The sequence below is a fragment of the Lissotriton helveticus genome, chromosome 9 (genome assembly GCF_964261635.1).
Source record: "Lissotriton helveticus chromosome 9, aLisHel1.1, whole genome shotgun sequence".
NCBI classification, from domain to species: domain Eukaryota; kingdom Metazoa; phylum Chordata; class Amphibia; order Caudata; family Salamandridae; genus Lissotriton; species Lissotriton helveticus.
The window spans coordinates 1,103,676,025-1,103,748,113 of record NC_136070.1 but is presented as its reverse complement, the minus strand read 5'-3'; positions in this window follow the sequence as shown (position 1 = coordinate 1,103,748,113).

Genomic DNA, 72,089 nt, shown 5'->3' with positions numbered 1-72,089 from the left:
AGTTCAATAAAATGTGTGAAGAAGAAGTGGCCCATGCAAGGTAGTGAACATAAAATACACAACCACAAGTGCCAGTAGCTGTGGTAAATGCAGTGAGGCAAGTAGAAAGATTCATGAGGAAAACTGCATATTTAAGATGGCGGCAGATGTTCCTGTCATAGCATACATGTCAGACACAAAAAACGGTAGAAAGGCAAAAAATAGCATGGAAGTTGTCCAGGAATGCCATAATAATAGAAAGAATAACAGCGCGACCTTTTATATGCTAGATAGCGATGTAAATAGAGAGTTGGGGAGCCAAGCGGTAAAGAAACATGCGACACGGGCGCAGCACTCAAGATGGCGGCCGCCCGACTCCCAAGTACAGAAGAGTTACCACTAGTCAAAATAAACTCTGCAGATGACGAATTCTTCCTCCAGCAGCACCATTAGGTTCGCGAAGAATTCCGCCGACCTTGGACGCTTTTCCGCCGTTCAGGCAGCCAGGGAATGCGCTCTCACGGCATCCGTGTGAATGTCCGACACGGAGCTCACGGAGAAGCCGTCCTCTCCAGCTGGTGCGCAAGCCACGCCCCCGATGTCTTTTAAACTTAATTAACTTTTTAACTTTTATATTGTTTTATGTTTTGCTACGTAAAGAAAAGAGTTATAATCTGTTATTGAATCACTCCCTTGCATTTTTAATTGTGATATATTGCAAATGGTTTAAATAACTGTGCAATAAATAAAATTTGAAGGAAAAAAATAGACAGGTATTATTTTCTCATTGTCTAATATAATACAAAATCTCATGCTGACATGCTCATAAAATTAATATTAATTGCACCATCAGTCCTTGTGAATATCACGTTCACTTTCCATCACTGTTATCTGCTCCTTTGAACAACTCAGAACCCCCGGAATCACTAGCAGAACATGACCATTTGTTGCATCTCAGTTGTATTCCGACAGTAACTTCCCTGTGATAACAATGTAAATTTCACCACAATACTATTTCCCTCTTGTCTCCGCACCCTATGTTTGTAGCCCTTCAATCAAGTCCTTTCCTTGCTACACCCCAATTCCGTTCCTCCCCCTTCTTCATACCCTTCGTTCAAACACCTTGCTTCCCTTCACATCACCCGTACCCTGCTTGCATTCAATCCCACTTCCCTCCTCTTTCCATCGGCCACAATTTATCCTTAGCTGTCTATTTTCTGTCCCAACTTCCCGCTCATTACTCCCTACCACGTAGTCTTTAAATCATCTTTTCACATCTGCACTCCTTCAAATACACCAATTAAAACTACCGTAGTCATTCACTACACGTCCCACTTTCGACAATCCCCCCTTTACGTACCTGCCATCAAACATCCTTCCTCCTCTCTCCTTTCCAAGTAGTGTTTCTTCTCCCCTTTCCTGCATCTGAATTTAAACTCAGCGCTCGTCAATCATTTCCAGTACCCTCTCATTTCTAACCTTAAATGAATATCACTTGTGCTGCTTGTGATCACCATAGCCTGCCTACAGTACTCACAATGCTTAAATACTACAGCTCCCATGGTGCATTAACCTCATTCATTTGATGTAAACCATAATTTCTTATCTGGTGCTTAAAATAACGTCAATGCAACATCCAAATATTAATATCCCTTTCGATTTTTGCGAATATTTAAACTGTCCAGTATTTATTGCTCAAAGTTCAGTATTCGTCTGACACCTATAAAAAACTTGCTAGATGAACAAAGGTGTTCCGCCTTGCATGAGGAAAGTGACGGAAATTTCAGAAATTGCTGTTTTTATATTCCATTCATTGTGGGTGCTAACTCGGTTGGGCAACAAACGTTTAAACATTATACATATGCGAGTTGCACACCTCTGATTCCTCCTCCTTTATCATTCAAGATGTGCCATATGCATGCTCAGTGGTGACGTGCCTAGCTCAAACTGCACGTCTGAAACTGTAACCATATCTAGCTAGGGCAAATTTTTACCCCAAACCACTGGCACAGCTGAGACTGCTTCTGCATTTATTCATTTTCTATTTCAGTACTTTTGCTTCCATTACTTATCATCTCTTTCATTTAGAAACTGTTTAAGTCCTCATGCAAGGTAATGCAATTTTCCATGTTTCTCATGTTCAAGACGTGCCCATCCGGACCTCACTCCAAGAACACGCTCAAGCGCAAAGTTCATCAAAAACCAGTTTATTAAAAACCCAATGCATTTCGGGCAGCTGTGGCCCTTCGTCAGGGGTAACTGAAAATAACAATAGGCAGGTATTATTTTCTCATTATCTAACATAATACAAAATCTCATGCTGACATGCTCCTAAAATTAATTTTAATAGCACCATCAGTCCTTGTGACTATCACGTTTACTTCCTATTGCTGTTATCTGCTCCTTTGAACAAGTCAGACCCCTAAGCATCACTAGCAGAACGTGACCATTTGTTGCACCTCAGTTGTACTCAGACAGTTACTGTAGGCACTCTTTTGGAAGTTAAATCATTCAAAGGGGTCACTATGGATCCACATCCTTTGTAAAAACTCCTGAAGTACCCAGTCAGGCCCAAGAAAGCTCTGACCCGAGTCTGGGTAGTTGGAGCAAACCAGTCCATGATGGTCTGGATTTTGCTCTGCAATAGTTGAACAAGGTGGCCTAGGTATACAACCTGACTGTGCCCTATTTGGCACTTGGTGGCCTTGATAGTGAGGCCTGCTTTCTGCAGGGCCTTCAAAACATTTCTCAGGTGGACCAGGTGATCCTCCCAGGTTTAGCTAAATACCACAATATCATTCAGATAACCTGCACTATAGGCTTCCAGACCTGTAAGGACTTTGTTCACCAACCTTTGAAAAGCGGCAGGTGCATTCCTCAAGCCAAAGGGCATCACTACAAATTGGTAGTGCCCACTAGGGGTTGAGGATGCTCTCTTTGGCTTTGCATCCTCAGCTAATCTGATTTGCCAGTAGCCAGCTGTCAGGTCAGTGGCAGTGACATCGGCCGGAGGCGCCCCTCGGAAGACGTGATTCCATAGGTCCACAGATAAACATTGCCGGAAAGGAATATGAACAGCTTCACAATAATGGGCTTGGAAAGTTAACATATAGGACCACAAATTACCAGCGTCGAGTTGGGTAAAAGCCCCTTGAAGTGAACAAAATAGCTAAATAAACAGTCAGTCTGCGCAGGATCCAGACACAAACCGGAAAACGAATCTGCCACCTTTGTCATTATTTTTGAAACCAGTGGAGATTTTTTGCTTGGCCATACTGAAAATATAAAACAAGTCACAGACAAATGTGAACCCCCTGTTTTTAATAGTATGTTGTCCAGTTTACATGTTGGCCCTGAGGAAGGTGATGTAAAGCAATGATACCACCGAAACGTACGTAGGCCGTACGCACCAGAGACCCTCACACAAACCACAACTATAATTTTGGAGAAAGAAAGAAATATAGTGCGAAAAGACTATTTATCCCTAGTACTAAATTAATATCTTGAGGAGTCTACAAAAGGACACAACATATGTATTCGCCTTTTTCACTGTGTTTGTTATGATAGTTTTGTCAGGATAGTGAGTATGAGAGATTGAGTATGTATGACTGATGGTGTGAAAGATAGAAACAATGCTTTGGGGTTCCGGATAAGAAAAGTATTAACTTTGTATTTTTACATTTATCTGTATATATGTCTTCATGTCACTGTATAAAATATAATCTTGAAAAGATTGTCACTAAAAAATGAGAAAAACAAAAATGAAATAAGAATGATATAAAATAAAAGTAATGAAGAAACTGAACATCAAATCTAAGTGAATGATTTCAGTATTATGTTTGCATCCTTTGTAAATTGTAAATGAGCAGTAATGCCTAGTTGTAAATGAATATAGGTCAACATAGAGGTTTTCTAGTTTGCTGCTGGTTTGCCACTCCCTCCTCTAGACCTGAAAGTATTACTGGGAGTACCCTTGTTACCCAAGCAACTTCTCCCTTCTGCCCAATGGTTGTATGAGGGCCACACCACAGGCTCCACCACCCATACTTTTTATTCTGGATGATAAACAGTCAACACAGCCTTTTGATCATGCCAGACTTTTTGCAATTCCTGGCTAGCCTCAAGGTTTTTGGATGACTTCCTCATGTACTCAGTCATCTGGGAGCGGAGACCAAGTACGCAGTCTACAGTATCCTGTTCAGGGGATTTGAGAGGTAACTCCCATCCCTCCTTCACTAGACATAAAGGACCCCTAACTGGATGCCCAAACAGAAGTTCCAAAGGGCTGTAACCAACCGCCTTCTGAAGAACATCTCTATAGGCAAAGAGAAGGCAAGGCAAAAGTATGTCCCATTTACGCCTGAGCTTTTCAGGGAGACCTTTAATCATGCCCTTGAGGGTTTTGTTGAATCTCTCAACTAACCCATTGCATTATGGGTGATACATTTGTAATTTATTCCGCACTCCTTCCACATAGCGGTCAAGTTACCAGACTTAAAGTATGCATCTCTGTCTGATACTACCTTCTTAGGAAAACCCATCCATGGATTGACTTTGGATACCTAGTGGCATGGTCCACTACCACTACTATGAATTTGTGCCCAGATGCAGTTTGGGGATCCATGAGACCAATAATGTCAATCCCAACCCTCTCAAAGGGAACTTCCACCACATGTAGTGGTATCAGGGGGCATTTTTACTACCACCTGCCTAACCACTGGCTTGACAAGTGATACAGGAGCGACAAAACTCCTTTGTGTCCTACGGCATATTTGGCCAATGAAAGTGAGGAACAAGTCTGTCCCAGGACTTGTTTTGGCCCAAGTGTCGTGCTAATGGGATGTCATGTGCCAGTGTTAATTGTAAGCCCCTAAACTTCAGCGGTACAACCAACCTCCTGGTAGCACCAGGCTTTGAGTCTCTAATTTCTGAGTGTAAGAGTCCATCATCCCAGTTATCCTGTAGGACCCATTGGCACTACGAGCAGCCTCAGGAGCAGCTTGATGTCTGAGGGGTTAAAGAGAGGGGCAGCTCAGCTGCACCTGGCTCAGATCTGCCCTGAAAGAGCCCCCTGTCCCCAAGCACTCAACCTGATCAGGTTCCAGTTCCTCTGAGACAGTTCCTTCTTCAGGACTTATATTATCTCCCTCAAGAGACTGATCCGTATTCTGAGGCACGGGGTAGACACTGCCTTACCCTTACTGCTCCTTCTATTGGGAGGCACCTGGTCCATTATTCCAGGATTCAGGGCCTGTTCAGTAGAAAACATGTTTTTGCCTGTGACCTAGTCATAGCAAACACATCTGCAGGGATGCGCCAAGAATTTCTGTATGTGTCCTGAGTTCCACTTCAGCGCAAGCTGAAGTTTCCAAATCATTGCCCAATAAGCATTCGACAGGGAGGTCTGCACTTACAACCTTCTTAGTGCCAGTTACCCCTCCCCATGTGAAATTCACAACTGCAAAGGAATGGTCTGTCCTGACATTGCTTGCATTGGTCACTTGGTTCATCTCACCAAATATGATCTGTCCAGGGTCCACAAGATCTTTTGTCACCATTGTGACCCTTGCACCTGTGTCCCTGTATGTCATGGTCTCCTTACCATTTATCAAAGGCTGCTGTCTGTATTTGCCCAGGTTACTGGGACTGACAAATAAGGAGGCAATATCCATGCCTCCATCACAGACTAACACAGTCTGGGTTGGAATTCTGACTTGGCCAGAATCCATCTCAGATCCCAGGGTCAACCCTACTACACCCGTATTCTGTGTACCACCACATTTGTTCAATGTGTCTTCTGTTTACAGATATGACACCAAGGTTTCTTCTTGCCTTTACCTTTGTTTGATTGTGACTCCCCCCAGATGAAGACTTTTGGGGCCCTTGAAAAGACTTCTGGTCATTACCCTTCTCCCCACCCTTATCTGAGGTTTTTGAATCATGCTTCTTTGAGTCATCACCTTGGTTCTGGGCTTTCTGCTTCACCCTGGTTCTGACCCATTTGTCTGCCTTCTTTTCCAATTCTTGGGGAGAGGTCAGATCAGAGTCCACCAGGTGCTGATGCAACTACTTGATTTTGACAATTATTAAGGATATGTTCCCTCATAATTAAATTGTACAATCCTTTAAAATCCCACACCTTACTGCCAAGTAGACAGCCTTCCAGAGCCTTGGTAGCACAATGTACAAAGTCAACCCAGTCCCGGGTCTGTGTCTTCTGGATGTCTCTGAACCTAATCCTGAACTGTTCAGTGGTTAAGCGAAACCAATCTATGAGAGCAATTTTCAGGACTAAGTAATTGTCTGCCTCCTCTTCTCTTACAGTGAGGAGCTTGTCTCTACATTTGTCAGCAAAGGAGAGTCACAAGATAGCTGCCCACTGCTCCTGAGGGACCCTCTGTACTTTACAGTCCCTCTCCAGTACAGTTATCCATTTATAGACATCATCCCCACTTTGATAGGGAGGTACTATCTTGTTCAGGTTCCTATGATCATGAGAATGCTATCTAGTTCTAGGGACACTGAATCTGCCACATTGGGACTCAAGTCCCAATTTTCTACTAGCTCTCTGGAGCTCAAAGGCTTCCTTATCCAATGCCAATTGCTCTCTTTTGAGCTTAAGCTTGATTTCCTCAAGTCTTAAGAATTGGCACTGCTTGTTATAGGGGTTCTCTCCCCTATTAGATATGGAAGTACCTATGTAAGTCCCTGAGTGTCTAGATTCTTCAGAGGGTGACCTAGGTCTCCAGGGTAGACTCTGAATTCTATCAGGAGGATTAAAGAGAGGGCCCTCAAAGCCTTCCCCATGCTCTTCCTGATCCTGATCTGCCAGGTTGGAATCATCTTAATTCTCCTGGTCAGGGGTTGATTCTATGTCAAAGAAGGTGAGACCTCCTAGCCTTTCCTCCTTCCCTGCACTGCCCACGCTATCTACCTCATCAGAACCTGGGGTCTTTCTGAGGTCATCTAGAAGCAATATCTCAATGAGGAGTTGAGTGTTTGCACTTCTCCCTCTCCTCAGCTTCCAAGACACACACATGACTTTCAATTCTAAAAATGGAATACCATTGTACCGAGTTGGCAAAGAACCACTGGGCTCCTCTCTAGAAGACATACTAGTGTTATGTGGTGTAGGCACCTGCCTAACCTAGTGGGAAACTAAACTCTCTTGAGTTGGAGAAAGGGTGTGCTAGTCCCTTGACTACCCAACTCCAAGTTCAGTAGAACTTACTTTATTACTTTACTTATTACTTTACTTTATTCAATCTTGATGTATTATATGTACCTCAATACCTTTAGTGATTTTCAGTTCATTACTCAGTGAGATGTATCTGGTAAAACAATAGCTAGCTTGAATCCGAACTGCTGCACACCAATGTGAGAAGTTGGCCTGGAATATGCTGTCCACTAATTAAAGCGGGCACCCTGTACAAGTCCAAACAACCCTTAATGATGATTAGGTCAAAGATTACCTTTGTGAAAGCAATCCTAGTGGTAGGTATGGAGAGCAGCCTTCATGCTAAGTCTTGAAGGAATGTAAAGCAGCTTGTTTTACCAGATCAGAACCTCCTGAATAACCAAATGAAAGGAGAACCCCACAAGATATATATAACATGTATGTATTTATTACTAAACACTCTCTACTAACCTCTATAAGATATTAGAGCACAAGGCACACAATACTTAATCAATAGAACAACAGTAAATAGCACAATGCACATCGGGATCCAAGGGGAGACTGAACCATATACTAAAAAAATGGTATAAGAACGACTTCACTAGACACAGTGCCTAGAGTGTGTAGAATCGCTGGGACCCCAAGGACCCACCCAAAGGAGTGACACAGGGGACCCACGGAGGACGGGTGCAGTGTGTGAACACAGACGCGAGTTCCGTACAACTCTATGAGAAAGTCGCAGTTGGAAATTTACAGTTTAAAGGCACTTATGAGAGGACTTTAAGCAAACCGTTTGGAACATAGAAGGTTCTAAGGCCATTACCCTTGTGAGTACCGAGGTACCCGTGTTACCTATTCCAAGGGACCCGTGTTACCTATTCCAAGGGAGCCAGGTGCATAGGGGTCAAGTGGTGTCAGAAACCTTCTTCGTTTTCAATTGTGTGACTTAAAGAAGTGCTGCTGCTGCTGGGACGATGAAAAGTGTTCCGTGGAATCTAAACCTGGGTCCAAGGTGAGAAGAACCTGAAAGCAGAGGGGACAGAGTCTGGGTCAATTCAGCGTGACCAGGGGCTCGGTAGACAAATGCCCACCGATGTCGGGTGCTTCAGGTGTGATGTTCGGATGCTTGGCTCTGCAGCCACGGGGACCAGGGGATGTTGACAGTGACCAAAATCTGCAGGTGAGTTTTCCCAGGAAGGATGTCAAGTGCTGAGGGGTCAGTGTCCGGATTGAACGCTAACAAGCAAATGCAACCCACACGGGCAGAGAAAACAGGTTATGGTGAGGACCACAAGGTCCTGGCAACTCTCCAAGCTAAGGGGAGTCAGGGCACATCTGGAGCAACCGGGAAAGTCCGATATAAATCAAAGTTACTTTAACAGGGACCTACAAGCCAACGGACCAAGGATCGCAAAGGGACCTCATGCTGAATCACAAAGTACAGGCCCACGGAGCACTCGTGGAATGGAGGCTGGAAATCATTGGTGAAAATATGGCTCAGGGTCAGGACTGCATGTAACACAAAGTTTGCCAAAAAGCATATGCTGCTGCAAAAGTACACGGTGCACAAGGGTTCAGGCTGCACGGCCCCCACGAGGGATACTGGTATAAGAATTGCTGTGAGCTCAGATCAGACTTAGTGACGCTCAGGAACCCACCTTCTGTGTTGCAGACATCTTCAGAGTCCTCAGGAGCTCAGGAGATGCAAACCGGTGAGATGCGTTAAAGTTGCCTTCCTTGCAGGGTAGTAACTTCTTTACTCCAAGGAAGATTCTTCAGTCATCCAGCATAGTGTAGATCATCAAAGTACTTGGTTTCTGCTTGAAGAGTTTAGTCCAGGTAAAATCTAAAGTCCTGTAGTCAGGTTTCCTACTTTATACCCAAGGAAGGGGTTGGACAAAGTCTGGGGACCCTCGTAGGGGAGGGACAGTACAGATGGGTGGTTACACCCATGTCCTTTGACCAGTTTTGCACCAGAGCTGGACTATGCACAGGGACACAAAATGTGCCCCCAGTGCAGACCTACAGGCACTTTCAGAGTGTACACACCCAGCCCCAATACACTAAAGCCTGTCTGGGAGGTGGTCACACCTCCCTGTGACAGGAAACCTTCTTGTCCCACCTTCCCCTGCTTGAGCTTGGCACAGCAGCAGGAGGGCAGACCTGTGTCTGGCAGCACCCATGCTGCCCAGGTCGAGAAAGCTGGTACCAGGTAGAATGGTGCCCCAGATTAGTGGTTCTTCAAGAGAGAAATCATACCCCCCCACACCAGTTACTTGTGTGGAGTATGATTCCAAGGTGTTTGACACCAAACACAACATGTTTCTGTACAGCCATTTTAATGTTAGCATTTACTGCGAGGTTGTAATGCACTTAAGTATATATGGTTTGGCTGCATCACAGACAACCCTAGAGAATAGATTCCAAAGGCTGCAGAGGGGCTCTGCTCATGCATGGGCACCCTCTCACACAAAACCAAGCATCCTGCCTTCAGGATTGATAAGGCCTGCCATAGGGGTGACTGATAGGTTTACATGTGCAGTGATTTAAGATAGATATAGGTAACCTGTGTCTAAGCAAGTGGTGCATGCACCACCTAACACAAGCTGCAGTAGCAGACCTGTGGTGTCAATTTGAATGGTTTCTCAGGGGTGGCATAATACATGCTGCAACCCCTGGGAGGCCTCTGTGGTACCAATGCCCTGGGTACATGGTGTACCATATACTAGGGACTGATAAGGGTACCAAGTAGCCAATCTGGAGTGTTCCTAAAGTACATGCAATCAATTTAAAGGAGAAAGCAGCTAGACATGGGGCCCTGGATAGCAGGATCACAGTCAATCTAAGTCGAAAACAGTGAGGCATGAGATAAAAGTGGGGGTAAACATAAGAAGCAGATTCTACTCTTCTACAAGGAGGACTAGAGTACTGGAACAACAACCCTCAGGTTATGAAGTTGCCATAGGAGTATTGTGAGCGTTATAGAGCAAACCCTCCCCTGACTAAATCTGTAAAGTGCTACTGGAATGGTTGATCCAATAGACTAAACTTGCAAACCCAATATGCATATGGTAAAACTACCTTAAGGACTCTGAAAGCTCCTGTGTGTTTGGTAGTGAGGTGCAGGCTACCCCTGGCCATGGTCAAAAGCAATTAATGGCCCACATTTAGCCATGAGTTCTAGCTGTCCTAGACAAAACATTTTGGATAGCGCCCGAAGATCAGGTGTTGAGGAACCTATCCTAGTGTCAAGCCCAAGCCATTGTTTTTGTGGAGAGGCTGTGACAAACAAAATTAGAACTGCTCAGGTACATTGTTTGAACTTAACTGACCACTGTAGAAGAACATATTCAAAATTAAACATTAAACATTGAACAGATGTTCATGTTTCTAAGTTATTGATGTAGTATTTTTCTTTATTTTGTATTTAGCAAGTCACTGCGTTTAACCTTACAAAGGCTTCATCAAGGCTGTCAACATGAAAAACATGTATATGTCATCTATCAATAGACACATATAAAAACTATTGACTGAAGACAGATATTAATGCAAAAGTATGTTATATTTACAAAGAATGCAGTTTCATAACAAACCCATCAACACACAGTAATGTGTACTGTTACACAAACCAAGGAGACAGATGCAAAAACAAAATCTATCCAATCAGTGTCATTGGAAGAGTCAGAAAGTAAAATCATTCCTATACCATTTCCTAGCATTCTTATCTTTTAAGAAATTGAACAGTTAGGTAGCAAAAGTATACACAAGTTCGGGTATCAAAAAGCACCAGAAGACATATTTTGTGTGGATATGAGTAGGCCAAGAAGATGTGAAGAGTTGTTGAAGTTCATAAGAAAAGTGCACACCTAGTTCCTTCTAAATGATAAAAGATTGAATAAGAATCAGTTGTGAGACAGAAAAATAAAGAGAAAGTAGGTGTCTTTGCCCATGTGGTCCAAAGTGAAAAAAACAAGCAGATTATTAAAAAAAAATTCTCTTACCAGGAGATCTGAACCACTGGGAAACAAATAGATCTTCTTGACATAAGGTAAAAGGTATTGTAGTCTGTAAACACCTAAAATCAATATAAATTGATATTTCATATGTTGTTTCTAATTATATTCAGTAGTTATCCAGCATCTGAAATAGACTACCATATTATTCCAGAATATACACAATTCAATAGTTAGTCCTGATGACAACTATTTTTGATCATTCAAGGGCCAAAGTGTGAATCCTCCGATTAACGCATGTACGACGTGCATCCAGATATATAAATCATACCATGATCATGTGGTTCACATATACAAATCAATTTTAAATGAGAGAGAAACAATCAATTATCCAATTGGTTCCTAAATAGTAGTCAAAAGATTATCCAATACAGAATTTGATTTTCTAAAAATCACTTTTCCAAGCTTCCCATGTTTGTACCTACTACCTAAGTAGCCATCCTCGTGAGCCGCCTGCCAGCTGCCCGATCCTTACGCGGCTGATGAGAACTACAGCCCTCAGCCTCCCCCGATGCATCGGCTTTCCTGTCTGGTTGTGAACTCCCTGCCCGACGCCTCGATCCGGGAGCCGATGAGGAGGACTTCCCCCCACGGCCTCCGAGACGCATCGGCTTTGATGCTTGTGTGCCTGCAGCCTCAATTTATCTGCAGATGAGGTGGACTGCATCGCATCGGACATCATACGGGCATCCTGGCTACGTTTCCTCAGGCCCGCTTGACTTCTCGAATTCATGGATGATAGGGTAAATGCCCTCACCCTGCTCCGCAACTTTAGGGCTGTCGCTAGACCACTAGTCCACGGATCGGCTGTGGGGAGTTTCCGTAGCTAAGTGCTGACTCCAGCTCATTCTGAGTTGTGACTATTTCTTGAAGGCAGTTGCGGCTGTTGCTTTGAGCCTCTGAAGGGGGCTTCATTTGTTTCTTCTACCACAGCCCCCAATATGCCGACCATTTCGTGACTGTGTTTGCCTGATTTTGCCTCCTCTCTGCCCACTTTCTAAAATGGCCTCCAAAACTCCTACTTTGTATTTCTGGGAACTAATCAAAATGGTCTCACATGATGAATCCTAAATCCTGTTTAACTAGTCTATGTCTCTAACCTGTGAACAATATTCATTTTGGCCCTACTCAAAATGGCCATGTGGATCCCATAAACCTCTTTTACCTAAACGACAAAGATGGGTTACCATGACCCTAAATGTTTTACCCAGATCTAAATCTCAGCTGTGTAAAGGAACCTCAGAACTTGAGACAATCCTTTGGAAGCTGGCCTCTCACTGCTGTTTAGGCCCTAGGGGGTACCCAAGCCTGCCTGACCCTAAGATGGCGCCCAATGCTGAATTAATTCCAGACCAGCAATTCGACGAGCCCGTCCTCCAAGGGGGAGACATCTGCTTCAGGTCAGCAGGAGTGATGAGTAGTGATGGACGATGGCCATGCCACACAGAGGGTATTAATACGACAGCACGTGGAGAGGTCATCAACCAGTTTTGGAAAAGGGGGGTGGTGCTGGACAGAGTTTCTGAATGATGCAGAATACTCTTACCAAGTCAATAGATCATGGTTTTAATCCATCACCGTTTTTTAGCTCACTGCACCATCCCAGCTCAGAACCTGGCTATATGCAAATTAGTCTGTTCCTGTCCCAGTGCATGATGGGAACAGGGCAAACCAAACTACCAAGCCAATTCTTATACTGGGAAGGAAACAAGCTTCCGGGGACCGATTTCTGGCATCACAGCCTTCTTCGGCCCGGCTTGCTTGAATCCTGATGGTGCAATGAGCAAGGGACTCACGTCTGAGTATACCCTCCCACACATAGTGTGGATAAAACCGATTTTGGAAAAGGGGGGTGGTGATGGACAGAGTTTCTGAATGATGCAGAATACTCTTACCAAGTCAATAGATCGTGGTTTTAATCCATCACCGTTTTTTAGCTCACTGCACCATCCCAGCTCAGAACCTGGCTATATGCAAATTAGTCTGTTCCTGTCCCAGTGCATGATGGGAACAGTGCAAACCAAACTACCAAGCCAATTCTTATACTGGGAAGGAAACAAGCTTCTGGGGACCGGTTTCTGGCATCACAGCCTTCTTCGGCCCGGCTTGCTTGAATCCTGATGGTGCAATGAGCAAGGGACTCACGTCTGAGTATACCCTCCCACACATAGTGTGGATAAAACCGATTTTGGAAAAGGGGGGTGGGGTGGTGATGGACAGAGTTTCTGAATGATGCAGAATACTCTTACCAAGTCAATAGATCATGGTTTTAATCCATCACCGTTTTTTAGCTCACTGCACCATCCCAGCTCAGAACCTGGCTATATGCAAATTAGTCTGTTCCTGTTGTGTTTTTTGCAATTTTCACCCCGAGTGGGCTGGGTATGCTCAGACGTGAGTCCCAGGCTCTCCACACCACTGGAGTCAAGCTATCCAGGCTGAATGAAGGCTGATAGCCAGAAATCGGTCCTTGGATGCTTGATTCCGGTCTGGGAAAGACATGGCTTGGTAGTTCGGACGGGACTGTTCCCATGAGGCACAGGGTCAGAGCTGATTTGCATATAGCCAGTGTCTAACCCAGGGTGGTGTGGAGTGCAAACAAATGATGGATTTAGGCCCAGATCTTTGTACTGGGGTGAATGTATGACATTGTTCTACATTCTGTCCATCAACTGTGTTTTTTGCAATTTTCACCCCGAGTGGGCTGGGTATGCTCAGACATGAGTCCCAGGCTCTCCACACCACTGGAGTCAAGCTATCCAGGCTGAATGAAGGCTGATAGCCAGAAACCGGTCCTTGGATGCTTGATTCCGGTCTGGGAAAGACATGGCTTGGTAGTTCGGACTGGACTGTTCCCATGAGGCACAGGGTCAGAGCTGATTTGCATATAGCCAGTGTCTAACCCAGGGTGGTGTGGAGTGCAAAAAAAGATGGATTTAGGCTCAGATCTTTGTACTGGGGTGAATGTATGACATTGTTCTACATTCTGTCCATCAACTGTGTTTTTTGCAGAGGTCATCAACCAGACCTGGCGCATTTCCCCCACCTCAGCCCTATCCGACTCACCCTCATAGACATTCAATCTGTGAACTTGCCACCAACAGCGGAGACCTAGCACTTTGACCGATGCCCGGTGGAGCTACATTGATGGCTACAGAGGAGATTGGCTTTGGACTTCCCACTCAGCCATAACCTACCCAGCCGGACATTGGGCAGACATTTTCCTTCGTCTCCCCGTTGTAGCTCCCTCCTCGTTTTTCCTTTTACCCTTACCCCCCTTACCTTTCCTCGCACCATTAACCTCATCTTATATGCTATTTAAATGTTTTGAGCAACCAATGTAACCTGTAACTGATTTAACCTAGAGACCTAGCTATCTGACCAATACCCGATGGCGCTACCTTGAGAGCTAAAGGGGAGACTGGCTGTGGAGTCCCTCCTTGGTCGTCACCTACCCAGTTGGTCATTGGGCAGATTTTCCCTTCGTCTCTACTACCGTCTACCTCTCCTCTCCCTTCTCACTCCTCCTCTCCCCTATCCGCTCTATTTGTCCCCCCTTCTCGCTATTTAATGTTTTGCATATATTTATCTAAACCCCCTGACCCTTCCAAACTCCATTTATTTAGGCTTCTATTCTCTTGAAAACATTTTTCTAGTAACTGATGTAACGTGTCACTGATGTAATTTTGGAATTTCTGTTGAACCTTATGTAAAGCGCTCTGAATCCTCCGGGTCTAGCCAGCGCTATATAAAGCTCTCAAAAATAAAAATAAATAAAATAAAAATACTACCTGATACTGATTATTATTGGGTCATAGCTATACTATTTTATACTATTTTAGCTTTGGTATTTAGCTATAAATAATCCACTTTGGTCATTACCAGGGGAAAGTATGGCTAAGATAAAGCAACCAATGAAAGGCCTTGGAGGGGGCGTAGCAGTGACTACCTTGGATTCATATTTGTCCAGAGCTTCCAATGCTCTGTCAAATGATATCACCCTAACAGAACTTAGACTTTCACTGGAATTGACTAGTTGGCCGGTAAGCCCATCAACACCTACCACCTTATTACATACTGTGTAAAGTGGACCTATTCCACTAACAATGGTCGACTCCCCCCTGACTGAGGAGACGGAAGGCAATCAAGAGAAGGGACCCTCTTTACTTGAACCACCAGTAAGAAGGAAAAGAGGTGGAGGCAGGAAAACGGCTCCCCAGTCAAAAAAAAAAGACTTTGTTAACCATTGAAAAGCAAATTAATGTGGGTTTGGGTCAAACTGTCAACAGCCTTTCTTTGAAAATCGAAGAACTTATGAAATTGTACCTTGGCCCTATTTTTACCAGGCTGGATAAACTTGAATCACTTTTACTTCAGGCAAATGAATGTCTTACTATTAGTTCTCTGGCATGCACGGGTTTAGCACAAAGTGGACAAGCTAAGGTAAATGGATGTAACAGCCAACCACAAAATACTGGGGTGACAATTAATAGTAGTAATCCAAGGGTGCTAGAGGAGTCACAGCAGACCTCTAGAGATAATATGCAGAACCTAAGATGTAGAGCTCCGCAAGCAATGGCTGGTCAACCAATGAATGGCTTAGCTCAAGGAAGTGCCCCAGATACAGCCCTAGCGATACGCAATCCACTTAGGGGGGCATCCGTGAAGACAAGACAGGTGCACGGTAATGAAACCACTGAGTCGAGAGTGACCAAGTCCAATAGCCCGGAGAATCTGAGCACTGATGCTCTACACTTGCCCCCTGAGTCAGCTCTGCTCGTGACTGTCTTAGTAGGAGTCCCACCCTTATTGGAAAATAGTAAAGAGACAACTAGGGACCTAATTCATAAGATAACACACTGGTTGGGGAAAACCCAACTACATGGTTGTACTTTTGCCCCTCACATCATCATGGACAGAATAGTGGGCTGGGTAGGGAAACCCATAAGAAAAGATAGGAGTGGGGATTGCATTGCGGTTAATGTAACTCATCCTGCCAATGCAAGAGCAATGTTACAAGGCCAGATGAGAGCAGCCGCATCCACTGGTATACAGATTTTCCCACTCTGTTTTTTCTACCCAGAAGGGCCATTACAACCCCGATTTGAGGGCAATAGATACACTCAGGCCCAAGGGACGGTAATGCAAACCAATGAGGTCAGCCCTGCCAGGACCACACTAATTCCACTTTCAAAGAGATTTGCTCCATTAAGGGATCTGGATAATGTAGATTGACAGCCAATTCCTTTAGTGACCACAGTTTGTTCGAGTCATCCAGTAAGAGTACAATCGAGTGGCCTGCTAGAATCACTAGGTGGCAAAGTGACAGATCCCTTGGCATGCATACTTATGACATGGAATAATGCTGGTTTGAAGAAAAAAAAAGATGATGAACTGTGGTCAGTGGTAATAAGGGCGGCCCACATTACTGCACTCCAAGAGACCTGGGATACCTTTGATTCTTTTGTAATAGATGGTTTTGCCCCTTTTTTCAAAGCTGCCTCACCCTCGATTGCCGGTGGAGCAAAGGGCGGTTCACTCACCCTAATTTCTCTTAAACTACCCTTTAAAATCAAGGGTCTCCACAGTCCATCGCCACACATTCTAGCAGTGAAACTGACCTTTTTAAGTGGGGCAACTTTGGTGATTGTAAATTTTTATAACTCGTTTTTGATTTTGAGAGTGAACGTCTGACTGGTCTCAATGTCTTCTTAGAGGCACTTGCACAGGGGAGACATAGTCCCTACGATCTAGTTTTAATGGGGGGGGTTTTAATATTCATTGTTGTAAATTAAACTGTCTGATAGAGAGGGAGCCTGATGAAGATTCACCACCAATGGCACATTTTGAACACTCAATGCAAGGCATCCGGCTGGATAGTTTATTAGCAAACAATAATCTGTACTGTCTAGAGCCTGGGAATAAAAAGAGGTGATTCCATCTTTCTTTGGTAGAGGTTGCAGTTCCACTATGGACTATGTCATAATCTCAGCCCCCATACAGAAGCATATTCGGGAGGTCAGGGTGGCTCAAACCAGTTTTAGTGATCACAATCCTATTATTGTGGAAGCTAAAGGCTACTTGGTCTTTAGGGGTGGGGAGCCAAACGCTCTGACTAATGGGGGTTTTCTGCCCACAGCCCAGGACCAAAAGATAAGATGGAAGAAAATTGTCCCGGAACTCTTTTTACTTGAGCTATATACTGAGGGCAAAGAGGAAATTGAGTGTTGTCTAAATACACACAGTGAGCCAACAGAAGTATTAGAGGCTTATGATAAACTAAGTAAGCTAATTGGTAATAAGCTAATAAGCAAAAAGTCCAAGGCAGGGACAAATGAGGTAAAGTGGTTTGACGTTGACTGCTCCAAAACTCATAAAGCCCTCATGGTTGCCCTTAAAAGCATACCCAAAGATTCTGGAAAGTGGTAAACAGCTCATTTTTTAAAGTCAACAGAACAACAAAAGTAGAGTGTGTAATCCCAGCTGATAGGTTGGTTGGCCACTTTGAACACATTTATTCAGAGGTTGTTGCAGAACATATAGGTCCCTACTGGGTACCGAGCTCTTTACCCCTAGACTTGATTGTGGATACAAAAGAGGTCCAGAAAACCCATTGAAAGCTCCCGGCCCTGATGGGATACCGGTGGACCTTTATAAGTCAGATGCGGGTGTATGGGTGAAAATTTTAACTGGAGTGTTTAATACAGCAGTAAGGGTTGGTCATCCTCATTCGTGGTCAACAGCGGTGATATAGCCAATTTTTAAAAAAGGAGCCAGGGAAGACCCGGGATGTTATCACCCAATTTCTTTACCGGACTCCGCTGCAAAGATCATGGGAAAAGTAATTTTAGACCGCCTAGCGACCTTGCTGGAAGAAAGGGATATGTTGTCAGAATTCCAATTTGGTTTATCGTAAAGGGAAAGGTACAGTAGAGCAATGCATGAATCTACTCATGATTGCCAGTAAATATACCCTAGCCAAAAAAGGATGTATGTCATTGGCTTTTATGAACTTAACGTCCGCCCCTGACAGGGTAAACAGGTCTAAGTTATGGCACCTATCAATAGATTCAGGGATGGACATGAATTTAGTAGGCTTCTTGCTTTGGTGTCATCTTAATCTAACTGCCTCAGTGAGATATAACAAAGATGGCGCCTTATCTAATGCTTGGAAGGTACAAAGAGGAGTACAGCAGGGTTGCATCCTTGCCCCGGTTTTAATTACTCTGTATATCAATAACCTGGGGGTAGTACTGTCTAACTCTTGCCTAGACATTCCTAGAGTAGGTTCTACATCTATTACAGCACTTTTATATGCGGATGACGCAGTTTTAAATGCCAGGACCCCAAAATGCACTGAAATCCTTAGTTAACACTTTTATTGATTTTATGGTAGCCCTGGATCTTGCAATTCATTAAAAAAAATCACACATTCTGTCACTGGGTTACCCCAAAAGGGGGAATAAATCTCTTCCCTGTAAAGGTGGAGTGCTAACCAATGTGCCCACTTATCCATACTAAAAATCCATACGTATTATTTGACGGCAGGGGCCCCTGGGTAGCACAGCGCGCTCTAAAGAAAAATATTTTGGCAAGAGCGACTGGAGCTTCACTGGATTTTGCAGAAGATTAGGCAGCAAACCAATACAACCACTGCTAAAAATATATATTGAGAAATGCGTCGTAATGACAGTGTATGGTAGTGTGGTGTGGGGTTTTAAGAACTGCAGCGAACTCCAGGGGGTAGAAAATAACCATTTAAGAAAACTCTTGGCTGCTCCCCCTAGCATTCCAGCTTTTATTATCCATGAGGAACTAAGGCAGGGCTACTTGACAGATAATATTGCTGTAGCTCTCCTCATATGGTGGCTAAACATCTGGTCGAAAGATAAATCAAACCTAAACCAGACCATCTTAGATGATTGCATGAGTTTGGATGGAGCCATGGAAATTCCATGGTTAAACTATATTTCACAGCAGTTTTCCACTCTTGGGCAACCAGAGCTGTTTAAGAACCCTAAGAAACTGCAACCTGAAACTGTGAATTACTTAAAAATTCAATTTCTGACCAGGAGGCAATTAGATAGAGAAACAAAAGAACTTATGAAATTTTTGTGTAGATATTTTATGATTTTAAATCCTGGTATTTTTAGATGTACCCACTGGCTCCTAACTGTACCTAAAGGCTTCTCAAAGTTAGGCTCCTTGCAACCATGCGCATGTGACAACTTCTCCAAACAAGATATACTGCACTTTATGTTTTTCTGTGGTTTTTATACCGACCTGAAAGTTAAATATATTCTACCACTTTTTAAAGATTGCCATTTTGCACAAGTTAGGCCAGCACTGACCTACCTACAAATGCTTTCTTCCACCTTCGTTTGTTATGGGGCTGCACGTTTTCTGTCTAGGGCGATCCATAAACGAAATATTATGTTGGGTTTAAAGTCATGAATTGGGTCATCATAATATGTCTGTTCTTTGTGTTTCTCATAACTTTCTCCATTTTAACCTATAATATTAATGTTTTTTAATGTAAAAGTACTTTTATGGCCAATATGTGACCGAATAAAGTTTTTAATTGATTGATTTAATTAATAATTGATAGTGTGCAAAGATCACACGACCACTGACTTTTATCTGCCAGTACACTTTAAAAAAAATTGGCAACCACCATAGGCATATGAAATGTTTCCTTTACATGTACCACACTGTATCTCTCTTACATCTTGTGTAGACTTTTCTATCACTCCCACCTGCTCAATCTGTGATTACCTATCCTTCATGACTCATTGTGTCTCACTTTACCTGCTGGTTGGGTCCCTTCTATACTTGGCTCCCTGCCCCCCTTTTTTCATGAGTAATATGATCAGGAGAAAAGTTGATTTCCCCAGTATCAATCTTATTGGTAGGATTTTATGCACAAAACTGTGTTCAGAATGCATAACCAAAATATAGAGGTTCAGCAATTAGGGTGGACAGGACGTAATGCAGAAGGGAATATATTTACATAGCTCTTGTGAACACTGATTGTGTAGATTTTTTTTTACATCTGTTTCCTTGGTTTGTGTAACAGTACACACCACTGTGGGTTGATGGGTTTGGTATCAAACTGCATTCTGTGTAACTAACATATTTTTGTATTAATATCAGTGTTCCGTTTTTATATGTGTCTATTGATATGTGATGTATACATGTTTTTCATGTTTGCAGTCCTGATGAAGCCTTTGTAAAGTGAAACACCTTGGTTGTGCTATCCTGTAAATACACAATACATAAAAATACTACATCAATAACCAAGACTCTGGAGCATCTGTTAAATGTTTAATGTTGAATGTGTTCCTCCACAATTGTTTCTGTTGCCTCTCTATCTTTGGTATAAATATGTGTCTAATGTGTGGTCAATGTGCAGCTGACCATTGAGATGGGCAACGGTTTCTGTTTATTGTTGTGACTACATCAGACAGTGCTTTCTTGCTTAGTTAACTGACGACTGTGCAGGACAGACTTAAAAACAAAGAGGTCAACATCAACCCCAAGAAGCAGCTTATATCAGCAGACAGCATGGTAATGCTAACCAGAAGTATATCAAAAATATTAACAGACAAGACCTTAGAGACCGGTCACATAAGTTGTTAGTCACCATATTAATAACAAGTGTGACAACTCCTGAAACAGCACCAACCATCCTTCAGGCATTAAAAGCAGCAGAGAATCATTACTCATTAACAGGGAATGGAGGGAATGCAGAGGTGGTGATAGCACCAATGTCAGAACTGCTACCAGGAAAGTACCCTGAATCCATTTGCGACTCTAATTTTTCATCCGGGAAAGATGATAGTTCAGAAGGTTCTGAAAAGAATCTCATATGGCTTTTGGGGGGCCCGAAAAGGAGAAGGGGATTTCCATGGCAGTGAGTCTTTGTTGGAGAGCGTGACATCCTTTAGGACGTATGACGGTATCCCTCGCATAATCCTGAAATATTAAGATTTTATGTTCTTGCTGTTTCATATTTCTGATCTTCCTCATTTGTGCCAGGTTTGTTCTGTGTGTTGATGATGTGGTGGTTTAAAGATGAGAGGTTTTGGAGAGGACATGTTTCTTTGTCTAAAGGTCGACACCCTATAGGCTTGTTCGATCTCAAAGTCTTTGAAAGATGACAGCTGTAGAACTTCTGGAATCCAAGTTATTAGGAAATCAGTCACAGAGTGGGCTTATGTTTCAATGCCTTTTTGTAATCCAAATATACAAAGCTTGCTCCTCCAGTTGCGGTCCTCCTGCTCCATAAGATCTCTTTTCAGTGCTGATAGGGAGCATTCGAGGCACTGTATTTGTTTTGCTTGGACATTGGTGAAGTCCTCAACAGTACTCATTTTTGTTTCTGCATTAAATAAAGGTATTGTGAGGTATTTGAGATCCTTGCACATCCCAGCTACTTCTACCTGAAGCCGATCTGTGTTAGCCTTGGTGTTCTGCACAATGTCATGGACTGAGTTCAGTTTAATAAGTATGGCCTCTAAGGTGGAGGAGGAATCAGAGCGCCCTTTTACTGGTGATTCTGGGATTGAGGTGCTTAAGGGTCGCCTTGGTATGGCTCTCCTTTAATTTGCTCTCCCTAAAGCCCACCATTTTGTGATAATGAGGTGTAGAATCACTCTAGATTAATAGAGGTCAGATTGAGCTGAACTGTGACCCTTCAACCCTTCGACACCGGCATTGTAGCTAAATAAGAATGATGAAATAAGCAGGAGGGACCCCACACCAGAAGGGAGGTCACTGCACCAAAGAGTGTGGAGAGTGACGTTTGTAACCAGCAATCTCTCTTGATTAACTCCCTCTTACCCCACAGAATTTACAAGGGTACCTTGGAGAGACTGTATGGCCAAAATACCGCTGTGAAGCCTGCCCCAGGGCTCTGAGACTAGATTGGGTAAGGTAACAAAAAGCATTTAAGAATCAGGGAGCAGGGTGTTCATAGAAGGCTGTCCAGTAAATGGGAGGGTGTGTGACATCTAATAGCGAGTACTTCGCAGATTAGCCAGGGAGGTTACAGAAGGCTGGTCACTGGAGGCTGTCCACTGGAGGCTGTCCAGAAGATAGGTAGGTGTATGACTCAAATTGACGAGCAGATCATAGAAAGCCAGGTTCTAAAAGGCACAGACCTTAAATGACAGACTACGAAAAACAAAATTCACAATACTCAAAATACTCACGCCATCTTGTTAAGGCACTATCATAGCTGTCGAGAACAGAGCCATTCTGTGAGGTGAAGGGGAAGGATGGAATCCAATGGTAGCATACTTACCTTGATGGGAAAAGGAACTCAGGAATTGGCCTGCCCTGGTTAGTAAGGCATAGACACTTACATTGTAAGAAATACTCCAGAAATCAAATGTAACCAAAGCTCCAGCAAAGGTGCTCTTGACATGCTCATATCAGTTGACAGAGAAATGGGGACAGAACCCTTCCACAAGTTGATCTAGTGGTCTGACGCCAGTCACTCTCTTAGAAGGTAGCCAAAGCAAGCCAGTCTGATAATGAAATTAAGCACCTGCAATTGGACCCACAGCACTCACTACAGGTCATACTGCGAACCTCAAAAAGGCACTGCCATCTTAAGAATTCAATTATGGTGACGCCTGATGCACCAGAGTCCCGATATGGGTTGTCATATGGAATGTCAGAAGGAGAGTGTGATGATATAAATTAAACCTTCACAGTGCAGCAGACAGAGACATTAAAAGCACTGTGCGGGTTAACGGGTCAGGAACAACAGCAGGCTCAAGCCGGGCTGTGTACCCAGTGCCCTCACACCAAGCAGGAGAGACTGGTGGTGAGACATCACTAAACTTACTGCCTCTGGTCTGGGCGCTCTTTCTGGTGCGTTCCCACTAGAGTATCAGTAGTCTGCACATGTTCTGCTGCATGTTTTGATGAAATTAGTAATTATATAGGTATCTGGCCCCGCACACAAGCCGGAAGCTCCACGGAGCTTAAGAGGGAACCGCCATTTTAGCCGTTTGTCAAGCCACCCCCCCCCCCCCCCCCCCCCCCCAAATGTGTGGCATCTTTAAATATGTTTATTGAAAGAGCACATTGCCTGCAGGGATTTTAGTAAACAAGTTTATAATGTTGAAAGCAAAACTACAAGTCCGAGCATGTAACGTGATTTTGACTGAAATGCCAGAACTAGCTTATGTTGTACATGAAATAGGGCCACTGATAAGGATGAGTTACTGGCTCATTGAAAAGTGAGCTAAGTAGACTAGCCACTCATTGTGTGGAGCCAAGCAGTCGATCATTTTCAAGTCCTATATTTGTATTTATCAAGTAAGTGCATTTTGGGAATTGTAGTGCTTTTGTGCATATTGAGGAAATTTTAGTAACACAAAAAATAATGATATTTTAAAAGCCAAATGCAGTTAAATTGGAACAATGGGCCAGATTCGCAAAAATAGGAGGAAAAGTACAGACGAAACATTCACCTGAATTTTTTTCTACTTTTTGCTATTATGTAACATTCACTGAATTCCCAGAAGCTCGGTTGAGTTTTCTGATGAATCTACAATCACTGTGAGGAGTTCTCCATAGTGGAGAAGTCAATATAGGGGAAATAAGATCATCTGTGCAAACGTACACTTTTTCTGGGGGTAAATCATTTTCTGGGTGAAACCCTCCCCCCCCCCAACCCCCACCTCCGCACCACCACCAATTCCAGGAGTGAACCATTCTCCTTCCTACCTTCAAAGTAGAGTTACACTAGCCTTGTCCTGGAGTAAATATATAACACTTTCCAAGGTAGATAGTGGAGGGAAAGGGACTTAGGAAGGTCCCACAAATGTGAATATTTGAGTGTTTCCCTATATCGGAGGCAAACCACTGCTTGGAACACCCACTTCCCTCTTGTGAAGTGACAGTTATGCGTGAGATCTCCAAATAGTTTTGCAGATCACCACCCCTGAACATGGGCTTATGCCTGACAGAAGTTATTTAGCAAAAATCTGGCAGGCGAAAAAAGATGGCTTTGCGAATTCAGCCCAAAGTGTCCTGCTGATATGAGTGATGTGGAAAACTCATATTCTATAGGTAAGCATTTCTTAACCTTTTGTCTTCTGTGGACCCCAATAAATCAATGTTGGAAGACTAGGGTCCCCAACTAGTTAATTTCAGATTTCAACCTCAAACCAATATGCAAAAATACAGAAAGAAGTATATATATATAAAACCAATACACATACTATGTAATATTCTACTTAATCCAGAAAGAAAAAAGAAAAGTGACAAACCAAACTTTAAAGTCGAAGGTTTGAGCTTTCAGAATATAGTTTAATTCCTAAAAGACAACACGATATGCTACACTCAACATTTGCCTTTTTTCCTCCAAATACATACTTTTTCAGCGCATACCAGTGGTGCTTCAGTGGAGCACACTAAGGGGCCTATTATTATGTCGGGCGGATTGCCCCCGCCAGGCAATCCGCCCGACATCAACACTCGTTTTCCCCCCTGCCATATTAGTATGGCGGGGGGACCTCGGCGGACGGAAAGACCGTCCGCCGCTTTTCCGCCCCGGTCGCCTTGCGGCCGGGGCGGAAAAGGAATAATATGGTGGCGGTGTCTATCAGACACCGCCAGCCATATCATGATGGTTGTCTTTAGGTGCCTTTCCGCGGCGGCGATGCCACCACGGAAAGGCATGCGGTCTTCACTCTGGGGGCCCCCTGCGGGCCCCCAGAGTGAAGTATAGGTGGTGGGTGCACACGGGGGGTACCTGTGGTACCCCCCTTCATTTGCAATAACAAAGCGGCAGGCACCGCGCAGTGCCTGCCGCTTTGTTAATGCAAATGCTGAAATGCATTTTTAGCATTGTAGCGGCCGCCACAATGCTAAAAATGCAGGATGTGCCCGCCACTGTGGCGGGCACATCCTAATACCCCCACGGGACCCCCGCCCTTATGGCGGGCGGTCCTGAATTCCTACAGGATGGTAGGCGGACAAAGTCCGCCTGTCATCCTAATGACCCCCCTTATTGTGTCCATACTGGATTCTGTTTGATGTAGTTATGTTGATCTTCTGTAGCTTTCAATGCCTTCAATATACAGAGGGGCAGATTTACAAGCCTCATGCGCCACTTTTGCGTCACTTTTAACATGGGAAAAGTGACGCAAAAGTGGCGCAAGGGGCTTGTAAATCTGCCCCAGAGTGTTATGTGTATATCGTTATAAGCTAATGCTATTTAATTTAATACACATTTGTGAACCTCCTGAATTGGCTTCGTGGACTCCGAGGGGTCTGCGGACCACAGGTTAGGAACCACTGCTCTAGGTAATGAAAACGTGTGCCTGGCACGGTGCTATCATAAAAAAAAAACAACAACACTACAAGCCTGAATGTAACAGCCTCGCCTTCTTTTATAAATCTAACGTGCGGTAGATTCAGGCACTACAATGGACAAACCCATTTGCAAAATTTCTTTGAAAACATAGACAGGCAGAGCACATGTTAAAGACGCCAGTCATATGTGCTGTGCAGTTTAAAGAAGACACTGCATTTCCTGAACTCACCTAAAAAGAGTGGCACTAATTCTTCCTTTCGGCCCTGAAGTCTTGTTTTCTTAACAGGAGTCAGCATTGCGGCTGTCTAGTAACATAAGAGCCTAGCTTCCGTAATGGCTATGCCATCAGTCGGATCAAATTGATTTTCAAGACAGAATTACTGGAACCAGACCAGAGGCAGAGTTCAGGTTCAAAAGCACCACTGTATTTAATAAACAAGAAAAACCCTAGGTGAAATGAATGGTCCAATTTATTTATGAACATTTAGCGCATATTTTTTATTTTTTTATTTAGGTGGTCCCAAACTCTTGAGCTCCGCCTCCGCCTATTCAGTTTGGCAGGTCAATTACCTTGCCGCTGGGTGAAAAGCAGGCTACTTATTAGAGGCCGTATGAAGGTGAAGAGACAATTACGGTGCTGACATCAAGTCTATCCCTGTTGCTATAGAGGACATGCTTCTTTTAGATGTTCTTTTAAAGCACTTGTGAATTGCTAGAGAATGGCGATATAAGGTACATTAGGCATTAGAGGGCTTTTTATCACGGGAAACACTTGAACGCTCACCTTATATACCACACACGAAATAAGCGATTTGGACAAATATGACTAGATTACGACCTAGGTTAGCATATATGTTCTGTTGAATCATGTGTTAATTAACACCTTGGCTACTTTGGATTCATTTTGATCGGTCGTAAAGCACGATTAATGAAGTTGAGCAATAAAAAAAATATTGTCAGCCAACCTTTATGAGAAATAATCCTTTTTTCTGAGTACAATTTTTCGGCTTGAATTAGGGCAAGATTTGCATGAGTATAAGAAATGTAAGCTCATTTTATGACATCTAGCTCTGTTACGTGAAAGCCACTAATGGGATGATTGCAAGTCTTCTGGTAATCCTGATGCGGCTAGTAAGAGGAATTAACTCCCCCTCCCGGAGTTATCGATGTCCCGCGTTCCTTAACATTGGAAGTTGACTTAACGGAGACAGCTCCAAGGCACTCATAATGAGACCTGGTAAGGAGTCAGTTTGTAAACCTTGAATACTGCGATTTTTTTACTTTCAGACCACTTTCGACATCTGGCTCTGACATGAGATCTCCTAATCGAGTCTCCCACACTGGACTGCTCTTGATAACGTGTTTTTTTTAGCTGTGAACTTTAGTGCTCAGTTTTTAAAAATAAGTAATCCCTTGTGAAATGTATGTACATTTGTTTGAGTAAATTACATGAAATATCGTAAAAGTAAATACAATTAAATGTTTTAATGTGAAATGAGGTCCTCGAGTCAAAAATGGTGGCACTATTATTTTTAGTGCTGCATCACCTCACCCTCATTGTGACTGTATTTGGCAGCACTAGGAAGGCGTACAGGATGGACAGTGGACACTCCGCTGGGGATGAGTGTGGTGCAGCATTCACCGTGGCACTTGCGCCACCTGCATCCAGCACCAGGTTGTGAACCACTGGGCTGATGTGCTCATACGAGAGGATGACCTGGCTAGAATGCAGGTGGCAGCAAGAGATGATTGATGTTTTCGTTTTTTATTATTATTTTTATTGCTCTGCAGGAAACATTACATCGCAGGTAAGTGTGTATACTAACAAATATAAATACCTCTACCAATAGGTTATGAATCAGATAAGGTCATCAGAATGCCAGTTTTCCACTCCAACTTCTGCAGTCTCGCACTATAGCTTTTGTGCTTTTCCGTGTGTATGCTGAGCAACATTTTCAACCATAATAACATTGGGCCATTATTTTTAACGTGGCCTAAACGTAACTTACCTCTGACTGTGAGCTGCTATTCTGATTTTATTACAAGCATTGTAGAAACACAACAAATAAGGAATACTCACCAAGCCCCAGAGTCTTGACATTAGGCAGGTCGAGCAGGTCCTGCTCAAAGTCAAGGATATCTGCCCAGACCTGTATCAGCTGCTGTACGGTGTGCCAAACCTGGCTGGTGAACATCACAAACTGGTGCACCCTCCACCAGCACAGCAGGGGGTACCCACTGCTGGACCTGCCGTCAGGTGGCAGCATAGAGGGGAGGTGGTGCCGCACCATAAAAACTAGTGCTGCCACCTCCTCGCTGAAGATCGCCCTGAGCCAGGCGCGCAACACCCATTGGACTCACCGGGCTTCAGCCCCCCCCGTGGTGTGTGGCAGCCCGGGATGAGACAGATCCCGGGCACACATACAGCCACACCTGAACGTTTCACAGGTCTTTAAAAGACCATTTGAATGTTAATTAGGCCTTGGTGTTGTTTCACCCCTTGTTGGAGCCCCTGCAGCTCCACTCTGCCTACTGATTAAAAGTTCAGCCCCCCCCGAAATTTTTTCTTAGCCCCCCCCCCGAAATTTGGCTCTCGTTGCGCCTCTGCCCTGAGCTGCACATCTGGACGGCACCGCCCGGAAGGTAGTCTACCCTGCTCTGCAATGGAAAGGTGGGGTAAAGATTAGAAAAGAAAGGAAAGAATAAATAATGAAATACGGGGGAAAATAAACAAAATACAAAATATCAATAAAACTATTTTTTTCTTCAAAAAACAAAAAAAAACACACTAATACAAGAAATAAAAATGATGGTAGATTAATGAGGAGGGCAGAGGATTACAAAAATGACAGAAGGATTGAAAATTAGGACCAGCCCCATAAATAGAGTAGAAAACAAAATGGCTGCACCCCTGTGAGCTGCATGCACAATTTGGAACATGAAGACATACTGCACATTACGTTTTGCAATGCAAACGGGTGTGCTGGCAAACTTTTCCCACCCTCCCACGTAGCGCAGCCTTGTTTTTTGACAATTTCCGTGACGCACAACTCTGCGAATTCTGACCAGGCCTAATAAAAAGTTTTGTATGAGCGTTATTTAAGGATACAGGGCCATATTATCAAGGGATTTATCTCCGCTTTTTGGGCTTTAAAAGACTCAGCCGAGACATTGCTCTGGATCTTACTGCCGCACGGCGACATGCAGCGACTTGTCCAGGTACTCTCGTAAACCGGCCTGCGGTGGTAAAGTACTCCACATTGTTGCAGCTGCTCCGCATTGTCGTGGGCAGCTGTACTCTGACCAGATCCTCTGGGGGACACTCGTTCTTGGCCGAGACTGGGTGTGTGTTGCACCCTCGCCCCAGATTTGGTGCGCTGGGCACCAGGGTAATTCCTTTTGAGGTTAGGTCGGGCGAGACTTCAAAGGAGGCCCCCACTCCACTCTAAGGGGGAAAGAGGAGTAGTACGGGTTATTCCCAGTAAGGATGCAGTTCCCATGTGGGCATTTTACAGGTTTTCACTCCGACGCACTATGGATTACGTTCTTGCCTGATGTCTTATGCCCTGATTAAGCATGGGCGTAAAATCCGCTCCGCTCGCGGATTTTTTGGATTTTCGGCAAATTCGCAATCCGCGAACTCTCGCGAATTTGTCGAAAATCCGTGAATCCGCTCGCGGCGGATTTTTTGCTTGGTTGCAGCGCGCGGCGTGGTGCACGGCGTTCACTTTCCGTCATTTAGCGTTTGCCGAGTTGTTTTTCTTTGCGAGTGCCGCGCCATTTTGGATCTTGCTGTGTGATCCCGCGGGAGTTTGGCGCCCGCGAATACGTAATCGCGGCTTGCCACCTTGCACAGCACACCTCGCGAGAAAGGAACAATCTCGCACTCGCGAAATAGAGCTTTTGCAATTCTGCACAAGAAAATCACCAGCAAACAGGATAAACCTTCAGAAAATTATGATTTTTATCAGAATCACTCCTCAGGTTGACATTTGCATGGCCTTTTTTTTGCAAGGAGTCCATTTTTGGGGGGGGGGAGGAAGGAAGTGCCCCACAGTCTCCAACTTCCTGTTCCTGTCCAGCAGGCTCCTCCCAGTGCTTTGTCCATCTCCTGGTCACTTTCATTTGGATCTGGAGCTGGAAGGATTACTTTTTGTGGGTGCTGCTGGATATTTGGATTTGAGGCCTTTTTGACTGTCTTTGGATCACTTTTGGATTAGAAATCAACTTTCACAAGTAAGTTTGTTTGGGGCATTACAGTTGCTGCAAGTACAATTTTGGAACTTTTTCAGAACATTAAATAAATTATATTGTGGGTAGCCACAGTATCCAGTAGGACCAGGGTTGGTTAGGGGTGCATGATACAACTGTTTGGTTGAATTTAAACACCATTGAGGCCATGGATGGGCTGGGATTGTGCTGATTTTTGTCGTTTTTTTGGGCCTGCTGGTGTGGCCCTTTGCCCAGGGGTGGTGAGTGTTGCATGGGCCTAGTCTTTCTGTGGGGTGTCTTCTTGAATTTAAACATAATTGAGGCCATGGATGGGCTGGGATTGTGCTTATTTTATTGTTTTTTGTCGTTTTTTTGGGGCTGCTGGTGGGGCCCTTTGCCCAGGGGTAGTGGTGCATGGACTGAGTGTCCCTGTAGTGTGGTCTCACTCTCTTTAATGTAAACATCATGGATGGCATTGGATTGTGGTGATTTCTGGCTGTTTTTCTGTTTTTTGGGGGTGTACTGTTGATGTGGACTGGCCATGTGGGTGGTGGTGGTGGCCATCTTGAGTGCTGGCTGGTACAGGCAACATGTGCTTGGGGTGTAAGGGGCCATTTTGAGGAGAGGCAGTGTCTGAGGCCTGCACTTATTTTGCCTACTTTTCATCCATTATGCCCAGGGGTAGTGAGTGTTGCATGGGCCTAGTGTTTCTGAGGGGTGTCTTCTTGAATTTAATACCATTGAGGCCATGGATGGGCTGGGATTGTGCTGATTTTATTGTTTTCTGTCGTTTTTTTGGGCCTGCTGGTGGGGCCCTTTGCCCAGGGGTGGTGGTGAGGTGAGTGTTGCATGGGCATTGTCTTTCTGAGGGGTGTCTTCTTGAATTTAAACACCATTGAGGCCATGGATGGGCTGGGCTTGTGCTGATTTTATTGTTTTTGGTCGTTTTTTTGGGCCTGCTGGTGGGGCCCTTTGCCCAGGGGTGGTGAGTGTTGCATGGGCCTAGTATTTCTGTGGGGTGTCTTCTTGAATTTAAACATAATTGAGGCCATGGATGGGCTGGGATTGTGCTTATTTTATTGTTTTTTGTCGTTTTTTGGGGGCTGCTGGTGTGGCCTTTTGCCCAGGGGTGGTGGTGCATGGACTGAGTGTGCCTGTGGTGTGGTCTCACTCTCTTTAATGTAAACATCATGGATGGCATTGGATTGTGGTGATTTCTGGCTGTTTTTCTGTTTTTTGGGGGTGTACTGTTGATGTGGACTGGCCATGTGGGTGGTGGTGGTGGCCATCTTGAGTGCTGGCTGGTACAGGCAGCAACTTGTGCTTGGGGTGTAAGGGGCCATTTTGAGGAGAGGCAGTGTCTGAGGCCTGCACTTATTTTGCCTACTTTTCATCCATTATGCCCAGGGGTAGTGAGTGTTGCATGGGCCTAGTGTTTCTGAGGGGTGTCTTCTTGAATTTAAACACCATTGAGGCCATGGATGGGCTGGGATTGTGCTGATTTTATTGTTTTTGTCATTTTTTTGGGCCTGCTGGTGGGGCCCTTTGCCCAGGGGTGGTGAGTGTTGCATGGGCCTAGTCTTTCTGTGGGGTGTCTTCTTGAATTTAAACATAATTGAGGCCATGGATGGGCTGGGATTGTGCTTATTTTATTGTTTTTTGTCGTTTTTGGGGGCTGCTGGTGTGGCCTTTTGCCCAGGGGTGGTGGTGCGTGGACTGAGTGTGCCTGTGGTGTGGTCTCACTCTCTTTAATGTAAACATCATGGATGGCATTGGATTGTGGTGATTTCTGGCTGTTTTTCTGTTTTTTGGGGGTGTACTGTTGATGTGGACTGGCCATGTGGGTGGTGGTGGTGGCCATCTTGAGTGCTGGCTGGTACAGGCAACATGTGCTTGGGGTGTAAAGGGCCATTTTGAAGAGAGGCAGTGTCTGAGGCATGCACTTATTTTGCCTACTTTTCATCCATTATGCCCAGGGGTAGTGAGTGTTGCATGGGCCTAGTGTTTCTGAGGGGTGTCTTCTTGAATTTAAACACCATTGAGGCCATGGATGGGCTGGGATTGTGCTGATTTTATTGTTTTTTGTCGTTTTTTTGGGCCTGCTGGTGGGGCCCTTTGCCCAGGGGTGGTGAGTGTTGCATGGGCCTAGTCTTTCTGAGGGGTGTCTTCTTGAATTTAAACACCATTGAGGCCATGGATGGGCTGGGCTTGTGCTGATTTTATGTTTTTGGTCGTTTTTTTGGGCCTGCTGGTGGGGCCCTTTGCCCAGGGGTGGTGAGTGTTGCATGGGCCTAGTCTTTCTGTGGGGTGTCTTCTTGAATTTAAACATAATTGAGGCCATGGATGGGCTGGGATTGTGCTTATTTTATTGTTTTTTGTCGTTTTTTGGGGGCTGCTGGTGTGGCCTTTTGCCCAGGGGTGGTGGTGCATGGACTGAGTGTGCCTGTGGTGTGGTCTCACTCTCTTTAATGTAAACATCATGGATGGCATTGGATTGTGGTGATTTCTGGCTGTTTTTCTGTTTTTGGGGGTGTACTGTTGATGTGGACTGGCCATGTGGGTGGTGGTGGTGGCCATCTTGAGTGCTGGCTGGTACAGGCAACATGTGCTTGGGGTGTAAGGGGCCATTTTGAAGAGAGGCAGTGTCTGAGGCATGCACTTATTTTGCCTACTTTTCATCCATTATGCCCAGGGGTAGTGAGTGTTGCATACTTGCATGTCCCTAGTCTTTCCGTGGGGTGTCTTCAATGTAAACATCATGGATGGCATGGGATTGTGCTAATTTTTCTGTGTTTTGTCGATTTTTTGGGGTGTATAACTGAACTGATGTTCCTCTGTCTTCCATTGCTTTTAGGTGCACAAGAAGACTCAAGAGAACCACCAGTGCCAGGAAGAAGTCCTGCAGCGGTGTGTGTGTGCAGCATAACGTCACGCGACGTCACGTCTGGACACAGAACCCTCTGCAACTCGTGCAACTGCTGCCTGCTGACCTGCTCTGAAGAAGATGGCCCCAAAAAAAGTAACCCGTAGCTCCTCTAGCAAGAAAGGTGCCAGTAAGGAGCAGAAGAAGCAAGTTACCAAGGACACTGGTGTGCCGCCCGCCCCTTTTTTTGGGAGTAAAAAAAAAAGTATGCCTGCAGCAGCAGCGGGATCTGCTGGGGACCAAGCTGGCAGCAGCACCCCCGCTCCATTGGGCTCAGTGCCACCACCACCACCAGGCCAACTTAAGTCCAAGGCCTTGAGTGCTGCAGAGGCAGCCAGTATAGTTCTTCAATCACCATCGACCAGTGATGTTGGCTCATCGCAAGAAAGCAGCAGCAATGTCCCTCAATCAACACAGGTTGTTGTAGCTCATCTGACGAGTGTTGAACAACCACAGCCGCAACAACAATCACATGTGCAAGTACAAGCCCAAGTACATGTGGAAGGAGAGGCAGCGCAAGGAGATGCGCAAGCAGAGGTGCATGGAGGGTCACAAGTGCCCACAATAGTTGTTCCTCCCGAAGTAGGGGCACATCAGGAAATCGACAATCAAGGCGAGGTATCATTTGAGGAAGCCACTCCTCCTGATGATCCTTCATTGTCTTCCACACCCCTAGCAAGGAAGAGATCAAGGGTGGTGTCTACATCTTCTTCAAGCACACCTCCTTCTGATGATACGGATCAAACTTGGGAACCAGCACCACAGCCGTCTGAGAGTGAGGCACACCATGATCCGACAAAGGTAGTTAAGCGTAAAAGGAAGCTCGTCCAAAGTCTCAGAGTTATGGAGTGTGATGAGGCTCAACAAGAAGTGGCGGATACTGCTGCTGATGAAGACTCTGCCAACGACGACCCAGTCATCATAAAGGTCACTGCAGCCCCAGCGGGCATGCAGCAAACAGACATTTTGACCCTAGCCCGAAGAGCTGCTGAGCGTGATGATGATGATGATGTTGTCGATGAGGAGGCAATGGAAACACCACAATCATTGGAGTTAAGTAGTACACCAACTCGTCCCGCTTCCATATTTCTTTCTGGCAAGAAGAGACCTCCATCCACCTCGACCTTAATTAGTGGCGGTGAAAGTGCACAACGTACAAAAGTTGGGCAATCCAGATCCTCCACTTCATCTGGCATTAGCTTCATGACCACCACCACCAGTATCGCCGCCTCCTCCAGGTCCCACAGACACTTGAAGTCCCCAGTTTGGGACTTCTTTACTGTTTGTCAAAAAAATCCAAAGTTTGCCATTTGTACCCTTTGTAAGGTTGCAGTTAGTCGTGGTAAGCCAGGTACCAACTATGGTACCGGAGGCCAGAGAGGTCATCTTAGGAGACAGCACACTGTCAAATGGTTTGCGCACCTAGATGCGATCAAGAAAGGCCGAATTCAAGGAAACGTTGATGTTTCATCTGATGATGACGAGGAGGAAGAAGACGTGTCAAACACTTCCCTTACACCCAGTACCCCTGTCAGCAGCACACCCAATGTGAGGCACACTAAGAGTGTTGGAGCGAGTGAGACACCAATGCACAAAAGTTCACCAGCGAGCAAAATTGGGTCAACGAAGTCATTATCAGCCCGTAAATGCTTGGTCCAGGGCAACATTAGAACAATGCTTACTTCAGACGTGCCATATGAACGCAACCACCCACTGACGCGTCTGTATAACACTAAGCTGGCTAAAATGCTAGCTGTGGACCTTCTCCCTTTTTCTTTTGTAGAAGCGGTAGGTTTTCTAGAATTAGTGGCAACGCTCTGCCCTAAATGGAAGGTTCCTAGCCGGTTCTATTTTGCCAGAGTTGCGGTTCCAGCACTACATGAAGATGTGCTGGAGGCGATTGGGGCAGCTTTGCAGAAGAGTGCTGTTCACACAATACATCTGACAACAGACATGTGGACCAGTGGCGCAGGCGCTGATTACATGTGCATCACTGCACACTGGGTCTCTTTTTCAGGTGTTAAAGCAAAGCTAAACGCAGGTGTTGACCCGGACAAAGTTTTCAAAGCTGCTCGGAAACATGCAACACTAGCCATGTTTGGCTTGGAGAAAAGTCACACAGCAGAAAACATTTTGGAAGAGTTTGACAAAAAGGTCTTGAAAATGCTATCCCCCATAAAACGCAAGATTGGTTATGTTTCCACGGATAATGGCGCCAATGTAGTTAAGGCCATGTCGCAGGGTGGCTATTTCAGAGTGCCATGTTTGGCGCACTGTATCAACCTGGTAGTTCAAAAATTCTTGAGTGATAGAGACAGTGCAGCGTTCGCGGTAATGGCCACCTGCCGCAAAATGTGCAACCATTTCAGCCATTCTTTTAAGGCCCGGAAGCATCTGAGGAGGCTGCTACTTCAAAGTCGAATACCAGTGAAAGCACTCATCCAGGAGGTGGCAACACGTTGGAACTCAACCTTCTACATGCTTGAGCGTCTGTATGAGCAGTATACGGTACTCGATCACTATTTCTTCACAGAGGGTACATCTCAGAAGGAGGACCTGCGGATGAGTGCGGCGCAATGGGACATAGTTAAAAGCCTGACAGACATGCTTCGTCCTTTTGAGTTCTTCACGCGTGCAGTCAGCCAGGAGGACTGTAATTTGGGAAAAGCTATCCCATTGTTGTGCATGCTGGAGCACCAACTGATGGCGGTGTCTTCTGAGTTTGAAAAAGATGTACAAAAAAAAGACCATTTTATTTTGTCTGAGAAATTATTAGAGCGCCTACGTGGTGATGAACGTCTTCAAAAGATCAAGTCAGAACAGCATTACATTTGTGCTACTATTCTGGATCCACGCTACAAAAAGGCGCTGGCAGGCGAAGCATTCTTTCCTTTTGCTGATGAAGATGTTCAAAATTACAAACATTGGCTAGCCTGGTCAGCCAAGAGGTTTGAAAAAGAACGGCAGGTTATTGAAGGAGAAGGCAGTACATCAGCATCAGCATCAGCAGGCCATCCCCAGTCACAAGAATCCACTTCTGCACCTGTGGCTGGGGCACAAGTGACCTCTCAGCCGTTAAAGACACCGGCAAGTGGATCATCTGCACCACACACAACACTAACAGTGGCTGCTGTGGAGGATTGGCTAAGTTTGCTTGGGTATGGTTCTCGAAAAAATGTCACAGGCACAGCAAAAAGTAAGCAAAGTGGAGGAACCGATGATGACCTTGAGTCGATGGTGCAGGACTATCTGAATGACTCAACAGAGGTCTTTCTTAATGATGAGCCATTGCAGTATTGGCATGGCAAAAAACAATTGTGGCCACAGCTCTCCAACCTGGCTATAAACTATTTGTCTTGCCCACTCGCAAGTGTGTCTTCAGAACGTGTTTTCAGTGCTGCTGGTGGCATTGTAACTCCCAAACGGAGCCGCCTCTCGCCCAAAAATGTGGAGCGGCTGACAATGATCAAGATGAATCAGCACCTCATACCACCAGATTACAAAGTACGAGAAAGCACGCCGCATGAAGACGAGGAGGACGGCAACGTAGATGAGGGGATTTGTTCTCTGTTCGGTGGCACTGACCTCATCCTGCCTGAATTCGCAGAGTATGATGACGAAATCTTCTTCTTATTCCCTGACACCGAGGCCTGAAAATGAGACAATGAATCAATAACTTTCTTTTTCGTCCTTATTCACTTTTATTCCTGTTTGTCTCTCTTTCTTTGTTTTGCACAGTTAATTTAATTCAAACTTTAATCACCTAATCCCAAAAACAAGACCATCAGCAGAACTGTCTTCACTTGTTTGCTTATTGATTTGAAGGTGCCGTAGTCTACATTCCTCAGGTTCACAAGTTCTGAAGAACATGCTCCTCTATCCTCCTCCTCCAGACTGCGATTTCCCTCAAAGCAGAGTGCTGGATTACGCCCAATGAAGAAAGACTCAGCACTTGTGGGGGTGTTGTACTTCTTTGCGGGTGAGTTGACGGATTTGGGCCCATTGCTGTGAAGCTCTAATAATGGACAAAAGTGTTTTGGACCAAATATGAGGTGGAAATTTCTTGCCGTTTTTGCTGACTTGCTTGCCTTTGGGGTGCTCTTTGGCGGGGTTCCGGGTGTTTGTGGGTGATTTTTGGTGTCTGGGAGCACTGCTGCGACAGTCTAATCTTGATTGCATTTGCTTTTCAGGAAATCCGTGGTGGAAAACAGGAGTTATGATGATTGATGATGATGACCTAGCTGCACAGCGCCGCGTTTGGACCGAAGGCCGAGAGATATTGTAAGTATGAGATTTAGCTTTTTCGCTGTTTGGGGGTGTTGTCGGGTGTTTTTTTCCGGGTGGGTTGGCGGGTCTTGCCTGGGGCATTCCTGGGAAGGTCTAATACCGGATAGAAGTGTTTTGGACAAAATCCTTAAGGAACAGCCTTTTTTTTGCTATTTCTTCTGTCATCTTGCTCAATGTAGCGTTTTGGGGGCTTCCTGCTGTTCGTGGGTGGGTTGCGGCCGGGGTCTCTGTCGAAGCACTGCTGCGACAATCTAATCTTGATTGCATTTGCTTTTCAGGAAATCCGTGCTGGAAAACAGGAGTTATGATGATTGATGATGATGACCTAGCTGCACAGCGCCGCGTTTGGACCGAAGGCCGAGAGATATTGTAAGTATGAGATTTAGCTTTTTCGCTGTTTGGGGGTGTTGTCGGGTGGTTTTTTCCGGGTGGGTTGGCGGGTCTTGCCTGGGGCATTCCTGGGAAGGTCTAATACCGGCTAGAAGTGTTTTGGACAAAATCCATAAGGAAACACCAGTTTTGGCACTTTTTGTAAGTTAGGGTTCGTTAGGGTTAGCCCTAGCAGCAGGATTGCATGTGTTTCGGGGGGTTCTATTGCAACGCAGTTCTGGTGTTTTAGAGCACTGTTGGCTATGGATACTTTTGCTTGCTTGCAAGTGGTTTGAATACAATCCACGGTCTGTATTTGGGCCTACTGTTACTTTCAAAGTACGTTTTGTCACCATTTTTCTGCTAGGCATCGTTTTTGGAGATCTGATTGGGGTTCTTCTACATTTTTGCGACTGGCTTTAGTAAGGGTCTTGGTGGGAGCATTGCTGGGAAGGTCAAATTTTGTTCTAAAACACAGTGTACAGTACACCTACCTTGAGGGGAAAGATCCGCTATAATATTTTGGCCATACTTATTTATCCTTAAAAAGGTGACTCAGACAGAGCACGCAATTTCAAAAATATTGGACTGTCTATTAGGGAAATCAAAGTGTCACTTTTTTAACCACACAGCGTACATACCTTTTATTTATTTATCAGTGGTATTGTAATAGCACTTCCTGTTTTCCGTTCAATAATTACAGGCCGGGTTTCAGTCAACATCCGCCAGGCAGGCAGTGGACAGGGTGTCTTCTGTCAGTGGTCACCAACATTGATGGACGAAGCGTCAGCTGGAATGGAGGAGTGCCGCCAATAAGAGGAATTGTTTGCTGCATGCAATGCAACTTACTTACCAAATTCAACAGGACAACTCCAACAACATACGCAATACAGATACAGTATCCATTGTTTTATTCTATGAGTGTGACTGCATGTGCTTAGCCTTAGTTTGTACCCAAAAATTCTCTTTATCTTCAATTATTGTTTGTCCATGCTGTGCTTTTCTTTTTTTTTTTTTTCTCAACAAAACCTACCCAAAAAGAAACCCCCATTCCCATCCATTTTCCAAACCCTAACCCTCTTCCCCCGGGCTGTGTTGTTTTGCTTGATGTCTGACTAAAATGACATCAATAATTCCACACACTTGCTGGGGAGGATAAGGTCATAGCAACAGGCTGGTGAAGGAATACGAGGATATCTTCTAGACTTACTCAGCTTCAGTACTATATCTTCTAGTAGTAGGAGCCAATGTCAAATAAATTCAACGCAAGTACTAGTTATACTTGCAAGCAAATACTTTACCATTTGTTAGGCTACATTATGGCACTGTTCTAGTGTACTGTCACCTGCTATATTCTCGATCGTACCGTAACCGTTGTAATGCTACAGTAAGGACAAACCAGGTTTCGTTTTCTTTTTTTCCATAGGCATGCAACTGCCACTGTGTCACACCACTAGTACCACCGCAATGAGGAAATTTCACCCGCCCAGGATTGCCAACGTTAATCCCCATTTCACGTGGAGCCAGCCCTGGGCCTAGCCCTAATTTCTAACACAAATTACAGGTAAGATAAGCGTTTGGTGGGAGGTAGTATAATGGAGTATTATTTAGGAGTAGACGAGAGATTGACGGTTGTACTACTAAAGTCCTACGACTGTTCAGGAAAACAAAGTTACTGTTACACCCCCGTCCCCCACCCACCAGACTGAAAAGCAGTAAAAAACAGGTATGGTCAGATAAAGTTTAAAAAGGTATATTTATGTATCCCTAACAAAATAATCTCCCTCAAGACCCACCCTAACCCCAACGATTGTCTTTGAAACGTCCCAAAACGATCCCAACTCCCAAATCCCACCCCCCAAAAGTCTATAAAAAAAGGGCAAGGGACACTCCACTACTGGAGGGTGCTGGTGCTTTTTGCGGCATGGGCATCATACTCCTTGCGGAGGGTGGCAAGCTCGGAGCGGAGGCCCTTCACCAAGTTCTTATAGTTCTGGACCTCCTGCTCCAGGTAGGACATTCGGACTCCTAGGCGGCGTTGGCGTGCCTTGCAGCTCCTGTGGGGGGCAGCTGGTCTTTCTGTTGCTTGGCGGTGGCGGTTGGCTTTGTCAGCCCGGCTCGGTCCCGCTGGAGCACTGCGCATGCTGGCATCCCGTGGGGTCACGGAGGAGGATGCAGCGGTCCCAGTCGAGGATGTTGTTGTTGCACCGGTCGACTGCGTGTCCTCCTCCTCCTCCAGGGCCACCAGCCGCCGATATTCGGCGACAGTGGCATCCAGCCTCCGTTGCCGGGCCATTCTAGCCTGCTCCCTCCGTGATGTTGATTTGGAAGGAGCAACTATATGAAGAAAGAAAGACATAGTCTGTAACCAATGCTCCTTAGCATTAATAACACAAAGTGATTGAGCCGAAAGTTGGGTCACAGTACAAGTAGCAAATTGAAAGCACAGTACATAACTATTGAGGACAGTATCTATGTAACCTCCCACTTCTGCATCCTTGCTCTAACATTAGTGGTAGTTTAATGAACAAATTCTACGACCACTATGGACTTCCATTACAGTCGACTATGACAGTACACCAGTCTTATTCTTCTTCTTCTCTCTTGTTTAGGAAAATTGGTACGTTATCTTATGCAAGCCGGCAGAATGACATTGACAGCACAGTGAACTTGCACCCGAGAAAAACAGTTGCACACCATGATGAGTGAGACAGACTTGCGTTACTGTACCGGTCCAGTACATGCAGGTGGTGAAGCTATTACTTTTCTATTACGGGTGGCACTGAGAATACTCTGTTACAAGGGCTACTGCTTAATTAATTTACCTTTCACCCTACAGTGCAAATGAGTACTAGAAAAGGAAAATGAAGAAGCTAACTAATTTGATTATCTATCACTTCACATGGGACGTATTTGATGACATATGGGATGACTTTAGGTGCTTTGCTTAATATTGAGTGAACAGTGATACACCCACACATGAATGACGTACTACAAGTAAACTAAAGTTATTAAGAGAGGTACGGAGTGTCCACCGTAATAACCAGATATATGCTGTGATTGCAGTCGCAATACAAAGTACTGCTACTATTCATGGTAGTATTGGACACATTTACAATTTCTTTTCCTTGCCTTCCCTGCACTGGAACGGACGTGCGGGTGCGGTGGTACATGCTCTTCAAGGTAACACTTAGTTCATCCAGCGACCATCTACTCTCTCTAGATACACATGTGCTATCTAAGAGTCAGAGAATACCATGCTCCAGGCATCCATTCATTCAAAGTATACGCACACATACAGTTTCTGTTTCACCCACCCAGGCTGCTGTCCTTCCACCCATCCTTGCTTCATCATTGACCCAGCCATGCACCATACCATATTCTTTCCTTCCCAGCCACCTCAGGGGCCAAGCAAACACATATCGTTCTTCTTTGCCAGCCATCATACAATTTCGCGTCCCACTTACTTACACCCTTCTTTCGCTTTTCGTTCATCCCATCCATCACGTTCGTCTAAGAACTTATTGGGATTCTTCTCACCAAAAACTTCACAGCTAAGTCGAAGTACATTTCGAGGAGGCTACTACCTGGTTGATTTGTAATACACCCGTGCAGAAAGCACACTATGCAGTCTTCAATCTCAATAAGTAAGGAATATATAGCTTACCTGTTTCCGCCACCACCGTTTGAACCCCCACAGGACCGTCCGCCGGCTCTTGCACCGCCTCCTCCCCAGAGTCCTCCGAGTCCTCGCCCAACACCGCCACCTCCGCGCTGGCCCCGTCACCAGATGTTACACCTACAAAGTACATTTAAGAATGTTAGAATACACCACTCACTACTATATAATATTTGGTCTAGGAGAAATGTTAAAAAAACAGAAAACTATGTAATAATTTGTGACTGTCTACTCTAAAGTAAAAATGTCCCTTTTTCCAGGGAAGGCTGTTGTCTTGCTGCACTTTTATGCACAACTGATGAATGCTTGCTTTTTATTTTTAACACGCACCGCTTTTTCTCCTAACAGACAGAAGCTTGACTCCTAAGAACACGACCAGGATCAAGTTCAAACCAGGTGAGAGCTCGGCTCAACCACAAGAAATGTGTCCAATTAATCGTCAGCACTAACCACTTTTCCGTTTTCAGTGAAATAGTTTTATGACAAAGTAGATTTTAATAAATGTGTTTACTTTTAATAAAGCTTTTAAACTTAAATAGACTCTGTGGTTTTTGGTCCTCCAGACTAGAGTGGATGAGCTAAAGGTTTTGGAATTTTTGCAAGCATGAGTAGTGCCTCTGACACTTCTTGACTGTGCTGTGACTCCGTACTCTCTTGTCCTGCGTACGATAATCTAGAGATCATTGGGGATCAATAATCGGTGACTTCGGGAGCTGATTGACTCTGCCACACTATCTAGTCAGTAAGGAGACAGTGCATAGAGCTATTGCTGAATAGAATGGGAGTCCAATGGAATTGCCAAATGTCCAATCTTAGTTAGCTACACAGACAGACTAATAAGAATAATCTAGTAATACCACAGGGAGTCATATTAGAGCCAGGATAAGAATTTATATCCAGTCTACAAGAAGATCAAAGACGATTTAGAAAAAATCGAATGAGGAACGCTAGGAAAAAATAGGTACTCTTTATTACAATTAAAACTTACTGGGGCCAGCAAAGGAGCCCTCGCCTGCCCGATCCTGGCCTGCATCCTGAACAGCACCCTCCTCCTCCTGTGTCCTCTTGCCCTTGGGGGGAGCTGATGTACAACATGAAAGAAAGAAAGACCAGAAAACATGGATGAGATTTGTCAACCAAATCAACCATTTCAAAAGAACAATAACAACATTTTTTGGAGAAATAGCAAATAGATAGACAACTATTCCACGGGATCTATCTCATGTGGTATACTACGTTATTCGTATTGCCTGATTTGCGGACCGTTGACTTAGAAAGTTCCTATGTAACTCAATAAACAGACTACTAAAGAGGTTTGCCTAGACAAAGTCCATCCTGCTTGCAGATCAGTGAATACTCAAACTATCAATCCACCCACCACCACCACTATTTCTTCTTATAGCCATGTGTCTAAAGGAAGGAGTGGACTTCAGTCTGTTGGGGCTGATTTAGAAGTCCCTTGCGGCTCATTTTCCTCCATTGTTGCGTGACTTTTGTGACGCAGCGGCAGAACAAAAGACTCGCCATGGTGTTGGTGCGGCGTATATATAAAAAAAAAAGACATTATGGGCGATGCATCACGTTGTAAAGCCCTGCGCCATCAGGGGGCGTTCCGGCGCAAGGGAGGGCGTACCTGCGCAGGGACGAATCCTAAAAGTGGCTGAGGGAAATCTACAAGATGTCAATCAGTCACTTTTAAGACAATGATGCATGAGTCAAACCCTGCGCGCTTGAAGCCGACGTACGGCTTGATGCAGCATTGGGGAGATAGGGTACCCCAGAGCATTGCTGGAGCTGCGCCATCGTTGGCACGCAACTCCAGCAATGCGCCACCTTTACGGCACAGATGCGTAAGGCTTCTGTGACGTTTTGGGCCAATGGGTGGTGGTGGCATGGCACACAATTACTGCCGCATCCCTGCTACTTTGCAGGGATGCGCCGGTAATTGAAAATATGACCCTTAGTGTCTAGCATTACGCAGTTCTTATCTTTACACTACACTCATACATAATTTCTCAGGCCAATGAAATGAACACAATGTACAAAACAAATAAGCATAGTAGCAAGCAAGGCTACTGAGAAGGAGAGCAGTGCACCTGAAATGCATAGAAGATTTTCAAATATAATTTACCTACAATGTAATCGGCAGCATTATTGCTCTTGGTAAAGAACAAAGATTTGCAAATAACAGAGCCGGATAAAACAGAGTAGTGATGAATAGCTACTACTACTCACCAAGCCCGGGGACCTCTACGCCGAGCGCGTCCAGCAAGTCCCGTTCCCGGTACATGACATCGGTCCAGCGGTGGGTGGCCTGGTTATATGTGCGCCGGACCCCAGAGAGCTTATACATGGCCCGGCACACCTTCTCCCACCGCTTCCGGCGCTCCCGGATGCCATAGCCAGTTGCGATCTTGCCGCCTCCCAGGATCGTCTTGGGGAGGCGGCGCTGGACGTGGAAGATGAGTGCCGCCACTTCCTCCGCGCTGAAGATCTCCCGCGGCACCACTTGCTCCCCCCTCAAACGCCCGCACGGGAGCCGGGCACGGGGTGCGGGACCCTTCCCCTTCTCAGGGTGCTTCCCGGCTCCCTTTACCATGGTCTGGGCAGAAATAAACTTAAATGATAAAGAAGAAATAGAATAGTGAAGAAGAAAAGAAAAGAGTTTAAAAAAGTAGTTTAAAAGTAACTAAAAGTAGCAGAAAACACAAAAATATACAGCTAGAAAAATAGAGGGATAGATAATAAGTAAAATAGATTAAATAAACTTCAAACAAGCAAAGGATGGCAGAGATTCAGAGAGGATACAGAAAGCATGCCCAGAACCATAGCAATGAATGAGAAACAAGATGGCCGCGCCCGTTCACGACCGCGTGGGTAAGTTCGCGCGAGATTTTCCTCGCGAGCACGCGCGAAATTGTACTAGCGAGCAGCACAGTTTGCGAGATTACACATAGCGGCCGGAAACGGAATTACGTCACGCAAACAAGATGGCCGCGCCCGTGTACGACCGCTAGGGTAACTTGGCAAACATATAGCTACAAGCGCCTCGCGAACACGCGCAAAAGCACGCGAACATACACGTCGCAAAAAAAAAATAAGTGTATTCGCAAGCATTCGCGGCTCCCGAAATCGATCTCGCACGGATTCGCGCCCCAAAAAACGCGCGAAATTGCAGAAAAAACGATTTTTGCTAAACTGAAAGCAATGAGCAGGTGCAAAAGTTCAAACTTAACATTTGTAACATTCACTGTAGTGCTTCCTGAGGGGCCCCTCCAGAGTTTGCAACTATTCTATGACCCTGCTATGACCCAAACAGCAGGCTCATAGAATAGCTACAAGTAGACCATAAAGGTCCTGTGAAAAAAAATTTCACTGCAACAGAAAGCAAATTACAGATAAGGAAGGAAGCAGGTGCCAGCCAGACTGGAACTTTCTAAATAACTGACACATTAATCAACCCCCAATTAATTCATGGCAGTTGAAGTAGGGGAGGTGTGCTTGCTTTTTTCACCCCCCATAAACTACAGTGATAAACAACCCTAATGGGTGGCAGTGAGGATGTACCAGAGGGTGGCATGGGTGTCCCAGAGGGTGGCAGTGGTGAAACAGAGGGTGCTGTGAACCTGTGATGATAAACCAGACGTAGAAACAACATAGTCGCGGCCGTTGCGTGCCGAAAAGTAAGTTCGCAATTGCGAAATTGTCCCAAAATCGGCGCGAACGCTCGCCAACACAAAAAACGGGAAAATCCGCAAATCCGCGAGAGTTCGCGTATCTTCGCGGATTGCGAATCCGTAAATCCGCAATTTCGCGTACGCGAGATCCGCTAGATCCGCCCATGCTTAGCCCTGATCTGCCTCAGGAAGTCTGTGGGCTACCGTACAAGTAAGGTGTACCTGGTACACTGTTGGCATGATGTACTTAGTTTATGGATGACATTACTAGGGGGCACTGTGTATAATTACCAGTAGTTACTGGTCAGCCTGATGTATTGTTATGACAATGGCCCGACTGGTGAAATGATTTATATAATCCCTGTAAAGTCATGACAAGTGCTTGGTGGCACAGTGTATATATGTGATGGTGTTCTAATGTGTTTTATGCAGAACACACATGCTATTTTTACATAACTTGTGTGGAGTTTCTTTTGAGGTGTGCCTAGTGTGTCGCAGCTGTGTGCAATATTTTGTGCAAACGCTTTCCACATTGCCTCCGGGATAAGCCTGACTGTTCTGCCAAGCTACCAAGGGGGTGAGCAGGGGTTATATTCAGGGTGTATCTCCCTTGCCCTGACTAGAGTGGTAGTTTCAGCCTGGCTTAGGCGCATGCCCTAGCCAACCAGAAATGTAATTTTCAACAAAGGGTGTTGGGTTTGATCTCTTGGATTTCAAGACTGATACTTCTGGAAGGTGGGTTGTAGGGTGAATTAAATGTTGCAGTTACACCTTTGTGTGTTCAGGTTTTTATGGCCCTAATATGGATGATCCATCCTACCTCTAAGTCCTTGAATGGGAATTATTAAATGTTTCACTGCCAGTTATTATTGAGGGATCTACCAAGAGATATTGCATTAACACACAAAAGGTGAGGCAAGCCTTAAAAATGTTTCTGCAAGATATGGGGTGCCGATACAATGTGGGACAGCAGAGGGGATATACATATCATAGCAAGCAGAATAGCAACTTCTGCAGATTGGATTATTGCTTTATGTATCACAGCATGCTGGCAAAAGTAAAATAGGTCAAGTATATGCAGTACATATCTCTGATCATTCAGCTGCCACTATGGTGGTGGAGTTTCCGGTTGAAGGGGAATATAGTAGATGGACTATGAGATAGGCTCTTTTATTAGAGGTATGATTCAGCAAGTTAATGCTGGAAAAAAGTAAGCTGAGATCTTTTTGTAGTCGATATTGGCTCAGCTCCCTTGGCCATTGTTTGGAACACATATAAGGCCTTTATTCAGGGGAATATATGAAATCAGGCCTCAACCAAGAACATGAAGGCCAGAGAAGACTTTCACTTATAAGAAAGAGAAATGGGGGGTGCTTGATAGGATTTTACAGACACAGAACCCCCTACTTGATAGAAGCCAAGCCCTAAGGAGATAGGGGGGGTGCAGTTTAGATATGAAACCAAAATTATGCTAAATGTAGAATGAAATGGCAGGCCAGTTGTTTGACGCTCTTTGAGTATGGGGAGATGTGTGGGGCATTATTGACCTGGAAGGCAAAATATGATAAGTAAAGGAATAACATCACAGAATTGACAATAAGTGCCCAAGGAGATATTACAAACAATGTAAGATCAACAGGTTAATTTGTTTTCAACTCTCTATGCTGAAGAAGTTCATCCAGACTTAACAAAGTTAAGGGGATATTTGAGAGATAGGGGCCTTCATGCACTTACAGATTCAGGATTAAAACGCTATAGTGCCCCAGATAACTGAGGGGGATATTTGGGAACATCTGAAAAAAGGCAATAATGGGAAGGGGTTGGGCCCAGATGCTTTCCCCTCAAAATTGTATACGTTGTTAGAAGAGATAATCATTCCTGTATCGGGGACCTATTTCACTCTATCTATCTGGGGAATGCCCAGATTCTGGAATCTTGGAAAGAAGCTACTTTGGTTAATTTAAAAACCCAACAGAATCCCTAAAAAGGCTGACTCATACAGGCAAATCTCTTTTCTAAATACTGACTATAAGGTCTTTACTAGCATTCTTGATAGTTGACTAGCAGTAGCGCACCTCCATTGAATCACCCAGCCCAGAAAAGCTTTGTTCTGAAAAATCAGATGAATGAGCTCACTCAACTGCTGATAGCCACAATTAATCTTGCCTCTACCTATTCGGATCCCTTGGCTTTGGTCAAGATAGATGCCACCAGGTATTTTGACAGGGGCTGTTAGCTATATCTAGGGGAGTTGTCAGTTCTGGTATTTAGTTATAATTTTATTATTACCATCAAACATTTGTATGGATCTCCTAAGCCTGAATTGTATTTAATTTGGCCTTAACTAGGGAATCAAGCATCCCTTGAGTAACCTGGAAGGGGTGTCCACTTTTCCCCTCCATTTCAATACTTATATGAAGCCACTGACCCAGTCTCTTAGGATGGATCTAGAAGGTATTCCTTTTCCTTCTCAGGGATTCAGGAAATAAGATTGTCCTGTACTCTGATGATCTTAAGGTCTATACTGCAGATCCAGTTAAGACCATTCCTCGAGTGGAGAAGTTTGTGGAGGAGTTTAGGTCTCTTTCAGGCTAAGACCAAGATCATGACCTGAAATGTAGTAGGTTTCAATAGGGAAACTTAAATACTCGGTTATCTCCATCAATCACCCCCAGGCGATATTCCAACTTACAATCTGGGGAGGATAGGCAAGGATATGTACCACCTACTTTTCAAGTGGAGGAATCTCCCACTAACACTACATGGGCGAGTTAATTTCATTAAAATGTTGGTTCTGCATAAATTCACATATCATTTCAATTGTATCCGATTCTCATTCCCTAAAACAGTTATCGGAAAAATACAAGGGAAGATAACATCTTTTATCTGGGCATCTAGGGTTTTCAGACCTTCCTGAACAAAACTTGAGGTGTAGACTGTAGAAAGGAGGTCTGGGGCTGCCTGATTTGAGATTGTACTGTGATGCCTTTAAGTGTAAGAATTGTAGGGTCTTGTTAGGTTCTCCTGCCACGTTGACCTAGGGCAGGATGTTGACTTGTAATCTGGGAACATTCAGCTTTCTTTGTGACTTTAGGGCTCCAAAATACTTTTAAGAAGTCCAGCTAAAGATCCTAACCGTGGCACTTGGCCTGTGGAGCAGAAATCGGAGAACCTTGGGCATTAAATATTATTCTGACTTTTCCCCAATATGGGACTCCACTAGTACTCTGGAGTGTTTATTCGACAAACATACTTAGCTCCGAGAATGCAGGACATGCACACTATAAAAAAGAGGTCTCCATTTGGTATTGAATATTCCTGGTTGCCAAAGAAGAACATTTAAAGGCTCTGTATCTGAGATGTAAGGTAATGCTGACGGTGACTGACCTACTGCACTTATGGCAAGTATCGGCTATTTTGTAGAAATGTTAAATCCTTCACCTTAAATCAAAATCACTTATATACCCTCCACAGGATATACTGGACTCCCAAAGACCACAATGTTCTCAAAGAATAAGCTTCCTGGTTGTAGAAAGCGTGGCTTCCTTGAGGCCAATGATGAGCATTGTTAGAAATGAGGGTCTCGAGTTGGCAGAGGTAGGTACTTTGGTAAAATAGGGACCCCTGCTTCTAGTCAAAGTAAAGAGGAAATAGACCTGAAATAACCCCTGCTCATCCCCTTGGTAGCTTGGCACGAGCAGACAGGTTTATCTCAGAGGCAGGGTTTAAAGCATTTGTGCATGCATACAGTAACACAGTGAAAAAACTACAATTGGACACCGTACCAGTTTAGAAAAATAAGCAAAACGTTATCTAAACCAACAAAGACCAAATACGACAAAAAATCCAACATACAATACTTGTAAAAATAGTTACAGTGCAAACTAACCTTTAAATTGCAGGAATAACGTGAAAACACAGTTCCTCCGTTTCTGTAGCTCCTTATGGGGCTACCACGATACTGAACACAGCAGAGTCTAACAATTCTAGTCAACCACGTCAATGCGGGTTAGCTAAAGCATCAACAGGCTCAGTGTAGGAAAGTAGGATCTGCTTCTATAGGTACCCCCACTTTTTGCCTGGTGCTAAAGTGTATTTGACTAGTCTTACTGGGATCCTGCTAATCAGGACTCCAGTCTATCTGCTTTCTCCTTAAAGTGTCATGTTCTATTCTTAGGTATATTCTCAGATTGGACACTGGGGTAGCATAGGTCCCTAGTATATGGCACCTATGTACCCAGAGAATAGGTACCCCCAGAAGTCTCTCATGGACTGAAGTATGTATTATGCCACCCATGAGAAATCATTCAAACTGGAACTACAGGCCTGTCATTGCAGCCTGTATAAGTAAGTGCTTGCACCACTTACTAAAGATATAGATTTACAATATCTAGATCACTGCACTTAAAACCTATGTCACCCCTCTAGCAGGCCTTTGCAATCCTGAAGGCAGGGTGCTTGGTTTTAAGTGAGAGGGTGCCCCTGCATGAGCAGGACACCCCTGCAGCCTATAAAGTCCATTCTCCCGGTTGTCTGTGAAGCAGCCATATACTATATAGAAAGGCACTGCGTAATAATGTGATGACCATCTCAAAACTGGCTGCAACGAATCCTATCATGTTTGGTATCAAAAATGTTGGAATCATACCCCCACACTGTAAATGGTATGGGAGGTATGATGCCAAGCACTGGAAGAGCCCTCCATTTGGCTCTCAGTGCTCCCGGTAACCAGCCTTCTTGACCCGGACAGCACAAAATGGTTGCTTCCGACCAGAGACACAATTCTGCCCTCCTGCAGCTGAGCCAAGTTCGATCAGGGGAAGGCAGAACAATAGGTATCCTGTCACAGGGAGGTGTGACCACCAGAAAGGATTTAGTATATTGGGATAGGGTGGGTGCGCTTGCCAGTGCCACTCAGTCTACATGACCCATTTGGTGTCTCCGTGCATAGTCCAGTTCAAACCAGTTCTGGGAGCCATTGGCTCCCACTCTTGCACGAAACTGGACAAAGGACATGGGAGTAACCGCCTCCTGTCCAGGCCCTCCCCTGGGAGGACCCCCTGAATCTTCCCAAGCCTTTCCCTAGGGTACTTAAGAGCTTACCTGGGTGTAGGTCCCTTGATTCATCGTGGGATAAGATTCAGATCAGACACCACTTCTTCTTCTACCTTCTGGGCACTCTGGACTTCGCTGGACTTTGTTTTGGCCTGACGTCGTCCCCCTTCCGGTCTGCTGCATCGTCTGTGCCTGTGCATCATTTCAAGGCCTTTGAAGCATCAAAGACAATTGAAGGAATCTCTCTTGGAGTGAAGGAGTCACTCCCCATGTATTGGCAGGCACCGCAACTAAGTCGACCGGTCTGCTGATCCTGAGCTCCTCCATAATCTGTAAGGTTTTGTAACACAGGTGGTAGTTTTCCACAGCTCTCAAGGTCTGCCCTGCCCTCTCACCAAGCTTGAGGCAGTGTCCCTCATGGGGGTTGCAATAACCGGCAGGGCTGACATGGGCTTGCTCATGGCAACTGATGAGGGACAGGAGGAAGAGAGTTCTATTCCATATAGGTACTATAATATAGACCTCCTTATACTCATTACCCTTCACCTATATTCTCTCCCTAATTACACTTGTTACAGTTTACAGGGACTGACAGTTCACCTAGATATTACACTGCATTCAGAACGCTGGTTTTCCATAGTTCGAATTCTCATACGTTATGCATGAGGGTTCTTAGAAGCACAGCAGGACTGCCATCTTCTGTATAAAATCTATGTACAAAGTTCAGGCCTGACGTCATCTTTAGGCCGACACAGTCATACAGCAAGGCAGGATACTGGGGAGACCTATGGGTATATATACATCACATCATGCGAAGATAGTTAGATGAGATCGCGACATCCCGGCCAACACACTGACCAGAGATGCTGAGGTTTCTGCATGCAGACAATACAGCTCGCAGTGGTCTGAAAACATCCCTTGCGGGGTGTCCAACTCAAGACCAGGATGGGGTCCCACAGCCTCACTAAAGGTAATGGGGTTGACTAGATTCTAGAGGAATTCTTGGCTTAACACCTACACCCATGCTAGGTACATTTAGGTACATCTAGATAGGGAGGCATCGTAGGAGTACATACCTTTTATTATCATGTGTTTTATATACTTGAATGTATTCATGATTTTAAAATGGTAGAACTATACCATCCTTTTACTTTCATTATACTGTTAATCATTTATATCCTATATTGTCTAACGGTTGTTGCAGCACATCTATGCTACACCACAATAACAACTGTTCTATAAATGATTATTGAAAACGCCCAGCTTGTATTATTCGGTGTATCTCTCTGAGAGAAACTAAGTATGCATGAGTGACTGAGCGAAAGGTAGTACATTGTTTCCACGGTCCTGAGGGATCAGGGTTGTCATGTTCTGAGGTTGCCAGAAACTATTCTCTCCTCAGTAAGAGGAGATTATGGTGGCACTGTGAGCTAGCTGATACAGAAAGGCTAACATACCCGGTGGGGGTGATCAGAGTTCATCTGACACCAATCCTACAGTGTATGTTGTCTAAACGTGCAGATCCTGTATATTTTCCATAGGAACTACACGACAAGAGAGTGACCCTATCCCTGATCTCCTCTCTTGTAACCCTGATGATGAATCAGTTGATGGTGTGACCTCGGTAGGCAGCCTCACTGATTAACAGCAGATTGATTGCAGGAAGGTCCTCAATCAATACAGGCATGTGTTCTCCCAGACTCCCAGTAAAACCAGCTGGTGTACCCATCAAGTGGGAATGGATGTTTGGTGGGCGCACTACGGAGGTAATGCCTGGTTGAGTTAGTTTTAAGAAGCTCCAGGGAATCACTCTCTGAAAGGGAGTGATGGCATAAATCAAATGGAAAGCATTCCCTCACACATGCGGGTATGTCCCCCGGGCTTCGTTGTAGTCCTTCACGCTGAAGGTTTCACTATTCCTACATATGATGAAACAAGTGTTGTATTTTCAAGAAAATGTATTTCCAATGAACAATTCCTGTTGTATTCACAAGACTCATATGTTTCGTTATATTCCAACAATTAATCCATGTTTGAGCTTTCCCAATGCATTTCGGCATTCAAGATGCCTTCATCCGGGGAAATTTCGTTGTTATTTTACAGTTTCATCTCTCCGTGCATGAACCGGAATCTCTCCGCGCATGAACCCATCAAGTGGACACAGGTGAGAGTCCACCTGTTAAGAATAAAATCTACAGGCAGCCTGACCATGTCAGAGATTGCATCAGGACAGAGGTCCAAAAGATGCTAGAGTTGTGAGTGTTTGAGCCCTCAGATAGCCCTTGGGCTAGCCCAGTAGTCCTAGTACCTAAACCGCACACCAAGGGTGGAAATAGAGAGATGAGGTTTTGTGAAGACTACATGGCACTAGGACTGATTGATGCTCATCCAATTCCTAGGGAATTTGAGCTTATTGACACTGTGTCCTCAGCCAAGTTCTTAAGTACATTTGACGTTACTGCTGGCTATTGGCAAATCAGACTAGCTGAAGGTGCCAAACCAAAAACAGCATTTTCAACCCCTAGTGGGCATTATCAATTTATTGTAATGCCCTTTGGCTTGAAGAATGCACCTGCCACATCCCAAAGGTTGGTGAATAAAGTTCTCACAGGTCTGGAAGCCTATAGTGCAGCATATCTAGATGATATAGCTGTCTTTAGCTCCACCTGGGAGGTTCACCTGGTCCACCTGAAGAATGTTTTGGAAGCTCTGCGGAAAGGATAAAATATGGTCTTGATTCTCTGATTCCCCCTAAATGGGTCAAGGGGCATGCCTCTACTACTAGCCCTTGGTATAATGATTCCCTGACTGCGCTAAGCAAAACTTGTAAAAAGACTGAACAGGAATGGAGAAGGCAATATGATTCTGAGAAAAAATTATGTTACCTTGCTACGATTAAACTGTACCATAAAGCCATTTGCAAAGCCCGCGCTGCGTACTATGCTGGTGAAAGTAAGCTAAGTCCTAACCCTGCAAAATGTATTTTTAAGATCCTTAAAGACCTTAGGTCTAAGACGGTTATGGTACCCGCTATACCATCGGCACAGCAGTGAGACGACTTAGCCACCTTTTTTATTGAAAAAGTGCGTGCTATTTATCGTTCCTTTCATCCAGCCTCCTTTGACTTCACTTTTGTGCCCCATGACATTGTATCTTGGCAGACGTTGTCAGCCATCCCTCATATGTCTCAGGAGGAGCTCACTCGGCTGAGTGGTATACTTAAAACTGGCTCTCCTGCTGACCCTTTGAGGCCTCCACAATTCAGAGAGTCCTTTTCTATCTTCCTGGCTCCCCTCTGTCATATAATCAATTCCTCCTTTTCCACTGCTATTTTACCTGCACTTTGGAAACAGGCATGGGTGTCTCCCATTCTCAAGAAACCTATGTTGGACCCGTCCAAACCGGAAAATTTCAGGCCTATTTCCCTGCTCCCTTGGGTTACTAAGTTTGCAAAGGCACATGCTAACAACGTGCTTACTCGACTTCTGAAATCCAATGATATTCTGGATAGTTCTGAGAATGGGTTCCGTTCAGGACATAGTACGGAGACCGCTCTCCTGGCCACTAATGAGCATTTGCGGTCCATCCTTGATGCCGGTCCAAGTGCGGCACTTATTTTGTTAGATCTTAGTGCCGCCTTTGACACGGTATCGCATGACATCCTGCTACAGCGGCTTGAGGGAGCTGGACTGATCGGGTCTGCTCTGAAATGGTTCAGATCCTTTCTGACCGAAAGATCGTTCAGAGTGTCTGCATCTCCGTTTCTTTCCCAGGCCCATTCTATTGACCAGGGTGTACCCCAGGGCTCAGCTCTGAGCCCAGCCCTGTTTAATCTTTATGTCCAACCTTTAGCAGCAGTCGCCAGGCAATGGGACCTTGTGATGGTCTCATATTCCGACGACACACAGCTGGTTGTTACTTTGGTGGAAGGGTCTTCTCCTAATGCTTCCAGGTTTCGAGAGGGGATGACGGCTGTTGCTCGTTGGATGGCTTCCAACTGTTTGCATCTCAACACCAAAAAAACTGAGGTATTGTTGGTTGGGAAGCAAGCTAGTTTCTGGAACGAGCAGTGGTGGCCAAATATTTTGGGTGTAGTCCCCACGCCTAAGACTCTGGTTAAAAATCTCGGAGTGTAGATGGACTCATCCTTGAGTTTTAGAGATCACACCAGGAAAGTTGCCGGCACTTGTTTCAGTCTTTTGCGGGGTCTTAGACCCGTTTTGAAATTTTTTTACCCTTCCACTCGTCAGCTGGTGATTCAGGCTACTATGCTTTCACGCCTTGATTATGCCAGCTCTCTTTTACTTGGAGCTCATAAGACCGAAATGGGCCGGATGCAACGTGTCCAAAACGCGGCTGCTAGAGCTTTGGTAGGCCTCCCGCGATTTTGTTCTGCTGCAGAGACCATCCGGAGGCTGCACTGGCTTCCCTTTGAGAAACAGATCCAATTCAAGGCCTTGTGCCTTTCTTTCAAGATTGTTAAATCTGCTAGTTCCAGCCTGTTGAGCAATTTGCTCACCGTTTATGTTCCTACACGTAGGCTGCGCTCAGCAGGACAGCTGCTGGTTGTTGTCCCGCGGGTTAAGCGCTGTCGCGCTGGAGGTCGGTCCTTCCGCTACTTGGCAGCCAGACTGTGGAACTCTCTGCCGGAGCAGATTCATGGTATGGACTGTTTATTTGCTTTTAGGAAAGCTGTTAAAACTTTCCTCTTTCCTTTAGCCTAATCTCTGTTAGTTCTATGGTTTTCGGTTACTGTACTCACTACACTCTGTAGATGCAAGCGTCGGGACGCCCCTTTGCTGGGGCAGCTGTGCTCTATACAAGCCTTATTAACATAACATAACATAACAAAGCAGGCCTCACTATCAAGGCTTCTAAGTGCCAGATAGGGAGTTTAAGGTTGTGTACCACTACAGAGCAAAATCCAGACCATAATGGAATGTTTTCTCCAACTACCCAGACTCAGGTCAGAGCTTTCTTGGGCCTGACTTGGTAGTACAGAAGGTTTGTCAAAGGATATGGGTCCACAGTGACTCCCTTGAATGATCTTACATCTACAAAAATGCCCAAAAAAGTATAGTGGACAGTTAGCTGTCAGAATGCATTTGATGACCTTAAGCAGGCCATGTGCACTGCTCCCATTCTGCAAAGTGTTGACTACTCTAAAACATTAATTGTCCAAACACATGCATCTGACGTGGGGGGTAGGGGCTGTGTTGTCACAACTTAATGCAGAGTGCCAGGATCAACCAGTAGCTTTATCAGCAGAATGTTGATCCCCAGAGAGAAACGTTGGTCAGCTATAGAGAGGGAAGCCTTTGCTGTGGTCTGGGCCATGAAGAAGTTGAAGCCATACCTGTTTGGCACTTATTTAATTGACCAGACAGACCATGAGCCCCTCTAAAAAAGATGAAGGGTGAAACCCCCAAACTTTTAAGGTGGTCCATTTCCTACAGGGGATGGACTATACAGTGGAACATAGACCTGGGAGTCACCGTGCCAATGCAGATGGACTCTCCAGATATTTCCACTAAGAAAATGAAGACTCAACTGGGCAAGGTAGGTCTCATCTCCTTAAGTTTGCGGGGGATGTGTAGGAAAGTAGGATCTGCTTCTATGGTTACCCCTACTTTTTGCCTGGTGCTAAGCTGTATTTGACTAGTCTGACTGGGATCCTGATAATCAGGACCACAGTCTATCAGCTTTCTCCCTAAATTGTTATGGTCAGTACTTAGGTACATCCCCAGATTGGATACTGGGGTACCCTTATAAGAAACTAGTATACGGCAGCCATGAACCCAAGGCATAGGTACCCCAGAGGTCTCCCATGGGCTGAAGCATGTAATATGCCACCCATGAGAGACCATTCAAAACGGAACTACTGGCCTTTCATTGAAGCCTGTGTACGTTGGTGCTTGCACCACTTACTAAAGATGTAGGTTTCCTATATCTAGGGTAACTGCACTTAAAACCTATAAGTCACCCCTTTAGCAGGCCTTTGCAATCCTGAAGGCAGGCAGCTTGGTTGTAAGTGAGAGGGTGCCTCTGCATGAGCAGGACACCCCTGCAGCCTACTGAGTCCATTCTCCCGGATTGTCAGTGAGCCAGCCATATACTATATAGAGGGGCACCGCGTTATTACGCAATGACCATCTCGAAACTGGCTGCAACCAATCCTATCTTGTTTGGTATCAAACAGGTTGGCATCATACCCCCACACTGTAAACTGAGGGAGACGTATGATTCCAAGCACTGGAGGAGCCCTCCGTTAGAATCTCAGTGCTCCTTATACCAGCCTTCTTGACCCATACAGCACAAAGTGTTGCTGCCAACCAGAGACACGATTCTGCCCTCATGCTGCTGAGCTAAGCTCGAGCAGGGGAAGGCATAACAATAGGCATGAAGTCATAGGGAGGTGTGTCCAGCTCCCAGACAGGATTTAGTGTATTGGGGTAGGGTGGGTGTGCTTGCCAACACCAATCAGTCTGCATGAGGGGCACATTTGGTGTGCCGTGCAAAGTCCAGTTCAAACCAGTCCTGGGAGCCATTGGCTCCCGGTCTGGTGCAAATCTGGACAAAGGACAATGGAATCACTGACAAAATATCGAAGGTCACAATATCGACCTACAAAAATATTGCAGCAAAAATATCGAAGTCAAGAATATCGACATCCCATCAACATTATGGTAGGTTCAAAAATATCAGGAAAAAAATATCGGTGTCAAAAATATCGTTAAAAATATGGTTTTTATTTGAGTTCAAAAACATTGTAAAAGAAAGTAAATAATACATGTAATTAAAATAAACGTAGTTAAAAATATTTAGCGATGCTTACAAATTATAAGTAATATATATAATTAAAAAATACATTAAACATAAACATATAATATATATAATATATATACTTACTTATCAATATGTTTTAATATTTATTTTAATAACGTATACATTGTTTACATTTTTTAATACATTGAAATACATCTATACACATAAAACAATAATATAAATAAAAAGAAAGAAATATATGTAACAAATAAAAAAATATATTTTAAATCTTTCTAAACTTAAGTATACTCTACATTACCTAAAATCATTTTTAAAATGTTAGATAGCGGAGGAAATAAAATTACTATTCCAACTCCAGTAACGGCAACAGTAAGGAAAGTGTTGGATAGCGTAGGGGTAAAAAATACTATTCCCACTCCTGTGAGTGCGATAGTAGGGAAAGTGTTGCATAGCGTAGGGGTTAAAATTACTACTCCCACTCCTGTGAGTGCAACAGAAGGGAAAGTGTTGGATAGCGTAGGGGTAACAACTACCATTCCCACTCCAGTGAGTACAACAATAGGGAAAGTGTAGGATAGCATAGGGGTAAAAATCCCTATTTCCACTCCAGTGAGTGCAACAGTAGGGAAAGTGTTGGATAGCATAAGGGTAAAAATTACTATTCCCACTCCAGTGAATGCAACAGTAAGGAAAGTGTTGGAAGCGTAGGGGTAAAAATGACCTTTCCCACTCCAGTGAGTGTAACAGTAGGGAAAGTGTAGGATAGCGTCGGAGTTAAATTAATATACGTATCAATAAAACATTTTTCTTAAAATAAATAACATATTACTAAATATTTAACAAAAAAAATTAATAAATACCTATTAAATTAAATTAATATTTACTTAAATAACATTGAATTACTTTCCACCCTATTCCCCTATAAACACACAACGCGCTACACATAAAAATTAATTTAATTATAAATGAATCAATGAATAAAAATTAATTACCAATTCATAATTAATTAATTAACATAACAACAGATACAATGTAATTAGAAATTAATTATAATTATTATAACTTAAAAGTAACTAATTAATAAAAATGAATTACCAATTATTAATTAATTAACAATAAATCAACAATCAATAACAGTAAATAAAAACATGTTAATTATTTAATGATAATTAAATTACTTCCCACCCTATTCCGCTACAAACCCACAACCCGCTCTGATACTAAAATGCTAAATTTAATTTAAAAATAAATACTATTTTCGAAACATTTAATACAAATATTTTAAATTAATGAAAAAACATTAAAAAATGTTAAACATACATATAAAATACACACTAAAATAAATCTTCGATATTACTTACTTCAATATTAAATAAATAGATATTACTTACCTTGCAGTCGATATTCTGGTCAACGATATTCTTGACTTCGATATTCTGTCCCGATATTAAAAACTCAATATTAGTGTAGGTTGATATTAAAATTGCGATATTTTGACTCCTCACCAGGGAAATGATGGTAACCTCCCCCCTGTCCAGACCCTCCCCTGGGAGGGTCTCCTGAATCTTCCCAACCCTTTCCCTAAGATACTTAAGAGCTTACCTGGGTGTAGGTCCCTAGATTTGTCGTGGGATAAGATTCAGATCAGACACCACTTCTTCTTCTACCTTCTGGGTACTCTGGACTTCGTTTGGGCCTGACTTTGTCTCCCATCCAGTCTGCTGCATTGTTTCCGTATGGTTCTGCAGCATAGGTGGTGGTTTTCCACAGCTCCCGAGGTCTGCCCTGCCCTCTCATCAAGTTTGAGGCCAGTATCCCTCGTGGGGGTTGCAATAACCAAACCCCTCTACACCGTGTCAACTTGGCTTTTTTCTAAGAATATTTTCAGGCTCCAAGCAGCCCTAACCTCATGCACCTGCAGTGACCAGAATCTTCAGCCACACCACATCATGTGCATCATGGCCTGCATCTTTGGTGAGCTGCCTGAGGTCCCCTCACAGCTCCAGTGCCTCCAACCTGTGGGTCCACTTGAGGGTCACACTTGTTTCTTTTGGGCTCCCTTGAATGTTCTGGGCCTGTACTGACACCCCTGCTTGCGGTGAATCCCCTGGACTTTGCTGATCCCAACGTTGCTCCTTCTTCACTTACTGCGTTGGTTGCATTTGCCAAGGCTTGTAGGTACTCCTGCCAGACACCAACCCCTCAGCACTCTACATCCTTGTTGGGACAGCTCGTGCATGGCTCCTGGTCCTCTTCAGCTTTGCCTGGTCCTCAGAGCTGCAGTGTCAAAGTCATCCTCACCCACCCTGCAACACCCGACATTGGAGGGCATTCGTCTTCCAAGTCTTCTGGTCACTCCTGAGTGACATAGACTCTGTCTCCTCTGCTTGCAAGTATTTATCATCTAAAATCCACCTTCAGATTTCACCAGACACTTTCTTCTCCTGCAACAGCTGCACTTTCCTGAAGACCTCCATTGGGTATCGACAGCGTTTTTTCTTACTTCACACGTATGCACCAGGCTTTCCTGGTGTAGGTAACATGGTTACTAGGGTATCCACAGGTGGGTTGGCACTCCAACCTTCTGTATTCCATAGGGTTTCTTCAGGGCCTAATGGGAAGATTCCTTAATCTTTAAAAATCCAACCACTACTTACATAAGGACTTGCATCTGCTCTCCATGGGGTCCCTATCTACTTACCTTGGGTGGTTCTATGGGTCCCCAGCACTTCTACGTTCTCTCAACATTGTCTTGACCTGAGTCATGGTTCTTATAGCACTTTCTTAGTATATGTTTTGGTCCCCCCTGGAGTCCACTGAGTATCCTGTGCTATTTACTGTGTTTCTTTGCTTAAGTAATGTGTGCATAGTGTTCATCTCCGTGTTGGAGATATTTGAACCTACTAGAGAGTATTATATAATAAATACATATTTTTATAAATACTTGGTGTGGTTCTTTTTACTTAATCTATACTATAAGATTGCATTCTGGTAAAACAAGCTGCTTTACACTCCTTCTGGACTAAGCCTGAAGGCTGCTCTTCACAGCTACCACTTACAGAGCGTTATAAGGTTGTCTAAGACCTCCTAAATCACCATAAGGGTTGTCTGAACTGGTGCAAGGTACCCACTTACATTAGTGGACATCTTATACCAGTCCAGCTTCTCACACAGAGGCACACTGGATGGCTAAGCAAGAAAATACCTACTTTCTAAAAGTGGTATTTTCAAACACAGTATGTAAAAATCACCCTCACTTAGGGCCCGGTGTAGGTAAATCTGATTTACCGACTCTAGAATACCGAATTTTACCGATTCGGTATTCTAGATTCGGTAAATCAGATGTAGGAAAAAATTCGGTAATTTTTACCGAATCTGTATGATTCGGTAATTACCGAATCGGTATTTACCGATTCAGTAATTACCATGGACTTCTATGGGCCTTGAGGCCCATAGGAATCAATGTCAATTACCGAATCGGTAAATACCGATTCGGTAAAATTACCGAATTTGCAAGGGGGACAGGGTGTCACTTTAACACCCTGTTGCACCCCTGATTCTGGCTTGTGTGCCATGTGGCACACATACATGCCCTAAGGGGCATGTATGTGTGCCACCCCTAAGGGCATGTATGTGTGCCACATGGCACAGGTGTATATGCACAGATGTGCATGTACACAGGAATTCGTTATTTACCATGACATAGTATGTCATGGTACATAACGAATTCTTAAGGGCCGGTGGCACTGTTTTCAGTGCCACCTACATCACAAATTTGCGATTCGGTAAATTTACCGATTCGGTAATTTACAGAATCGGTAAATTTACCGAATCTGTAAATATACCGAATCGGTAAATTTAAGGCCCCCTACATCTGCAACTCCAAATACCGGTCGGTAACGGCCGAAATCGTCCATTACCGACCGGTATTTGGCCTCCTACATCTGGCCCTAAAAGATGCATTTTAACATTCTGAGTTTCCGCATACTAAACTTTATTTTCCTATCTTGTTCCCAGGGGTAGTATGTTTATGAAATGTTAATTCAATCATATGGGAACATGTAGCCTTGCATTAGTGAAAAACTAAATTGGCAGTAATTCACTATCAGGACATGCCACACACACCAGGGCATATCCTACCTTTCACATATACTGCACCCTAGCCATAGGGGTACCTTGGGCCTACCTTAGGGGTGACTAACATGTAAGAATAGGGAAGAGTAGGGCCTGGCAAGTGGGTGCACTCGCCACATTGACATGGCAGTACTAGACTGCACACAGATCCTGCAGTGGCAGATCTGAGTCACATTTACAGGCTGCTTATGTTGGTGGCACTATCAGTGCTGCAGGCCCACTTGCATCATTTGGTTTACAGGCCCTGGGAACACACAGGGCACTAAACCAGGGACTGACTAGTAAATCAAATATGCCAATCATGGAATCACTAATCCATAACAACAATTTACAAAGGGAGAACTTGCACTTTGGCACTGAACAGCAGGGTCAAAGTGACCAAAGCATCTAGACCAGCAAAAACGAAGTCCAACACACAGCAAAATAACATGAGGCAAAGGCAAAAATACAGGGGAAACCCACATAAGTGGTGCCAGGTCTAAAAAGAATATGTTTGTCTCCTGTTAGGCTCAGTCCATCTTATGGGAGACCATGAGTAAAATCATATCGGAAGTTATGTCAGTTACAACTAAGGTCCCATCTTGGTCTTATTTGGGGCTGATATCCTAACGGATAACCACTTGGACAGTTTGTAGAGGAGCCTGCTATTCTACCTCCTACCACTTGCCAGAAAGGAGATTTGGAAGAATTGGTTGAACCTCATACCTCCCTCAATCAAGTTATCGTTGGATGCTGTAAAACGTACATGCTACCTGGATGCTGCAAGCACCCCAGGCAAGGTAGGTACCGTTTGGGTCAGATTTCTGAGCTGAAAAGGGGTGTCAATCCCACATAACAACTCAATCCTAAAATTACACCATAATGCCAAAGTGATTTGGGTGTTACAGCCCGTCTTTTCCAGATGTGACTAAAATTGGGCATAAGACTGGTGGTTGGTTTCCTCTTTCTCGATCTCAGCAGCCTATGTTCGATGATATGAGGACAAAAAATAAAATGACTGTTCTTAGCAAAGTAAGAATCTGTCCAATTCTTATGTGCTCCTGCAATGCCCAGTTACAGTGGTGTCAGCATATCTTAAAACTCCTAATTTCCAGTGGTTTCACATCTTCAGGATGCTGGACCACTTGGAGTTACCAAACGTACCTGTTGAAGTCTGAAGAATTTCGGCACACAAAGTTCAAGTTGTGGTTCTATTTAGAAGCGTATAATCACACCTCGCCTATAGCAGGGTACACATATTATTTTTTGGCTTTGTAGCATATTTTATGTGTGGTCCAACCCATTTTTTTTTTAACTGGAGTTGTTGGAATATTTTTTCTCTTTGTACTTGAAGGCTGCTGAAAACCCACTGGTGCATGCCAAGATGCTTGTACTTCCACCCCTATAATAAGTATGGTACACCGATGTTTAAGAGTCAGAAATGTGCATGTCTGCTAATTACCCTACACAAATGTAGCTTTGCTCTTTACCAGCTTTCTCAGTAGCTCAATTTTCCTAGAAGATCATTTATCAAACATAGAGTAAAACATGACTGTACCTGAAAACGAAACCAGTTGTGGAGCAGTAGTTTCTACAACAGCCTTAATATTATTGTATTTAGGTTTGATAACATCCACCAATATATTATGGATTAATAGTTCAGGAACAACTTTCCAACCACTTGGAATCCCGTAACCATTTCCATGATCCTCAGTACAGCTTTAGATCCGTCTACAGTACTGAGACCGCTCTTCTCAAAGTCTCCTAGAGTATCCTTGAGAGCATTGATTGAGGCAAAGCAGCCATGCTAGTGCTGCTTGACCTGTCTGCTGCATTTGACATGGTTTCCAATCCTATCTTTCTGGATAGATTAAACAACATGGGTATTCAGGGCACGCCCCTGTCCTGGATACGGTCCTATCTGGTAAACCGGACTCAACAAGTTTTTCTCGATCTTTTTGTCTCAGGCGATATACCCCTGCTCTGCGTGGTCCCCCAAGGGATCCTCTCTTTTTTACCGTCTATCTATCAACCCTTGTGGCGCTGGTCAAATCCTGTGGGGTGAGGGTAATTTCCTAAGCTGATGGCACCCAACTGGTGTTTTCGTTTGAAGAACATTCCGAAGCGGCATTCTCTAACTTTAGACACTACCTGAGCAACATCTCGGCGTGGATGTCACTTAACACTCTTAAGCTTACTTCGGATAAACCGAGGTACTCTTTTTCCATCAAAAAATCACGCCTCCCCCAACGCTGTAGTGGCCACCTGAGATTATTCCACCTCCCAAGCTTGTTGACTCTGCGAGGAACCTCGGCTTGCAGTTTGACAATGAACTGTCCTGCAAAATCAAATTAGACAGGTGTCCTCATCTTGTTTTGGGAATCTCCGCATGTTTAGTATCTTCCTCCACTTCTTTCCCCTGGAGTCCCGTAGGATGGTGATCCATGCTCTAATTACATCCCATCTGGATTACGCAAACAGTCTTTACCTTGGGGTGCCTGCCTATCTGATTGGGCATCAACAGATTTACAAAACACTGCATTCAGAGTGATCTGTAAAATCCCTTTCCGCCACTCAATCACCTCCCACCTGAGGAAGCTCCACTGGTTACCGGTGATTAAACGTTTCGAATTCAAGGCTCTCATTTTGGCTTTTAGAGCTTTTTGGGGACATGGCCCTGCATTCCTGACAGCTAGACTTAAGCATTATCAACACAGCCGGAACCTCAGATCTAACCATCTTCATCTTTTTGCACAGAATTAACCAGTTATATCTCTTTTAGGACCCATGTTTCCTCCTGGTTTAAATTGTTTAGAAAATAACTTGCTGTTATCCCATTATCTGCCATGCATATATCCCTCATAACTTCTATACCTTTCCCATTCATATGAATAATGTATTTTCATATATCTTTCAATGATCTTCCCCTTCTCCAGGCGCTTCCAAGAGCTATGCTGAAATTAAGTCCAGTTTACCATCGTCATTCCAATCCTCTTCCCAATTTCTATTGTTTCTCTATGCCCCATTAGTAAGAACATGTTTTCTTTACTTCTCCCTTCATTCCTCTGCTAACGGCATGTCCTTAAAAACAAGTAAATAAAAATAATAGGGGGAGCAGAGTAGGGAAATCTGGCCCACAAGGCCTGGTGGGGCCCTGGGAGAAAAAAAAGATATACATTTTATTTTTATTTTACTGGGACCTTGTGGAAGATCCGAAATCCTGTGGTAAATTGTGTTTACAAATGCTTAATGAATGGTTCAGACTTTGGCAGAAGCATTAATGTTCCCAACAGGGACTAATCTTTAAAGATGTTTGCTCCTAGAGCGGAAGCAGAATAAAAATTGGGAGCTAATCGGGTTGGGCAGAACTCACTGAGTTTTAATCCATGGAATTCCATGGAGTTAAATTAAAAACTCAGCAAGATTCTGCGGAGTTCTGCCAATGGGCAGAAAATATGCTGGTCACACTTCTCACGCTGCAATTTAGCACCAATAGTATGAGCAGTTCAGAAAAAAGGGCCCCATGCAGTTCGCAAGAGGACATGGCTATTCAAGTTGACCGCCTGTGTTAAAAAATGGCGCACTAAAGGACGCCTAATCTTGCTTGCACTCACATTTCTGGAGCCTCGTGGGAAAAAATTCACCACTTGGCGATTAGCAATGGCCGGAACTCTGCATTACAAGAGTAACGTGCAGGTGCCAAGTTCCACCAATTCCACGAGAGCTATGTCACTCATAATAGTTAAGTGAAAATGTCAGTTAAAATACACAATTTCAAAAAACAAAACCATAGTATTCACCAGGTATTGTTATTTCAAGTAACTGTTACTTGTGCTTTAAAGCAATGCTACTTATCGCAGATATGATATCATTGATAACATCACTGCAACAGCTGATATTGCATCATTGATGTGCATGGTAGGGGCCCGAGAATAATCAATTAAGAAATTGCATAATTAATTATCTATCAAATATTTAAACGATAAATAATATTGATAAAAGAAAAACAATTTAAATGTAAAAAACATGCAGTCAAATTAACAAAATATAGTTAAACAAAAACTACTAAATAAACAATTTAAATAATAGACACTCAATTCAATATTTAAATTACCATTAAAAGTAATTTGACGGCAGTGGGTATGGCTGCCTGATCCCTCCTCTCGGAGCACAGAGGAGCATTTTGGTGTTAAACTGCTCAGATTTGGCTGCTGAGACCACATCTCGACTTCGGAACGAGTGAGGAGTGAGTGGTCACAACGGGAACAGTGGTCTTTGTTGCCTTGCGCCACGATTCCTTAGCAGAACACACTGCATTTCCCCGGCATGAGAACCAAAATGGCGACGTCTGGGTAACGAACAGGTACAAGGAAAAAAGGCGGCAAGACAACGGTCAGGCGCATAGTGAGGCCGTCACAAAGTCCCTTCCCTGACAAACCGAAGGTGGGTGCACAAGCAAGGTGACATGATGAAGATTGAATTGAAGCTCGGTCTCACCCTTGCTGCGTTGAAATGCGCTCTGCCTGACCCAGTAATGGCGCTTACTCGAGGTGCTCATACTGACTATCACAATTTGGGCAACTAAACCCATTTTTCTGGCGGCTCTCCCTGAATCCGGAAGAGTAATGTGTCGAAGCGCTGCATTGTGTGGGGGTACTACCTACTAAATACCTAAATCTGACTGCAAATAAGCTATTTCCAGGGCGGTGCCTGACCTTAAAATGGCACCCAAGTAACCAAATCAGCCCGCATCTGCCCACGTTGTTGAATCTGCAGGGACTAACAGAAATGATCCCATGTGGCTGATATACCTTAAACCCCTGACTACAATCGCTACTTACATTGTACACCTCAAGGTGAGTCCAATGTCAATATCTTACATGCTGCATCCGATGGCCAGTCTCCACATATAAAGGGGAACATTCCTAGCTCAACCCTCATATCCTGCAGCCATCTCAAACTAAATATCTTATTAATACCAACAGAGAGCCAACATAAAACCGTTGATTAGCAATATAAACAGTCTGTACAGTCTGCACGTTGCCGGGTGCACGAGGCATGATGCCTGCATAAGACCAGTACGGAGCCAGAGCACTGCTGCTGCCTCTCATTGCTGATACTGATGGGGGCTATATTGAAGGTCTCCACTGCTGCCTGCTGACAGGTCGGAGCCACTCCGATTTACCCTGATCTATTAGCTACTTAACAACCTCAACTGTCTGACTGGGCCTATGTAATCAAGCGTGTTCTGAGCTATCCAGGTTCACCAGGGCTACCCAGAGCTACCCAGCACACTCCTTAAGCTAAGTGACCACTTTACCTACTCTTATTTCTCTACCTGCAGGAAAGGTATTCTCCACCAGTTCCACGCAGTTAGACGCATGCACAGAGCCCAGACCCAAAGGCAAAATGGCACACAAAGATCCCAGAGGCCTGACCAAAAAATCAAAGGCTGAACCTTTGATCTCAGACTCTTCGGTCACAGCTAAAGCGGATATACACAGCACAATGGACATGATCCTCAGGAAACTAGCGGACGTCCATGACCTGGCAAAGTCCACTAAGCAAAACACTGACTCTATGCAGTTGGAGCTCACCGTCATCAGAGCAGACATGCACACGATCAATTCTACACTTACAGATGCAGAGCAGAGAATAAGCGATGTGGAGGAAATCACCTCCCAGGCTAGTAAAGAAATACCGGATCTCAGAGCCACCACCACCGAGCTTAAAAGGCACACAGCCAAATTGGAAGACCGCAACAGAAGGGGAAATATATGCATTTTCAGGATACCAGAGGGCTCGGAAGATGCGGCAGAATCATGCAGAGCATTTCTAGAATCCTGGATACCCATGATAAAAGGCATTACATTCCTTCAATCTTTGGAAATGGACAGGGCACACAGAACCCCAACGCTTAACTCACCGAACAAGAAAATGTCTCGGCCTTTAATTTGCAAACCCTTACACTTCCAAAATACGGAGCTAATCCTGAACTTTGCAAGGAAGAACCGCAAAGTTACCTGGGAAGGCCACCAGAAAAAATTCTCGCAGGATTACTCAAATCCGACGGTGGACACGCGAAAGGTGTTTCTTTACCTCAGAGACAAACTGAGAGACAAAAACATCCAATTCTCCTTCACTAGCCCAGCAAAGTTTAGAATCTTCGAGAATGGCAAGCCTCACTACTTCACGAATCCCAGGGATCTAGCAAGACATCTGGAGACACTACCGGTACAAGATATGGAAACCGCTGCTGGGCATTCAAACAAACAGAAGCCATGAAACTCAGATATATGATATCTTGCTCTTTGTTCTTTGACTCTGTTATGTCTTAATGTCAGTCGCAGATATATTATTATTATGCCTCTGCCGTAAGTATACGTTAGGGTTAATCATACTGGGCTCTTGGAGTTTCTAAGACATGGGTTGTCCATTCTATGCTTTTTTAATACCACAGTACGCACAAGCCACAACTACAGGTCACTAGAAGAGGACATGCTATCTAAAAGCTACACTCAGCCCTATTGACCACGAGACACAAGCGACTGGGTACAGGTAGCGGGTAACTTCTCAGTGATATAAAAGTTGCTCCACTCAATAGAGCCAAATAGAACTAAAATGTTTTGGTTACAAGTTAGATATTTAATTAGGGTTAATCAAGAAACCAGGACAATATAGGTAGTCCGCCATGTTAGTTCCAACACATCTTTTAATGAGCAGTTAGTAAAAGCCAGACAGCCCTTAGTTAGGGCTCACCCAGAACGGTTACACGTAGTTTATATCCTTCTAGCTGCAAGTTGACAGACCTGCTTTCACAGCTCCTACTCTCGAGTGTTCCAGGCGGGGTGGGAGCGGGGAGAAGGGGAAGCGGGTGGGGATAAGGGACAGGAATAAGGGGGGTAAATGTGATTGTCTTCCATGTAATATTTGTATTTTATGTATTACATGTACTTTTCTCATTATATTTTATTTCTAGACATGTTTCAATGACAAGTGAAGCCTTAGCAAAGATCCTTATGACCCGCACAAACAGTTGTTACCAATGTATATCTACTCATACTAATAATAGGGTTGGTGCATTATTGCGGGTTCCACGGAGGGGGCCGTATGTTTGCCTCAAGAATATGTTAATTCATATGCATATCCCGGCAGCCCACAACCGGCAAGAAGATGGCTCAAAACAGAAACATAATTGAAGACATCAAAATAGTATCCCTAAACGTAAAGGGGCACAATGACCCTGTCAAATGCAGGAAAATCTTCGACTACATAGCCAAAACAAAAGGAGACATTATTCTCCTCCAGGAAACGAAACTCTCAGAGGAGGATGTTAGCTTTATTAAACACAATTGGATCTCCCATACTTTCTGTTCACCAGCTGTACATAAGAAAAAAGGGGTCATCACTCTTATAGCCAGAAAATCCAATATCTCCAATATTTTGCACACACATGATGATGAAGGTAGACTGTCGATCACTCACCTAAAAAAAGGGGAGGATAACATACACATAATCAATATTTATGGCCCTAACTCGGATGAGCCTAGCTTCTGTCAAAAGGTATCTGATATGATAGACACCATCCCCCAAGACGAGCTCGTCATTGTATGAGGTGGTTTCAATCTACCTCTAGACCCCACGATTGACCGACAATCAAAATGTAAGTACCAATCTACCCAATCCTATGAGGCCTGTAGCAAAATCTGCTCAAAATTCATCCTCAAGGCCGCCTGGCGTCTCCAACATCCAGACACGGGCGATTATACATTCTACTCTACATTCTACTCAGCCCCACACAACTCCTACACTAGGATTGATTATATTTTAATGCCAGCCTCCTTTACCCACCTCATTGACCAAACCAACATCTCTCCTATATTGGTCTCGGACCACTCCTGTATTAGTATAAAACTAGCAGGTACATATCCCACTCTCCCACCCAAATGCTGATGTTTTAATGAGGAGGCACTTTCTGGTCCAACCGATAGAAAACAGATAGAGACCGTGATCCATGACTACATTTTTCACAATGTTCTTCCAGATACAGATCCTTTCACACAGTGGGATGCCCTTAAGTCAACCATCAGGGAGGGACTCATTGGAATTAAAGAAAGAATTAGCAAGAAATTAAACTCAGAACTCACCATCTTAGGAAAAGAGATTAAATCCCTGGAATCAGCACATGTCAATGCAATAGACAGTAAAGACATATTTGACCAACTCGCAAAGAAAAAATATCTATACAAAAAGATTGTAAGTAAAAGAGCAGGTGTGGATCAACAAATTTAAGGCTCTAAAAGTATGTGATGGAAACAGAGCAGGGAAGCTTCTAGCCTCCTACCTTAAGCACAAGCAGAGACAATTTACCATCCCCTCGATACAAGACTCTACTAACACTACCCATACTAAACAAAAGGAGATTCTGAGTGCTTTTAAATCTTTTTATGAGGATATTTATAAAAATAAACAAACAATAGATTCAGAAGAGTGCACCAGATACCTAGAAACTCTAAATCTCCCACGCCTATCATAGGTAGATGGTGATTCTATGGGTAAACCCTTCTCAGAAACAGAATTAGCTAATTCTATTAGATCCCTGAAAAGCAATAAGGCCCGGGGTCCGGATGGCTTCACGGCGGCCTTTTACAAGTCATTTACCGACTCTCTACAACCAACCCTGCTGAAAGTCTTTAACTCCATAGCCAGGGAAGGACATACACCCAAATCAATGAAAGAAGCCACGATCAGTGTCATACCAAAGGAGGGGAAAGACCCACTCTTACCCAAGAACTATAGGCCAATTTCACTAATTAATGTGGATCACAAGATCTACGCCAAATATTAGCAACATGATTGAATGTGGTCCTCCCTGAAACCATTAGAAATTCCCAAGTTGGCTTCCTTAAAAGTAGAATGTCTAACAACAACACCCACTTGCTCAGGCCTATATTGGAAGAAGCAACGCAGAACACTGTCCCGTCGATTGCCATTACCTTAGACGCCAAAAAGTCATTTGTCAGAGTCTCATGGTTGTTTCTATGACATTGCATGTTGACTTTTAACCTTGAGCTCATTCACTAATATGGTCATGGCGATGTACTCAGAACCCACAGCGCGTAACGCGAATAATGGAACCCTATCAGATGCCTTTACACTAGAGCAGGGCACTAGACAAGGCTGCCCCTTATCCCCTTCTCTCTTTCTCCTAGACCTCGAACCACTACTCCAGCACATTAGACAGAACCCTGACATAAAGGGAGTATCCTTTAAAGACCTTCAGGTGAAATTGGCTGCCTACGCGAATGACATTCTCATTGTCACCAAGGACCCATGCTCCTCTGTTACAGCCTTAATGCAAACCATAGAAACCTACTCAACCCAGTCTGGCTATAAGCTGAATAGAGACAAGTCAGAAGTCAAGCCCCTTAATATCTACTGCACTAGAGAGATAATAGGAGAGTCGGGCCTTGCCTCGCAGCCTGATTTTATTAACTATCTAGGGATAGAATTTGGCAGTAATTTGCTGGAATCCTTACAAAGGAACAAAACCATCACCTTAGAGAAAATTAAAAAAACTTTTAGACGCATGGTCACCTAGATTCATAACCTGGTGGGGAAGAATTAAAACCCTCAAGATGATGGTCACACCCCTTGTGAACTACCTAATAACCATGCTCCCCCTCTCATTGACGGAGGGGTTCCATAGGAAGCTGGACATCCTCATTTCCAAGTTCATATGGCAAGGCAAGAAGGCCAGAATAAGCCTGAAAAAACACAGGCTGGAAAAATCCCTTGGAGGAGTAAACCTGGCAGACTTTAAACTCTATGAAACAGCATTCTTAGCCAAACAGGGCTCCTATTGGTTTGTTCCTCCGGTGGGATATACTCCAGTCTGGCTAGAAATTGAAAAAGCGCTACTCAACAACCTCGCCCCAGCTGTCCTACTTACCTCCAAACTCACAAACATTCGCTGCTCAAAATCTATATATAAATACACGAAACATGCTCTACTGACACTAGATAAAAAAAATTAGAGGTTAGCATAAAACATTTAAACATGGAGTCCCTGTGGGACAACCATAGGATCTGTTACAGGGGAAGGTCTATTTACTTCAGTACATGGATCGACAAAGGTATCTTCTTCCCTCGCCAATTAGTAGACACAACATCCCCCTTTACCTTCAACGACCTACAGACTAAATTCAACCTAGACCCTCTGGAGTTCTATAACTTCTTAAAAATAAAGGTTGCAATTACAAAAGCAAACCTACAACACTCTTCCCCATCTCTCCCACAATGCATAGGGAAAATAATACATTGGGCCCCAGGTCTCCTGGATATACAAAGTCCTTTGCCCCAAGCAATCTGGCCTTAACAAGAAGGCCCCAGACTATTGGGAATTGCTTTCCTCCTCTCCGATCCCCAAAGAGATCTGGTCTAAAACTTGCAACTCAGTCACTAGGGATAACATTTCACCAGCCCTATCGCAGACAAAATTCTGGCTACTTCACAAAGCATACTGGACACCAGCTCGCCTACACCTACATAAGATCAGTGAGGATTCCAATTGCTGGAATTGTAGAGAGGAAACAGGGGACCTTGCATATTTATCGTTTTACTGCAAGTGCGTTACAACATTCTGGGATAGGATTTTTGATTTTGCCTCTAAACTATTTTCATGCTCCCTTAAGAGAGAAGCCTCTATGCTAGTATTTGGCTTCCTCACAGTCCAATCCCTGAGTGATAATGACAGGGCCCTTCTGGATCTTATTTTGATGGCAGCAGTTAAAGTCATCTTAAATAACTGAAAGGACACAAATAAAGCGTCATTTACATGCTGGTTGAATTGGGTCTCCAACCTTAGGGGCGCTGACACAATCGACCTCCAAAACTCACCATGGAACCCCCCCCTCTGACACATGTGGCATAGCCTTGATACATATTTTGAATCGCACAAACCTCAGTGAACTGAAATCCTTGGGGATATGGAGACTTAAGGGCGCTCCATAGCCGTACCTACACATGACTGCTGACTATTTCCTTCCACAGGGAACCATATGTACTACGTCATTGCAATATCTAAGTAGAAGTTTTCCTGCAGTGGTGTTAGATGTGGATTTGTATGTTGCTTTATAATATAGTTTAGTTTAATGTGCCTAATTCGTATATTTCAGATTAATGTGCCTAATTTGTATAGTTTATTAGTAAGATTGTGTTTTACATTATATTATGTATGTTCCATGAATTCATTGTTGGTTAACAACCAATAAAAACTTCTGTACACGAAAAGTAATTAACAATAGAAATCAATGAATTATAAAAAAAGAACATTTGACTAAATGCAGCATATAAACAATTTCTGAGTGCACATTTCATCCAGACATTATGAAATGTAAGCTTTCATATCTAACTTGCTCATTGAGACACTTACTTGACATTGTATGAAACAATGGCTATGGACAACAGCAGTATAGTCACAGT